The sequence below is a fragment of the Engystomops pustulosus genome, chromosome 7 (genome assembly GCF_040894005.1).
Source record: "Engystomops pustulosus chromosome 7, aEngPut4.maternal, whole genome shotgun sequence".
Classification (NCBI taxonomy): Eukaryota; Metazoa; Chordata; class Amphibia; order Anura; family Leptodactylidae; genus Engystomops; species Engystomops pustulosus.
The window spans coordinates 10,705,123-10,757,360 of NC_092417.1; the positions used below are offsets into that span (position 1 = coordinate 10,705,123).

At 43.8% G+C, this 52,238-nt stretch overlaps 1 protein-coding gene across 1 annotated transcript; it reads left to right on the forward strand.

The window, feature by feature from the left end:
• The first annotated feature begins 304 nt into the window (after positions 1-304).
• On the forward strand, positions 305-46,083 carry LOC140069974 (Fc receptor-like protein 5). Its single transcript, XM_072116302.1, has 18 exons — positions 305-317; positions 2,538-2,558; positions 3,222-3,242; positions 7,535-7,786; positions 15,945-16,238; positions 16,335-16,616; positions 24,103-24,342; positions 25,335-25,595; positions 27,087-27,359; positions 30,736-30,987; positions 32,888-33,148; positions 35,682-35,972; positions 36,652-36,924; positions 38,726-39,013; positions 39,102-39,401; positions 39,488-39,625; positions 40,397-40,457; positions 45,909-46,083. The coding sequence occupies exons 1-18, from the start codon at positions 305-307 to the stop codon at positions 46,081-46,083; spliced, it is 3,696 nt and encodes a 1,231-aa protein (XP_071972403.1).
• The last annotated feature ends 6,155 nt before the right edge of the window (positions 46,084-52,238 follow it).

The window sequence follows — 52,238 nt, forward strand, 5'->3', positions numbered from 1 at the left end:
AGCAAATCAGACAGATGTCTTGAGGAACCGCTGAACTTTGAGATTTAACACATGGGCCCGGCATGGCACATGTGTCAGTATGCAAAATTGCAGAGCCGCCACCAGGTTACGGCCGTTGTCACACACAACCATGCCTGGCTTCAGGTTCAGCGGTGCCAGCCACAGATCGGTCTGCGCCGTGATGCCCTGTAATAGCTCTTGGGCAGTGTGCCTTTTATTGCCTAGGCTCAGCAGTTTGAGCACCGCCTGCTGTTGCTTAGTGATGGCACTGCTGCTGTGCCTAGAGCTACAGACTGATGGAACCATGCCCACGGATGGTAATTCAGAGCAGGAGGTGGAAGTGGGGTGGGAGGAGGAGGAAGCATAGTAGGCCTGAGAGACCGTGACCGAGGTAGGCCCCGCAATCCTCGGCGTCGGCAGTATATGAGCGGCCCCAGGGTCAGACTCGGTCCCAGCCTCCACCAAGTTAACCCAATGTGCCGTCAGTGATACATAGTGGCCCTGGCCAGCAGCACTCGTCCACGTGTCCGAGATTGGCCAGGGCACGGATGATGTTGTCTGACACGTGCTGGTGCAGGGCTGGGACAGCACATCGGGAAAAGTAGTGGCGCCCTGGGACCGAATACCGAGCGGCGGCCGCCGCCATGAGGATGCGAAAGGCCTCGGTCTCTACCAACCTATAAGGCAGCATCTCCAGGCTGAGTAATTTGGAGATGTGGATGTTGAGGGCTTGGGTGTGTGGAACTGTATTTCCTCTTGCGCTCCAGCGTCTGGGGTATAGACAGCTGAACGCTGCACATGGAGACATTGGTGGACGCTGTGGAGGATCGTGGAGGCGAAGGTGTGGTTTTCGCGTGGGAGGTGTTTGTGCCGGGGTCCTGGGCAGGGGGCTGATTAGCAGAGGCAGCAGTGGTGGGCCCGGGGAAGGAGCAGTGGTGGGCCCGGCCGGAGGTGAACGGCCTTGGTTCCATTGATTGGGGTGTTTAGCATTCATATGCCTGCGTATACTGGTGGTGGTTAAGCTAGTAGTGGTGAAACCCCTGCTGATCCTGGTGTGGCACAGGTGCAGACCACAGTCTGTCGGTCATCCGGTGTTTCTTTAAAGAACCTCCAGACTTCAGAAAATCTAGCCCTCGCCACGGGAACTTCACTGGGTGACACATTTGGCGCTGATGCACCAGCTCTGGCCCTGCCTCTCCGTCTGGCCCCACCACTGCCTCTTCCAACCTGTTCTTCAGGCCTATCACCCGGCCTAGCAACCCAGCTTAGGCCAGTCACCTCATCATCCTCCGATCCCTCAGTCTGCTCCCCCCATCGGACTTCCTGCCCTGACAACAACTTCACCACTGTCTGACAACCGTGTCTCCTCATCATCCGACACCTCTTTACACACTTCTTCCACTACGTCAGGAATATCTTCATGACCCACAGACTTCGACCGGTTGAAAACCTGGGCATCAGGAATAAGCTCAGCAGCAACCGGACAAGTGGTTTGTGACTCTGGGAAGGGTCCAGAAAACAGTTGCTCAGAGTTTGCCGGCTCAAATGCCAAATTTTCCTGGGAAGGGGCAGACTGGGGGGAAGGAGGTTGAGGTGGAGGAGCTGGAGGAGAGCTCACTTGGGTAACATGGGTGGACTGCGTGGAAGACTGACTGGTGGACAAATTAGTTGAAGCATTGTCCGCAATCCATGACATCACCTGTTCGCACTGTTCTGGCCTCTACAGTGCTCTACCACGAGTCCCAGTAACTTGAGATATGATGAACCTAGGAAGTGTAGCTCTCCCCTGCTCCCTCATCAGCAGGTGGTGTCTCACCCTGCCCAGGACCACGGCCTTTGACCCCTGCAGTAATTGGATGCCCACAGCCAAGCCAAGTCTAGACAAAACAGAAATATAAACTGCAATTTTGTGCTGTGACTGAGTGTGTCACTTTAACTTTTGAGAAACGCTAATGTAGCCCTAACAAGGGCTGTTGGGTTGTTGGAGAATCACTCCTGCCTAACACTAAGCTAATATAACACCCTTGACCAGCAGCAGCGCGGGCAGGGGCTAGTCTATTCCTGGGTCACCTGATCTGGCCAGCCAACCACTGCTATCGACGTGTAAGGGTACCACGTCATGCTGGGTGGAGTGCAGAGTCTCCAGGCTTGTGATTGGCTCTGTTTCTGGCCGCCAAAAAGCAAAACGGCGGGAGCTGACATTTTCTCGACTGGGCGAAATACACGTCCGAGCACCGAGCAGTTGCGAGTTCACTAATGGACGAGTAAGCTCGCTCATCTCTAATGACCCTTTATATATGTATTGGTCATACTAAGGAGTAGGAGAAGGAATAATCATTCAGTTATTCAACCCGAGACAGTCAGAGGCACTTAGTCAGTCAGAGACAGTAACAGAAGTTTTTTTGTTAACCCATTTCTATTTTGTTATAGCCAAGAGCAGTTATTTACTATTCAGGGCACCTGGAGCTACTGTTAATATTCTATATTCATAGAATTCATTATAACTTTCATCGACACTTTCTCTTCTTTCCATGCAGTGGGTTTTCCAGGCGTTTTCGGTGAGTATCTTCCAGTGTTTCACTGGTCTTTTTGGGCCCACAAGATAAAATGATTCAGCAGTTCTGCCCCTTGTTGTTACATTGGATCGTCTTTTCCTGGACTTCTTGGGTTCTGGGTTGTGTTACAGCCTAGATCCTATTGATGACCCAACTGGTGGGAATGTCCAACTCGTAAGACATTGTAATTTGCCAAACGAAGTTTCCATGGACGGGTGCTGAGAGCTGGGAGGTGGGAGTAGTCTGGAGGTGTTCACTTACTTTTTATGACATGGATGTTATGGATGTTATTGTCAAGGGCCAACATTTTTTACTTATTTAGAAAATATTGGGGAAGGGCAATAGGAATACGGATCTGTGGTTTGTTTATATCGGAGCCCGATCCTAGAAGGGCTTTCTGCTTGTAGAATTGGGTAACCCCAGGGGGACTTTACCGTCTACTTGTACCAATACCCTGCTTTGTAAGGACGGTAATCTCAGATATCAGGTGTGGACACAGAGGGAGGGGGAGGAGGTACAGTATAATGCAGAGGCGGAGCTACTGCCAGAGGGTCTGACACCTGGACATTATAATAAATGTACAGACCTGTGCTCTTATCATTTCTATTTTCAAAATATCCACATAATCCCAGAATATAGTTTTATTATCTGTTTGTTTTTGTACAGCTCAAGGCACTGACAACCCAGGTAAGTGGACACCTATATCTCATATTGATATGTATTTTCTTTGGAAACTCAATAAGCGATAGAGACAAGAGTAAATTTGTCATATTAGGCATCAAACAGATTTACTTTGAATAAGTAAGTAACCGTTTAAGTTGTAGATGCGCTTTAGAGTTACCCTAGGTAATATAGCACAAGCACTAGCACCAACTTATATATCACCATATATGTCACCCTACTACTTTTTTAATTTGAAAATTTTTGATAACTACTGTATGGGTGACAATAGTGCATAAAAATTATATAACTTAAAATTATTAATTAAAGACACATTAGTCACCACAAACTAATATTATAGGTACACAAATGTTTTTTTAGAAAATCCCCATTTCAAATTATATATATAACATGATGCAAAACAAATATATAAAACATATAAAATTAAATATATACCGTATATATACTGGAATAAGCCGACCCGAGTATAAGCCGAGACCCCTAATTTTACCACCAAAAACTGGGAAAAACTATTGACTCGAGTATAAGCCGAGGGTGGGAAATGCATTGGTCACAGACCCCCCCCCCCAGTATATAGCCAACCAGGCACTTATAGTATACAGCCAGCCCAGCCTGCCCCCAGTAAGTATACAGCCTGCCCCCAGTAAGTATACAGCCTGCCCCCAGTGGTATACAGCCTGCCCTTAGTAGTATACAGCCTGACCCAGCCTGCCCCCAGTAGTATACAGCCTGCCCCCAGTAGTATACAGCCTGCCCCCAGTAAGTATACAGCCTGCCCTTAGTAGTATACAGCCTGCCCCCAGTAGTATACAGCCTGCGCCCAGTGGTATACAGCCTGCCCCCAGTGGTATACAGCCTGCCCCCAGTGGTATACAGCCTGCCCCCAGTAGTATACAGCTTGCCCCCAGCAATTAAAAAAAAAAAAAAACATATATACTCACCCTCCGGTGGCCCTATGTGCAGCGCTGCTCCCCCGATGTCCGCGCAGGTCCTCTTCAGGCTTCCGCGCCGTCTTCTTTCTTCTGCTGGGCGCCGCCATTACTCTCTCCCGGCCGGAGCCTAGTATGACGCGCCGCTGCTAACGTCATACTAGGCGCCGCCCGGGGGAAAGACATGGCGGCGCCCAGCAGAAGAAAGAAGACGGGCGCGGAAGCCTGAAGACAAGCAGCGCGGACATCGGGGGAGCAGCGCTGCACATCGGGGCCACCGGAGGGTGAGTATATACGTTTATTATTTTTTAAGTATTTTTTACCCCTTACAGCTGGATAGTGACTCGTGTATAAGCCGAGGGGACGTTTTTCAGCACATATACGGTAAATCACATAAAACATGTGTGTATACGTATCTTGATGATATCTGGGACTAGGAATATCTCACTCTCTTGAAGGTTCAAGCCAAGCAGTTTATAAACTTTCCAGACTGATGTGATATTTGGACGTTTCCCACAGGTTTTATTCCTCTTCACCAGGTGACATTCATTCAAGCAGGTTGGGAAGTTTTGCTACTGTAGATATAACTATCAATATGTCCAATAGTAGAACGTGATATGTTCAGCAATTTCATACACAGTACGGAGGCTTTTAGTTGGTGGGCAGTAATCACAGAGACCTGTTTTCGGTATAGCATTCCGCACACATGTCCGGTCTGTCCATCTTGTGGTGAGTTACTATGGTGTCCGGCTCCAGATGTAGAGCACTTGAGCGGTTTCTGTGTTTTAGAATGAAAGCTACAGTGGGTACGGAAAGTATTCAGACCCCTCTACATTTTTCACTCTTTGTCTCATTGCAGCCAATTGATAAGATCAAAAAAGTTCTTTATTCTCTCATTAATGTGCACTCTGCTTCCATCTTGACAAAAAAAACTGAAATGTCGCTATTTTTAAATTATTCTATAAATTATATTATAAATTAACAAGAAAAACTGAAATATCACATGGTCATAAGTATTCAGACCCTGTGCTGTGACACTCCTATTTAACTCATGTGCTGTCCATTTCCTTCTGATCCTCCATGAGATGGTTCTACTCCTTCTTTGGAGTCCAGCTGTGTTTTTTTTAAATGACTGAACTTGATAAGGAAAGGTGCACACCTATATAAGACCTCACAGCTCACAGTGCATGTCAGAGCGCATGAGAATCATGAGGTCTAAGAAACTGTCCAAGGAGCTCAGAGATAGTGTGGCAATAATAATAATAATAGATAATTGTGGCAAGGTACAAATCTAAACAAGGTTACAAAAGAATTTCTGATGCACTCCAGGTTCCTGAGAGCACAGTGACCTCCATAAACTTTAAATGGCCCTCCAACCAAACTAAGCAATCGTGGGAAAAGAGTCTTAGTGAGAGAGGTGAAGAAGAACCCCGAGATCACTGTGGCTGAGCTATAGATATGCGGTAGGGAGAGTTCCACAAAGTCAACTGTCACTGCAGCCTCCACCAATCGTATGTTTAGGGCAGAGTCTGCTGACGGAAGCCTCTCCTTAGTGTAAGACATATGAAAGCCGCATACAGTGTGCAAAACACACTGGTGAAACAAATCTTGAACAAATTATTGAATTTTTAATTCTAAGCTGTGGAGAAAACCAGGCGCCGCTCATCACTTGCCAAATACAATCCCAGCAGTGAGACATGGTGGTGGCAGCATCAGGCTATGGGGGGCAGGTGCAGGGCAACTATTTGCAATTTTATTGGGGAATATTAATGTTTATTATCACATATTTATTTATATGTGATGTGTGTGTGTTTTTAACTTTTATATGCCCTCAATGAGGTCATAAAAGACCCCTAGGGGACATTTCCAAATTTTTTCTTTTTAAACTGTTTCACAAAAATGATCAGAGAAGAAAGATGTGGTAATAAACCCCATTTCCCTTCTCCCTGGAGTCTCCGTCTGTCTTACGGGAGCAGAAAAAGACACCACTCCAGACTGGAGACCTGATGACGCTCTGCAGATGTTTTTGGATTCATTTGGCCACAGCAGCCTTTTTATTAACAATACAATAAATAAATAAATTCTATAAGTAATAACTGAAAAATGTATCTAAAATACATAAAACTCCCCTTGTGTTCTCCATTATATGTGGATCTAAGGGAAGTAATGTCCTTGTAGCTACAAATCGACCACCAAACCACTTTCTATGTACCCCAAGCTTCTACATTTGGTCCAGGTGGACCAATAATTGCAGATGGCTAAACCCACCCATTTTTAAACCAATCCCCAGGACACCATCCAGCAAGAGCCAAAAAAAGCCATACCCAAGCGCCATGTATTTTCTCTACTACCATTCCAGCAACTCCAAGGACCTTGTTCTTAGCCCACCTAGTCCTCCTGTGATGTAAAATTGGTGATAGTCTCCTCAATCTAATAGACTCAACGAGGCAATCCCCTAAAAACTCCCGCTTACTTGACCTGATGCCCCCTGGATACCGTTCCCCCCCACCGGCCGAGTCACGCCTCCTCTCATCTTCCTCTGTCTTTTCCATATAAACTATAAATTATTTCAAGAATCCTCACAATCTCCCAACTACTTCAAAAGAGTGAGATATTCCTTGTCCTAGATATCCTCAAGATTAGTACAGACACATATTTTCACATAATTATTGTTTTGCATTGTGTTTCTTTATTTTTTTGGCACGTTAATCCTATGCACATGGATTTATGTAATATTATTTTTATGTTCTGTCCTACCTATACAAGTCATCAACAAATTGAAACATTCTGTCAGGGCTCGGGGTCAGTGGACCCACTGGACCACCACAGTAGGTGGTACTAGCCGAGACTTGGGACCGGAATCTAAGTGGCACCTGGTCTTCACCAGAGCCCGCCACAAAGCGGAATGGACTTGCTGAGGCAGGGAACCACCAGCTCATTCCACGGGTGCGACTAAACTGCGGTGGTAGCCAAGATAGAAGTACGGAATCAGCAAGCAGTCTCATAGTCAGGCTCAGGCTGGTAATCGGGGCTGGCAGCAAAGATGCAAAGTCAAGGTCCAAGTCCGGGGTCAGCAACAGGAGATCAAGGCAGAAACAGGGAACGGGAACAAGGAGCAGGGAACCAGGAAACTTTCTCTTAGACTAATGAGCTCAAAGATTCGTGAGTGATGGGAGCCGCCGGTCTTTATGGGAAACCTGGAAGTGCCAGCGCCATCAGTGGTGCGCTGGGCCTTTAAATCTTCGAGCCTAGCCGGGACGGGATCAGGAGCGTGGAGAGGTGAGTGCGGCCTGGGGGATAGAATAGAATATAAGGCATGTGAATAAGTTGATAGTAATGTTGGCGTCTTGTCCCCCATCATATCTGTAGAGAAGCCGGTGATCTCCTTCACCCCAGACTGGAAAGCCTTCTTCTACAATGAGACGGTGACCATATCCTGCCACCAGTCACCTAAGGCTCCGGAGGATGAGACATATACGTGGTATAAGAATGGCGCTAAGATGGATGTACATGCTCAGAACTTCACTATCTCCTCCATTCAGTTCTCTGACCGGGCAAATTACCAGTGCAAGACCAACAGCAGTCCCATAAGTGACCCTGAACGACCCCACGTTACAAAGGGTAAGTCATGTGCGTATGTACTCTTTCTAAATACACACCAGTATATATTACAACACTCAGGAAGCCATGGAAAGGTTGGAGAAATTGGTGGTCATGCCAGCTCCTTGTCACCACAAACTCTGGTGATATCTTTCATCTATACATTTTTACTGGTGCACATTGATGGTGTATTGTTGTGTCTTGTGCCGGAGATATGGCATATTTACATAACCTGTATTTGAGAGACAACAGGTAAGTCCCTTACACCTTATCCAGACTATCATAGGTGTGTGTTTGGAAGTTAGAAATCTGTACTTTATCATCATTAATGCCGGCTGCGGTCTACAAATATCTCTAGTGGTGACCTACCGGGCTGGTAGAAACGTGTCTCATTGAACCTTTATACCTCTGGTGAGGAACTGTCCCTCATATCCCTAGTGGTAACTTTTCACTACCTGTGTTGGGCACCTGCTACTTTTAATTCTCATGCATCTGGTCGTGACCTGACACAACGGGGCACATCTACTTAGGCTTTGCAACGCACTTTTTCCAGACTGTGCCCATTCTTCAATGGAGAAATCGCTTGTATTGTGGATGCATTGCGATTGTGTCGCACACGACCCTTATTATGGCGCAGCCGCGCTGGCTTTCATGTGACAAAATTTAGGGGGTGGACTATCCGACTAAATCAGGATTTAACTTTCAAATTGTCTCGCAGTCCAATGCACTTACATGCACCAGGAAGAAGATGGTGAACTCCGGGGACCTGAGCGGGGAAGCGACACATGCAGGATATTGGGCGCACGATCTTAGTGAATCGCGGCAGAGTGCATGATCATCGGACAATATATTTTCGTGGGAACTCTGGTGACCGGGGAAGTAAATGTGCCCTATTGGGTCTTTTTACCTTTAATGGTGACCTCTAGTGATGAGCGGGTTGGTCAAGATTCGGATTTGATGGGTTCCTCCAAATTTTGCAGCAAAATCCAGTTCGGGACCTGAACTTCGGGCCCAAACTTTGACCCGAACAAAGAGCTCATTGAAGTCAATGGGGACCCAGGTTTCAGAACCCAAAATTGAATTTAAAATGGGGTAAAAATATTATAATAATAATTATAATAATTATAAAAATACAATGCTGTTAAAGGAAATCTACCATGTGATTTGATGCATTGTGAAGCAAACAAACCTTGATAATGCTGTAGCTACACTGATGCAGGATCATATCTTGTTTAATCCTGGAGCTGAATGGTTTTGCTGAAAAAAACTATTATAAAATTATAATAATGAAGCTCTGTCCCTTCTTTGCTGGGGCTCGGCGCTTCTCCTTTTGCATTAGTTATGCACTGCTCAGAGAATAAGTAATCACTGTGTTGTGCCTGACAGGCAGAAGTAATTGCTGCACCATCCCCCAGGTGCTGGGTACGAGTTATACAGCTCAGGTTGATTAGTCCTGTCTGGACAGTTCAGGAAGCTCTGTGTAACGTGCAGGCTGAAGCCAATCCACCTTTCCCAAGATCCTGAATGTCATAATTGTTTGTTTTTTTTCATCAAGCTCAGAGATTAAACAAGATATGTTTCTGCATCAGTGTAGCTACAGCATTCTCAAGGTGTGTTTGGTTCATAATTCATGAAATCTTATGCTACATTTCCTTTCATGCCATTTAGGTTAAATGTGATCTGAGTGTTCAGACCCAGCTAATCATTCTCAGTAAATTAGAAGAATAGGAAAAAATAGGAAAACCCCACACCTTTGCTCTCACTGCAGTTAAAATTCAGTAAATTCACAATTTTCCAACTTCCAATTTAAAATTCAGCTACTGCGCAAATTGAAATTTAAATTCATGTAATGCACAATTTGATCATTTCCAGTTTAAATTTGGCAAATGTTGAATTTAACTATTTTTTAATTAAAATTCAGAGAATACGTAATTGGCAAATTAAAAAGTTAAATTCACTCAATGAGAGAATGGGATCTGTGCTTTGTGTGTGGACAGGTGGATCCTTTTGTTGGTGAGGACACCACCGGTGGTGCTGACCACGTGCTCTGACGGCAGACTTTCTGAGGACAGGTGACTTACCCCTCCTCCTTGTGCTGCCTCCGAGATCTCAATGTCGGATGGCTACTCCAAGGGTAGTGCCTCTACCAATTTGTGCTTGTACTCCCTAATTTTTGGCTTACTCTCTAGTGTAATGAAGGTGGTTATGTTATACCTGGAGCGTAGATCTAGGAGGGTGGCCAGTAATTGGATTGCATATAACCCCTCACATGGCTTGTGTCCTCTCCTGTATATAACCCCCTCGCATGGCTTGTATCCTCTCCTGTATATAACCCCTCACATGGCTTGTGTCCTCTCCTGTATATAACCCCCTCACATGGCTTGTGTCCTCTCCTGTATATAACCCCTCACATGGCTTGTATCCTCTCCTGTATATAACCCCTCACATGGCTTGTGTCCTCTCCTGTATATAACCCCCTCACATGGCTTGTGTCCTCTCCTGTATATAACCCCTCACATGGCTTGTATCCTCTCCTGTATATAACCCCTCACATGGCTTGTGTCCTCTCCTGTATATAACCCCCTCACATGGCTTGTATCCTCTCCTGTATATAACCCCCTCACATGGCTTGTATCCTCTCCTGTATATAACCCCTCACATGGCTTGTATCCTCTCCTGTATATAACCCCCTCACATGGCTTGTGTCCTCTCCTGTATATAACCCCTCACATGGCTTGTATCCTCTCCTGTATATAACCACTCACATGGCTTGTATCCTCTCCTGTATATAACCCCTCACATGGCTTGTATCCTCTCCTGTATATAACCCCTCACATGGCTTGTGTCCTCTCCTGTATATAACCCCTCACATGGCTTGTATCCTCTCCTGTATATAACCCCTCACATGGCTTGTATCCTCTCCTGTATATAACCCCCTCACATGGCTTGTATCCTCTCCTGTATATAACCCCCTCACATGACTTGTATCCTCCTCTGTATATAACACCTCACATGGCTTGTATCCTCCCCTGTATATAACCCCCTCACATGGCTTGTATCCTCTCCTGTATATAACCCCTCACATGGCTTGTATCCTCTCCTGTATATAACCCCTCACATGGCTTGTATCCTCTCCTGTATATAACCCCTCACATGGCTTGTATCCTCTCCTGTATATCACCCCTCACATGTCTTGTATCCTCTCCTGTATATCACCCCTCACATGGCTTGTATCCTCTCCTGTATATAACCCCTCACATGACTTGTGTCCTCTCCTGTATATAATCCCCTCACATGGCTTGTATCCTCTCATGTATATAACCCCTCACATGGCTTGCGTCCACTCCTGTATATAACCCTGTCACATGGCTTGTGTACTCTCCTGTATATAACCCCTCACATGGCTTGTATCCTCTCCTGTATATAACCCCCTCACATGGCTTGTGTCCTCTCCTGTATATAACCCCCTCACATTGCTTGTATCCTCTCCTGTATATAACCCCCTCACATGGCTTGTATCCTCTCCTGTATATAACCCCCTCACATGGCTTGTATCCTCTCCTGTATATAACCCCCTCACATGGCTTGTGTCCTCTCCTGTTTATAACCCCCTCACATGGCTTGTATCCTCTCCTGTGTATAACTCCTCACCTGGCTTGTATCCTCTCCTGTATATAACCCCTCACATGGCTTGTGTCCTCTCCTGTATATAACACCTCACATGGCTTGTATCCTCTCCTGTATATATCCCCTCACATGGCTTGTGTCCACTCCTGTATATAACCCCATCACATGGCTTGTATCCTCTCCTGTATATAACCCCCTCACATGGCTTGTATCCTCTCCTGTATATGACCCCCTCACATGGCTTGTATCCTCTCCTGTATATGACCCCCTCACATGGCTTGTATCCTCTCCTGTATATAACCCCCTCGCATGGCTTGTATCCTCTCCTGTATATAACCCCCTCGCATGGCTTGTATCCTCTCCTGTATATACCCCCTCACATGGCTTATGTCCTCTCCTGTATATAACCCCCTCACATGGCTTGTGTCCTCTCCTGTATATAACCCCTCACATGGCTTGTATCCTCTCCTGTATATAACCCCTCACATGGCTTGTATCCTCTCCTGTATATAACCCCTCACATGGCTTGTATCCTCTCCTGTATATAACCCCCTCACATGGCTTGTATCCTCTCCTGTATATAACCCCCTCACATGGCTTGTGTCCTCTCCTGTATATATCCCCTCACATGACTTGTATCCTCTCCTGTATATAACCCCCTCACATGGCTTGTATCCTCTCCTGTATATAACCCCCTCACATGGCTTGTGTCCTCTCCTGTATATAACCCCCTCACATGGCTTGTATCCTTTCCTGTATATAACCCCTCACATGGCTTGTATCCTCTCCTGTATATAACCCCTCACATGGCTTGTATCCTCTCCTGTATATAACCCCTCACATGGCTTGTATCCTCTCCTGTATATAACCCCTCACATGGCTTGTGTCCTCTCCTGTATATAACCCCTCACATGGCTTGTGTCCATGAGGATTTGATACATTTGCAACAAAACCTCTCAAAAAGAAGCCAAAATTTGCGCTTGGCAGGATAGGAAAAACTGAACGATGGCCACGCCCCCCCAATTCCTGTCGCATGCATGCTGGCGCCGATGCGCCACAATCCGATCACGAGCGGCAAAAACCCGGGGAAATTCGGCGCAAACCAGTAATTTTCGGGAAACCCGACGAAAAAGAGCGATTCGGAGCCTTAGTAAATGAGCCCCATTGTGATATATATGGATGCAAATAACTGTCAATAGTATAAAGTGATATTGAGAAGCGCAGAGCTAAATTCTGTACTTGCCCAAATTTGGGGGTTTGGACCCGCTCATCACTAGTGACTTCGCAAGAGCTCTTATGGTAACATTTCACATCGGGTTCTCATACCTTGTGGTGAACTGTCTCAGACCTTTGGTGGGGAACTCCCATAGATTTTTATACCTCTAGTCGTAGTAACTCTGCACTACCTTAATCCCAACCTTAACTCAAAACCGGCAGTTATATAATTATAACTATAATTATATAACTCCACTGAAAAATTGGAGGAACTAAAAGGTTAATAACTAGAGATGAGCGAGCACTAAAATGCTCGGGTGCTCGTTATTCGAGACGAACTTTTCCAGATGCTCGAGTGCTCGTCTCGAATAACGAGCCCCATTGAAGTCAATGGGAGACCCGAGCATTTTTCAAAGGGACCATGGTTCGGGAATAAAATGTGTTATTTAATTGAAAAAGAATGTCTTCTCATAAGTTATTAGATGTATGGAAACATCTGCAATCTATTCTTCACTGTTCCGCGCGTATATTATCTCCCGACAAGTTATCAGATGTGAAGAACAGTGAAGAATAGAATAAAAACAGTGAACACAGGATCATTTAAGTGAAAAACGCAGTGAAAAACGCAGTGAAGAATAGGTTACAGATGTTCGGCACATCTGCTTACTTGTCGGGGTGATACGCTGTCCCGGGATCCGCTCCTCTTCTTCCACTGAAGTCTCCCCCGTGCTGCCCGATGTCTCCCCGTGCTGCCCGATGTCTCCCCCGTGCTGCCCGATGTCTCCCCCGTGCTGCCCGATGTCTCCCCCGTGCTGCCCGATGTCTCCCCCGTGCTGCCCGATGTCTCCCCCGTGCTGCCCGATGTCTCCCCCGTGCTGCCCGATGTCTCCCCCGTGCTGCCCGATGTCTCCCCCGTGCTGCCCGATGTCTCCCCCGTGCTGCCCGATGTCTTCCCCGTGCTGCCCGATGTCTTCCCCGTGCTGCCCGATGTCTTCCCCGTGCTGCCCGATGTCTTCCCCGTGCTGCCCGATGTCTCCCCCGTGCTGCCCGATGTCTCCCCCGTGCTGCCCGATGTCTCCCCCGTGCTGCCCGATGTCTCCCCGTGCTGCCCGATGTCTCCCCGTGCTGCCCGATGTCTCCCCCGTGCTGCCCGATGTCTCCCCCGTGCTGCGCGATGTCTCCCCCGTGCTGCCCGATGTCTCCCCCGTGCTGCCCGATGTCTCCCCCGTGCTGCCCGATGTCTCCCCCGTGCTGCCCGATGTCTCCCCCGTGCTGCTCGATGTCTCCCCCGTGCTGCCCGATGTCTCCCCGTGCTGCCCGATGTCTCCCCCGTGCTGCCCGATGTCTCCCCCGTGCTGCCCGATGTCTCCCCCGTGCTGCCCGATGTCTCCCCCGTGCTGCCCGATGTCTCCCCCGTGCTGCCCGATGTCTCCCCCGTGCTGCCCGATGTCTCCCCCGTGCTGCCCGATGTCTCCCCCGTGCTGCCCGATGTCTCCCCCGTGCTGCCCGATGTCTCCCCCGTGCTGCCCGATGTCTCCCCCGTGCTGCCCGATGTCTCCCCCATGCTGCCCGATGTCTCCCCGTGCTGCCCGATGTCTCCCCCGTGCTGCCCGATGTCTCCCCCGTGCTGCCCGATGTCTCCCCCATGCTGCCCGATGTCTCCCCGTGCTGCCCGATGTCTCCCCCGTGCTGCCCGATGTCTCCCCCGTGCTGCCCGATGTCTCCCCGTGCTGCTTGATGTCTCCCCGTGCTGCTTGATGTCTCCCTGCTGCCGTTCCGCGCGTATCTTCCAACAAGTAAGCAGATGTGCCGAACATCTGTAATCTATTCTTCACTGTGTTCTTCACTGTCTTTTTCACTTAAATGATCCTGTGGTCACTGTGTTCACTGTTTTTATTCTATTCTTCATTATTCTTCACTGTGTTTTTTTAATTAAATGCTCGATCTCGAGCAGGGGAAATACTCGTCCGAGCAACGAGCCGTTTCGAGTACCTTAATACTCGAACGAGCATCAAGCTCGGACGAGTATACTCGCTCATCTCTATTAATAACCTATAGGAATATATGAGCTTTTTACCTGTCCGTAAAAACAAACTATGGTGCCATTTGTACCCCTTTTTTAGCCCAGCCTGAGATATAATAAATTATAATAAATTATTATACACTGGTATGCATACCATGACATTGTGTATTATTGCATTTTAATTTGATGTATTATATATTGTATCTTAACCATTATAGTTAATAAACCATGTGCATGCATATTATCTAACCAAGAGCGTGGATTGGTGCTTGGTGCAACTTACCCCTTTTGTATTTTCATACCTCTGTTGGTGACCGTCTACTTTGGGTTAAGACCCAAAGAGACGTCTTTGCTAACATTTTTTATACTTCCATAAATAATAATTTTCTGTTTTGGTAGGAAACTATTATGTCCATCAAAAATGTGATATGTTGTAATAAAATTTGGTTAATTTGTTGCTTAAAATCTCTGTGTTAACTTTTCCGTCTTTGAGGTAGGACCTAGTGATGAGCGCCAATGAGGATCCATCCTTAAGAGCATTGTCAGGCTTCGAGCTTGTGGATCTTCTGGACCACTGCGGACGATGACACAAGCCACAACCTGGGACTGGAGTCTAAGTGGTACCCGGTTTTCACCAGAGCCCGCCGCAAAGCAGGATGGTCTTGCTGCGGCGTGGTACCACCAGGTCGTTCCACAGGCATGACTTGTCCGCAATGGCAGCCAAGGTCGAGGTACAGAAACTGCAGGAAATCTCATAGTGGGGGACAGGCAGGAGGTCAGGACGGGCAGCACAGGATCGGAGTCGGAAACGTAGCAACAGGTCAGGGCAGGCGGCAAAGGAGCGGAGTCAAAAACAGAACCAGGGTCACAACAGGAATTCACAGAAACAGCACACGGCATAAAAACAGCTTTCTCTAGGGCGCTAGGCACAAAGATCCGACAGGGATCACAGGAAGAGGCAGGCTTAAATAGATTTACCTGAAATGGCCAGCGCCAATTAGTGGCGAGCTGGCCCTTTAAATCTGCAGAAGCCGGTGCGCACGCGCCCTAGGAGTCGGGGACGCTCGTGCACGGCCGAAGATGGTGGAACAGCAGCAGCTGGGACCGAAGAAGCCAGGACAGGAGCCGGGACCTGTAAATTGCGCTTGCGGCATGCTGGCGAGGGGCGAGAGGCACCGGTGAGCCTGCGACCCGCGATATGAGTCGTGACCACCCGTGACAAGCATGAAGATCAGTAGAGGAAGTTATTAATATTATGGGACTATGCATCAGTCATGTTCTTCTAGGGTCTCATGTCTTGTCTCCCTCCTCCAGACCTTACTATACTGAGAGTCCCGCTACGCGTCTTCGAAGGTGACATCCTGAACCTGACGTGTGACAGTCGTCCTGACATGAACACAACCGGCGCTCAAGCCTCATTTTATAAAAAACCTAAATATGATCCTTCGTCACCGACCAATAAAATACTAAAATCGATGAACGAGGAAACGTATTTTTTTTTAGGAAAAGTTGAAGCTTCATATTTATACAGTTATACATGTACAAAAAAGGCTTTCCTGGACAATGAAGTGAAGGAATCGGAAGCTCGAGAGACATTTAAAGCGACAGGTAAAGTGTGGTGTATCCCAGACTGCTATGACCTAGGTATATAGGACCATATATGGACCAATGTGTTGCTCACCCTCGTCTTGTTGTATCTTCCAGCTCTGTTCTCGCCTCCAGAGATGAAATTAAGTTCAGATGTGTTATACACAGGAATGGACGTCACTGTGACGTGTGAGACGTCTCTTCATCCATTAAGGGCAGACACAGAATTACAATTTGCTTTCTATAGAAATTATTGGCCCGTCCAAGGATTTGGCTCCTCCAATAAATACATTGTCCCATACACTACTGTGGAGGATTCTGGGTGGTACTCATGTGTAGTCAGAACAATACTGAACAACGTGGTTAAGCAGAGTTCAAGGAGTTTTCTTAGAGTACACGGTAAGTGGACATCATCCATTGCATCAAGAGTTGTCACCCCCTTTAACTTTTCGTTTTATTAAAGTTTTTGAAATTCTGTTACAACAACCAACTTAAACAGCAAAAAAAGAGCACATTATGAGCATCATATACATGTAAATGAGCATCTTTGTAATTATAACTATTTATTGGGTAGGCCTAGAGGCATCTACCACCGATACTAGCACCGGCCACCATCGTAGGTCAGTCCGGCCTCCAAAGAACTACAACCTCCAGGATCTGCTCCAGCACAAGCTGGGAGAAGAAATACAGTAGAACATATCAACAGTAATAAAACATTGAGCCAACAAAACTGGGTCCTCTAGGTGGAAGGAAAAGCGTTTTGTTGTTATCGGGTTTTGAGTACAGTCCTTTATATATCATATTTATGTACAGTAGCATTACTAGAAGAAATCCATGACATATGTAAAAATATTGTTGGCTAATGTCATTAGTAATATAAATGTAACAGGGGAAGTTAGGACAAGTCCAGGAAAAGTAGGGCCCCACAAGTAGACTTCTGAATGGGGCCCCCAATCCTTACATATATAATCATATTTGTACACGGACATATTTTTGTACAATCACACACATTTATACACTAATACACACACTTATACACTCATACAGACATTTATACACTTATACACACATTTATACACTCATACACGCATTTGTATACTCATAGACACATTTATACACTCATAGACACATTTATACACTCATAGATACATTTATACACTCATACACACATTTATACACTCATAGACACATTTATACACTCATAGATACATTTATACACTCATACACACATTTATACACTCATACACACATTTATACCCTCATACACACATTTATACCCTCATACACACATTTATACACTCATACACACATTTATATACTCATACACACATTTATACACTCATACACACATTTATACCCTCATACACACATTTATACACTCATACACACATTTATACACTCATACACACATTTATAAACTCATACACACATTTGTACACTCATACACACATTTATAAACTCATACACACATTTATATACTCATACACACATTTGTACACTCATACACACATTTATATACTCATGCACACATTTATATACTCATGCACACATTTATATACTCATGCACACATTTATACACTCATACACACATTTATACAATCATAAACACATTTCTTTACTCAAACACACATTTATATACTCATACACAAATTTATACACTCATACACGCATTTATATACTCATACACACATTTGTACCTTCATACACACATTTATATACTCATATACACATTTATTTATTCATACACGCATTTATACGCTCATATACACATTTATATACTCATACACACATTTATACACTCATACACGCATTTATACACTCATACACACATTTATATACTCATATACACATTTATTTATTCATACACGCATTTATACACTCATTCACACATTTATGCACTCATACACACATTTATACATTCATACACATATTTATACACTCATACACACTTTTATATACTCATACACACATTTATATACTCATACACACATTTGTGCACTCATACACACATTTATACACTCATACACACATTTATATACTCATACACACATTTTATACATTCATACACGCATTTATACACTGATACACACATTTATATACTCATACACACATTTATATACTCATACACACATTTGTGCACTCATACACACATTTATACACTCATACACACATTTATATACTCATACACACATTTTATACATTCATACACGCATTTATACACTGATACACACATTTATATACTCATACACACATTTATACACTCATACACACATTTATACACTCATACACACATTTATATACTCATATACACATTTATTTATTCATACACACATTTATATACTCATACACACATTTATGTAATCACACACATTTATACACTCATACACACATTTATACTCATTCTCATTCACTCATACTCATTCACACATTTATACATTTATACACACATTTATACCCTCATACACACATTTATATACTCATTCACACATTTATTTATTCATACACACATTTATATACTCATACACACATTTATACTCTCATACACACATTTATACACTCATACACACATTTATATACTCATTCACACATTTATACATTTATACACACATTTATACCCTCATACACACATTTATACCCTCATACACACATTTATACTCTCATACACACATTTATACACTCATACACACATTTATATACTCATTCACACATTTATACATTTATACACACATTTATACCCTCATACACACATTTATACCCTCATACACACATTTATATACTCATTCACACATTTATACATTTATACACACATTTATACCCTCATACACACATTTATATACTCATTCACACATTTATACATTTATACACACATTTATACCCTCATACACACATTTATATACTCATTCACACATTTATTTATTCATACACACATTTATACACTCATACACACATTTATACCCTCATACACACATTTATACACTCATACACGCATTTATACACTCATAGACACATTTATACACTTATACACACATTTACATACTCATACACACATTTATACACTCTAGCCTGAGACTTACCGTGTGGCCATACACACATTTATACACTCATACACACATTTATATACTCATTCACACATTTATACATTTATACACACATTTATACCCTCATACACACATTTATACCCTCATACACACATTTATATACTCATTCACACATTTATACATTTATACACACATTTATACCCTCATACACACATTTATATACTCATTCACACATTTATACATTTATACACACATTTATACCCTCATACACACATTTATACACTCATACACACATTTATATACTCATACACACATTTATACACTCATACACACATTTATACCCTCATACACACATTTATACACTCATACACACATTTATACACTCATACACACATTTATAAACTCATACACACATTTGTACACTCATACACACATTTATAAACTCATACACACATTTATATACTCATACACACATTTGTACACTCATACACACATTTATATACTCATGCACACATTTATATACTCATGCACACATTTATATACTCATGCACACATTTATACACTCATACACACATTTATACAATCATAAACACATTTCTTTACTCAAACACACATTTATATACTCATACACAAATTTATACACTCATACACGCATTTATATACTCATACACACATTTGTACCTTCATACACACATTTATATACTCATATACACATTTATTTATTCATACACGCATTTATACGCTCATATACACATTTATATACTCATACACACATTTATACACTCATACACGCATTTATACACTCATACACACATTTATATACTCATATACACATTTATTTATTCATACACGCATTTATACACTCATTCACACATTTATGCACTCATACACACATTTATACATTCATACACATATTTATACACTCATACACACTTTTATATACTCATACACACATTTATATACTCATACACACATTTGTGCACTCATACACACATTTATACACTCATACACACATTTATATACTCATACACACATTTTATACATTCATACACGCATTTATACACTGATACACACATTTATATACTCATACACACATTTATATACTCATACACACATTTGTGCACTCATACACACATTTATACACTCATACACACATTTATATACTCATACACACATTTTATACATTCATACACGCATTTATACACTGATACACACATTTATATACTCATACACACATTTATACACTCATACACACATTTATACACTCATACACACATTTATATACTCATATACACATTTATTTATTCATACACACATTTATATACTCATACACACATTTATGTAATCACACACATTTATACACTCATACACACATTTATACTCATTCTCATTCACTCATACTCATTCACACATTTATACATTTATACACACATTTATACCCTCATACACACATTTATATACTCATTCACACATTTATTTATTCATACACACATTTATATACTCATACACACATTTATACTCTCATACACACATTTATACACTCATACACACATTTATATACTCATTCACACATTTATACATTTATACACACATTTATACCCTCATACACACATTTATACCCTCATACACACATTTATACTCTCATACACACATTTATACACTCATACACACATTTATATACTCATTCACACATTTATACATTTATACACACATTTATACCCTCATACACACATTTATACCCTCATACACACATTTATATACTCATTCACACATTTATACATTTATACACACATTTATACCCTCATACACACATTTATATACTCATTCACACATTTATACATTTATACACACATTTATACCCTCATACACACATTTATATACTCATTCACACATTTATTTATTCATACACACATTTATACACTCATACACACATTTATACCCTCATACACACATTTATACACTCATACACGCATTTATACACTCATAGACACATTTATACACTTATACACACATTTACATACTCATACACACATTTATACACTCTAGCCTGAGACTTACCGTGTGGCCTGAGACTTACCGTGTGGCCTGAGACTTACCGTGTGGCCTGAGACTTACCGTGTGGCCTGAGACTTACCGTGTGGCCTGAGACTTACCGCGTGGCCTGAGACTTACCGCGTGGCCTGAGACTTACCGCGTGGCCTGAGACTTACCGCGTGGCCTGAGACTTACCGCGTGGCCTGAGACTTACCGCGTGGCCTGAGACTTACCGCGTGGCCTGAGACTTACCGCGTGGCCTGAGACTTACCGCGTGGCCTGAGACTTACCGCGTGGCCTGAGACTTACCGCGTGGCCTGAGACTTACCGCGTGGCCTGAGACTTACCGCGTGGCCTGAGACTTACCCTGTGGCCTGAGACTTACCGTGTGGCCTGAGACTTACCGTGTGGCCTGAGACTTACCGTGTGGCCTGAGACTTACCGTGTGGCCTGAGACTTACCGTGTGGCCTGAGACTTACCGTGTGGACTGCACGACCTGTTTTGCCGGCGGGAGCCTTTTTTCCCTGACAATTTTTCTGTCTTAACAATAAAGAGAACTGTTTTGTTCCTCTGAAACACTGTTTCCTGGCGCTTATCTGAAGGCTACTAGCTGAGCTGAACCCCACAACTTATAGACACACACATTGGCCCACATTCATTAACCCCTTCCCGCCAAGGACCTTATTGGTTCTTACATTTTTATTTTTCACTCCCCACCTTCAAAAATCTACAACTTTTTTTATTTTTCCCTGTACAGAGCTGTGCGAGGGCTTGTTTTCTGCGTAACAAATTGCACTTCATAGTGATGGCATTTATTATTCCATGCCGTGTACATTCTTTGTATTGGTGAAATAACGGGGATAACAAATTTGTATAAGGTTTTATAATGTTTTCATAAATTTACAAAAATCAAAACCTTCTGTACAAAAAAATAAAAATCTTCATTTTGCCGTCTTCTGGCCATAATAACTTTTTCATACTTCAGTGTACGGAGCTGTGGGTGCTGTCATTATCTCTAACTTTTGATGACTTTTTTTGTTACTGTATGGCCTTTTGATTGAATTTTTTAGATTTTTCAAAATGGCAAAAAAGGGGCGTTTTCGACTTTATGGCACTATTCTCCGTTACGGGGTTAAACGTCGGGAATAACCGTTGCCACAGCGAACTTCGTGGAGGGAGAAGAAGGTTTCGGGGTAGCCATGTCTTTAGAACGCTGGGTGGCACAGCTAGAGGAGTCCTTGCTATCTCTTGCGGCCGCTGCGGGTACTCGGCACATGTTGAATTTCTTCCTCGTGTGGGGTGAAGTAGAAATCAGTCGCCTTTTGCTCTCCGGGTGGTCGCCATGCTGCTCTTTGGATAGCTTAGGGATGTTTAGGGCTGGAATATACAAGGTAAGCTTCGCTAGTTGCTTATTAATAAGGCATTTAGCAGAAGCGCTGGGCTCACGCTTCCATCTCGTTTCGATGCCAGGCCCCACCCCCGTTAACATTTGAAATGGTCATGTGCCTATGATTCCGAGAAAGATGACCAATGACATTACACAGTTTTAGATATTAAGCATAACTGTAACCTTAATGTTGGACAGAAAGGTTTTCAGCTCATCCTCTTACTAACAAAGAAGGGAAAATAAAACGGGCTCAGTCGGTTGGTTTACGATTTGGATAACCTATGAATAGTTGAGAGACCCTGATATTGCACTACAGGGAAAGTCAAGGATGGACAATTCTAGGACTGAGCGTACGTTGGTATGGCTGACACAACAACTAAATCTAATAGTAAATACCATATGGCACGAGGAACTAAGTACACGCTGCCCCCAGCTTAAGAACCCCCAACTTACAGACGACCCCTAGTTACAAACGGACCTCTGGATATTGGTAATTTACTGTACTTTAGTCCTAGGCTATAATAATCAGCTGTAACAGATATCACAGGTGTCTGTAATGAAGCTTTAGTGTTACTCCCGGTCCTTATGACAATCCAACATTTTTAAAACCCAATTGTCACAGAGACCAAAAAAATTTTGTCTGGGGTTACAATTATAAAATACACAGTTCCGACTTACATACAAATTCAACTTAAGGAAAAACCTACATAACCTATCCTGTACGTAACCCGGGGACTGCCTGTAATTTTCATACTTATTGTAAATAGATAACAATGGAGAATAAAAACATGGATACGAGATTACGGAGGTGACCTCATGGACTTGACAACAGTAAAATCGAATGATCCTGAGTATATTGGGGGTCATTTACTAAAGGCCCGATTCGTGTTTTCCCGACGTGTTACCCGAATATTTCCGATTTGCGCCGATTGTACCTGAATTGCCCCTGGATTTTGACGCACGCGATCGGATTGTGGCGCATCGGCGCCGGCATGCACGTGACGGAAATCGGGGGGCGTGGCTGAGCGAAAACCCGACGGATTCGGAAAAACGCCGCATTTAAAAAAAAAATTGTGTTGCAAAAATTTCACTCACCTTCATCCAGGATAGGCCGGTGTATTTCGAGGCATTCCAGTGGACTTCAGTGCAGCAGCGCCACCTGGTGGACGGCGGGGGAACTACCATCATAAATCCCGGCCGGACCCGAATCCAGCGCAGAGAAAGCACCGCTGGATCGCAAATGGGCCGGGTAAGTAAATCTGCCCCATTACGTGTATGTGGGGTCAGTCATACAGAGATGTATTGTATCAAGGTTATTATAGAGATTTATAGTCTGTGTCCAGGCATTGGACACTGGGTTCCTTTAGTAGAGTAGAGTCGGATGTATATTTTAATGATATTTCTATTTCACTTTTTTATTCATAGAACATTATAGAACAGTCTTGACAACTCAATGGGACAAAATTTTCAAATTTGACACCGTAAATATGAGCTGCAGTGACTTCGGGAGACCAAAGTTTTCCTGGTATAAGGATAACGTCCAGTTCCACTCGGGATCTGATACTATAAGCATAAAGGCTCAAAGTGACCATGATATTGGATATTACCAGTGCTCCGGGAGATACGGTGGACGCAGCAACCGCTTTTATCTGGATATGGTCCATGGTAAGATTAGCGGGTGATGGATAAGTCACAGTCGTACACTTCGTTATGTTATAGATTTTTCTATCCTCAGGTCGGGTCCGGTCACCATCATATACAGTCCGTGAGATGGCGGCAAGGTCCTGACAAATCAGAGTCCAGATGTAAATTTACTAATAATAACAGCAAGCATCTATTATTGTCAGCCAATATCTGAAATGATGCCGTTATAGTCCAACCTAACTCTATGAAATGAGATCAGATGATTGGTTATTCATGTCTTCTGTAAGTCATGGCTTAAATACCCACTCCTGGCATTGCCCTCTTAGCTAGTGCCCTCTAGTATTGCTTTATTTTTCGGACTATAAGGCGCTCAAAAAATCCTTTGATTTTCTCAGAAATCAAAGGTGCGCCTTATAGTCCAGTGCACCTTATATATGAACCGTACTTACAGACAACAGCTGCCTTGAACTATGCACAGGTCTGCCACCTGCTGGTCATTCAGCATTATAATCAGGTGCGCCTTATAATCCGGTGCACCTTATATAAGAACTGTACTTACAGACAACAGCTGTCTTGAACTGTGCACAGGTCTGCCACCTGCTGGTCATTCAGCATTATAATCAGGTGCGCCTTATAATCCGGTGCACCTTATATATGAACTTGGACGTTTTAGCAGGCATTTATTGATGGTGCGCCTTATAATCCAGTGCGCCTTATATATGAACCTAGATGTTTTAGCAGGCATTTATTGATGGTGCGCCTTATAATCCGGTGCACCTTATATATGAACTTGGACGTTTTAGCAGGCATTTATTGATGGTGCGCCTTATAATCCAGTGCGCCTTATATATGAACCTAGATGTTTTAGCAGGCATTTATTGATGGTGCGCCTTATAATCCGGTGCGCCTTATAGTCCAAAAAATACAGTATGTCTATTTAGTTCCTATCTGTGCTCATTTATTCCTGTCTGATCCTCACTGAGATTCTCTTTTGTTTTCTATCTGTATTTCAGAGGATCTCATCCTGCAGATGCCTCCTAACATCCATGAAGGGGACGAGGTGACGCTGAGGTGTAACACGTGGCACAGCGGCTCCGCTGTAAATACCACCTTTTACAAAGACGACAAGATGATAAAGTTTTTGGGTTCTGGAACTGACCTAAATCTTGGAAAAGTTTACAAAAACACTTCTGGAAAATATAAATGTACAAGAGTTATAAACACGGATTCAGGATCCAAAACCTTTGCTGCTGAGGGGTATATATTAGTTACAGGTAAATCTATTATAATTTATGTCTTTATAATATTTAATACGCTTAGTTCTACTTCTACTCATGGCATGTAATCTAATGTCATAGATTTATCTGTAAGGGGAAATATGTGAATATATTTTCTCAGGATGTAAAAAGGAAAATATTACCTCTTAGCAACCTGGTAAGGCAGCCCCCTTAGCATCGAGCATGACTTTCAAACAGCCTAATGACACAGTGTGGGATTGAATAAAAATCAGTATATCTATTCCAGAAGGAACAGATTCCCAGTGTACACAGCGCTGTTTTCTTGCGGATCTCTATGGTATAGTGTATGGAACTGATTTAGATAAAAGAGAGGCTATTGACTAGGCTCGGGAGGTAAGAGCTCCTCATGCAGAGAATTTATCAATGAATTTGTTCCTTTTTGAATATATTTATACCAGGTTGGCTTTAACTATGTCATTAGGCTTCCTTAAAGTCATCATGCTAAGGGGGCTGCCTTACAAGGTAGCAAAGAGGCAATGTTTTCCTTATCTTATCCTGGAAAACATATATGCATTTCCCAGCAATCCTTAGTTGAGCTTCAATTGCTTAATTGACAAAGTCTCGGTAAAGAGAGTAATGTAGATTTGTACCTGAAAGCCACAAGCAGATAAGAATCAGGGCTCATGTGTCGCCTCACAGGTTTTTAGTGTATTTATTGCCATCCTGTTGTAAATAAGACTTCCCTGTATTTATCAATCTGAGGTTTTAGAGGTTTTTTTAATATCCTTTGATGATCACTGCCGGGTGTATAAAATGCTGTGAATTTTCTGTTTCATGCATAACATCATGTCTGACGAAGAGAACTAGTATTCTCCAGAGCTCCACCATCAAATATACTCAGTTAGCCTCAAAAAGGTCTCGCCTGATTTCTTCACTCTTCTTCGGTAAAGAGAGCTCATACTTCCTGACCCTTATCTGTAAGGGCCAGACTGGGAACAGAAGGATGGACACAGTTATTCAGCCCTAAAATTACATCCATCAGACTTTCCCTACCTACTTGTTCAAAACCGCCCTAGACAGTGGCCAGTAACTTGGCGATAGTACCACCTTATTTCTAAAAGATAACAAATCAGGGCAAGACAAACAAATGTATAAGAAAAGCTGCCAAAGCCAATTCAGAAACCTAGAGGAAGATGAACCACAATAGAGATAAATAGGGATAAACAGGAAAACAAGCCAAGGGGGTCAGAAGAAACCAGATATAAGGAGACAGAATAAATGCAAGTGTGATGAAGTATGAACTATAGCACGCACTGAGGATATGTTCCAGGACCTTTCATGTCATGTCAGATCCCTGGTTCTAACCCTGATAGGATAAGTATTCTGTTCATCACAGAAGGTTTACTGTTTGTGAACCATAAAGGAGACTACTGGCTGTGGTGCAAGGAAGCAATAGACCAGTATTCAGACATTACAAGGTTAACAGGTTTATTTGTTAGATGTGGTAATTATTTTATTTTGTTTTAGAGCTTTTTACCTCTCCAGAAATCAGACTAAATCAACATCCGGTGGTGGAAGGAGCTACCATGACGATGACTTGTCACACTACTCGGGGTCTGCTGAGCTACGCCAACTTGGAATTTGATTTTTATAAAGATGGAAAGATTGTGCAAAGGTTTGGTAAATCCAATAAATACAAACTTTTACCTGCCATGCTGGAGGATTCTGGGAGTTACACCTGTGAGGTGTCCAGTGGAACAATGAAGAAAATAAGCAAGGCCATAGATGTTAATGTTCAAGGTGAGTCAACTAAATTGTGATTCCTTCATTTCACTTGAGTTGTTCGGTCACCAGGCTGCATTGCACCATAGTTTAGTTTAATTTTTGTATTCCAATAGATGATTATACGAGATGCTGGTGTATTTCAGTTTATTATACTTATTTTGGTAAAAAGATAGCTAAGGGATGATATCATACCAATATGTACATACAGAGCCATGACGCAAGGAGAAAGAGGTAACGGTCAAAAACTCCAAGGTAGCAAGAAGAACTTGCGGAGAGGGGTGACATGGCCACATCACATCACACAAAGGCCACATCACTTAAACTGCCCACTGGGTTATTATAGTGGCGGATGGTCCCAAGACAGTTATTTACTGGGGTGCAAATACTTCCAAGACCAAGGATTGCGGGACAGCACTCCGTGCCTCCTACTCCACTTCCTTTTCTCCATCCAGTCGGGATCCACCATCAGTTTCAGCAAAGTCACAGGGAAACACGGTAGGTCGTGATCAAATTCATAAATCTGGGCAAAAGACCACATACCATCCAAAGTAGGGAAAATTTCCCTCCTTAAAGTAACTCCATGGATTAACTGAATATTTTGGAAAAAATGTGAAGGAAGAGGTGGAGACAACTCCCACCCTGACAGCCTGTCCTTGTCTCTGGGAAGCCTGACCCACATTAGCTATTACATGCTCCAGTGCCTGTGCAGCAAACGGAGAGTTGCCGATATCAACAGTGCCATTAACTAGGTGGATTCCCGCTACAAGGAAAATATATCATCCTTCATTACATCACTAGAGCATGATAGAATGATCAATAAAATGTGAGAATACAGGCTCACCCTGTGTAGGCATTGCTGGTAAAGTTCCCATCTGACATTGAGGGCTCAGTGGTGGATACAGAGGACTATGCATTGCTCCTGGACATTAGACACTACAGGCTTCATTGCAGATTCCCTGAAAATTTTGGTTTGTTAAGTCTTTGCCTATCTTCTATGATGGATTGTATTCATTCATTTGACAAAATCTCAATGGAGAATGACCACTATTCAAGGGCCAAATCTGTTTTACTAATGACAGAGAAACATGAAAGCTGTGCCACTGATTTATTGCCAATCTCTAGCTCAGGGGTTGTTGCAGGCCTGGGAAAACAAGAAGCAGGATGAAGGAGCGCTGTCAGTATCTTAAAACCTTTGGAAACTGTAGCCAAAACATTTATTCTTGTGCTCATCAGCATCATGGGACCTTCATGGGACCTTCTCCCTCTCTGTATTGGGGATGCAGCTCGATTCTTTGATGCATATTATAAACTTATTGCAGAACTTATGAGTATTGTCGGTGTAAATTAAAAAAAATACAATTCTGGTGTGTACATATCTGCATGCAATACACAGAAACAGATTTTTTCCATTTTTGTTTTTACTATGAAAATTTGTCAAACATAAAAATATACAAAAGAAGGTTTCACGGTAATCACAGAAGATAAAGGGAACATATTATTATTTTCATGGTATGGGGAACATCTGCTCCCCAAAATTGAAAAAATCCAAAACAAGAATTGTTGACTTTCTTTTCCTCCTCTAGAAAAAAAATTAATATAATCTCATTAATTCACTAAAGATACAATGAAGTATCCACAAATGTAAATGAATTCCACAGAAAATGAACTTTTGAACTGCCAAAAAACTGACAATACGAATCTGCTCTGCACTGGCACTTGTGATCCAGGAGAAGCTGGAACTGCAGTTTCGGGTGGCCAAACACTGATAACATTTTTTGGCAAATTTAAGTAAAAAACCTAAATTTGATTTTTAAAATACTAGTTAAAATTTAATACACACGCTTGGGGTATTTAAAGAGAACCTGTCACCCAAAGATTCCCTCTAGGAGCACTTACTAAAGTAAGAAGTTCCCTAACCCTGCCCTGGTGATAGCAGTGTCGTATCAATAAAGCTACCGAACACTGCACTCCATAGCCCTCTGAATGCCGGACCGCTGTGAGCTTGATTGATTTTTGGTTATCATTAATGGAAATCCACCATCAAAATCAAGTGTGATGCATCAGGGGCATTACTCATAGACCCAGGCATCGGGAGTTTGGTAATCGTCTTATATTTGTTATCCCGGCCTCCTTCCTCCTTACATCGGCTTTTAAAATTATGATGATGAGCCAAAGGGCTCTGGGGGAGTTCTACAGGTGCCCATTGGTGCCTTAGTTACAAAACTGTTACACTGATGCCCCCTGCTTTCTCAGCCCTAACCAACTGGTGGTTACTTTTAGGAGGATAACAAATATAAGAAGATTATTACAGTCATTGTGCCTGGATCTATGAGTAAGCGTCCGTGGTTTATCGCACTTGACTTTGATGGTAATGTCCTTTTTTCAAAATGTGACTTATGCCTTGTCTACCTGTAAACATGAGGTACTGGTGGCCATACAATCCAAAATGTGATGCCACGAATAAATGGCCATGTTTTTGGGCTGAGACTATGGTAAATGATCGTATCACACGGTGGAAAATAGTTGTATGGAATGAGTTGACTCCTACCATTCCTTCTCTCCGACAATGGGGGAGATTTACTTACCCGGTCCCTCTGAGTTCCCGAAAGTGCATTGTCCAGTGACAATGCACTGTGCCACCATTCACTAAGATCCTGCGCCCGATATCCTGCATGTGTCGCTTCCCCGCTCAGGTCCCCGGAGTTCACCTTCTTCTTCCTGGTGCATGTAAGTGCATTGTCCGTGTATAATGCGCTGTGCGGGGAGTCACTATGATCGTGCGCCCGATATCCTGCATGTGTCGCTTCCCCGCTCAGGCCCCCGGAGTTCACCTTCTTCTTCCCGGTGCATGTAAGTGCATTGGTTGCAACACAATTTTAATCTTAAATCCCGCGCTCAGTCCAAATCAGTCGGATCTTCCAACTACCCGCCCCCGATTTCTGTTGCATGGAAAAGTCGGAAAGTCTGAAGGAGATGCGATCCGTGGACCTTTAGTAAATAATCCCCAATGTCGGTGTTTTTCAATACATACAAATAGAAAAGTCATTTGGAGCAGGACTGGTAAAGGAAACGAGTGGGTGCAAGCTTCCCCAGCCCTGACAAGTCACATCAATATCCAAAGAAAAAAATTGCGATGAAGAAGCTCTCCTCAAAATTTCTCTTTCTGTTCCATCACATATTCAAACAGAAAGGTTACTCACTATCAATCTCCCAGCTTTCCACCGAGCATCCACCTGGATAAGGTTCTCAGCCCAGAGAACTTCTCTACAGAACTGCTCTCACGGCCGCTGTGACACATGGTCCAAGTACTGTAACAACCCTGAACTCTCCCCTGCCCCCAAACATTGCATTCCCAGCAGTCCCTACATCTCTGGAATTTCTCTTCCATCAGGTCTGGCCGTGGTGTCTTTTACTCCCAATTTTGTAAAGATCTTGACGACAGAAAACATGACCCTGACGTGTAACGTGGATCCTAAACTCAGAGACAAACAAGAGTATTTCTGGTACAAGGACGGAATCCGGATGGACAGAACTCGTCAGAGCTTTACTATTCAGGACGCGGGTGTCAGTGACAGCGGGTATTACCAGTGCCGCTCCACTAATACTCATATGAGTGAGCCCCTCAGGCTGGACGTCTCTAATGGTAAGTCATAGAGAATAAGTCATGTACAAGAGTCTAAGAATTTTCTTACATCATGATACTGTATAAACGAGGTGTCAAACTCAAAAGTGCAGTGGGATAAATATTTTGTCACATTACCTGGCTCCCTGCCAGCAGGGCATGGTGAGTGCCTGGGGAGGAGCAGCTGCAGCCTGTGTGCCTTCTCTCCTCCTCCAATCTTCACGTTGCAAACACAGGTTGTATCGGAGATACTGGATCTCTCTGTTGCCGCACGATCAGTCCACCTTTGAATAATTATTTAGATGTGGATTCATCATGCGGCAACAGAGAGCTCCAGATTCTCCGATACAACCCTTGTTGATAACGTGAAGATTGAATGTGATAGACCCAAATGGGATTTCTGGGCCGCAGAGTAGACCAACATTGATCAATACTTTGTCTGATTTGGCTATAAAAGTAGTTCTGCACAGAGCATAACTCAAAAAGGTGAACGGCACCAACTCATTGGAGCACAAAACATACTCAAGAAAAAACTTGGTGCCTTATGAGCACTTTTTTCCCCTCTTCTTTTTTAGCAAATAATTCTTTAGTGCTTTAGTAGGCAGGAGAGGGAGGGGGATGGTGTGGAGAAGAGGAAGAATGCATGGGGAGACAAATGCAAACAGGCTGGATTGCCCACCACCACAGGACTCACCACACACTGCTGGCAAGGAGCCAGGTGATGTAAATCAAACTATATTAAACTAGTGAAATGATTCAGAATGATGACAAAGGCATTTTTCAAATCAGCAGCACACAGGCTAAAGGAACCAGCTACAAATCACATTGCTGGTAACAGGTTCACTATAAGTTGTAACTGTAACTAAACTTTCGAAAAGCTTTTTCTTTGTCTGCACTGCACATCTGGGTATTTTATCTATAAAACTTAATAAGTCTCTACTAGGATGCGCCTAAACAACACCAAAAGAAGACCAGAAATAAAATAAATCCCAGCCCCCCCCCCCCCTCCCCGGTGTTCCCATGAATTATTTTTGCATTATTAAAATGATTTCTGTAATAAGAACTTTTGTAGGACGTTTTATATAAAGAACTTGAAGAGAGGCTATTAGTGTTTATACATTGTTCTCACTAAGTGTAGCTGCTGTTATTCTGTAAATCTAGTGTAGAACCTGTTACAATTTTACTAGATTTTATTTTAGTCATTTATGCAGATTATGTAAAGTGACAAGCAAAAGGGTACAATGTTTTGAACGTTTCCATATCTCCACATCCCCTTCTTTGAACCATCATGTTATAGACAACCATCTTGGATGTCTCATACTTAATTATTTAGCACAAATCTATGTTAGCAGATGCTTGTAATTTAACTTTAATTATTACTGTTTTGCTCCCACAAATGTTTGATTGGGTTGAGGTCTGTGGACAGTGGGGGGCAATCCAGCAATTCTAAGCCATTAACCATTTCTTTTCCAATCTCTGGGGCAGGGGCAGGCTATATACTGGGGGGCAGGTGCTGGCTATATACTATGGGGCAGGGTCCGGCAAGCTCTATACTGGCAAGGCTGTGACCAATGCAATTGGCTTATACTCAATTAGGTTTTCCCATGTTTTTGTGGTAAAATTAGGGGCCTTGGCTTATATTTGGGTCCGCTTATACTCGAGTATATACGGTAAGTAAAAGTTGGATATTTTTTAGGTCTTTTTCATCCTTGTCTATTTCTTTACAGCAGACTTACAGATACTTTATCCTATGGAACGTGTTGAATATTTTTCCATAGTTTAGTTGGATAGCCTCGCGAGCCTCCGGCGCCTTCTAGAAGCTTTACACTTGTTACATTGTCTCATGTCGGAGACACTTACCTCTAGACTAGATTGCTGAGAGGTGGCCGTATCCGTCTGATCTATGCCGTGTGTTTTTCAGGTGACCTCATTCTGCAGAGTCCTCCATATATATATTTCGGTGACAACCTGCTCCTCGACTGTCACATGCGCCAAGGTCTGCCGTTATTACTGACGGAATTTTATGATAACCAAAATCTCATAAGATACCGCAGCCAGGTCTCCACGCTGCAGCTGACAGCGAAGCCTCAAATGAAATCAACATATAAATGCAGGAAAATTTTACCCGTTAATAGTTTAAGCGATCCATCGTATATGGCAGAAATTTTTATCTACCCCACAGGTAAATATTGTATGTTTGTATTTATATTTCATCAATTAATATGACTTGTTTGTTCCCCTGATTTACAATGGTGAGGGGGCATCAGATGGGGTGTACAGAAAATGGGCCTCCCCTAGGATATCTACATGTGGACAAAGAATCTACGACTGCGCTGGGGTCTCTGCGGCCACTTTTAATGGACACCTGGTGCAGTCTGAGCTGGAAGTGACAAACATGGGGTCATATTACCCTAAGCCAGAGGTGACTACTAGTCACAGCCATCCCATGGCAGCCATGACTGTATCTGTATGTACATATCATCGTATAGTGATGTGCTAGTGCCTATAACTGCATCTGTGTGTACATATCACCCTATAGTGAGGTGCTAGTGTCTGTAACTGCATCTGTCTATACATATCATCCTATAGTGATGTGCTAGTGCCTATAACTGCATCTGTGTGTGCATATCATCCTATAGTGAGGTGCTAGTGCCTATAACTGCATCTGTATGTGTATATATCATCCTATAGTGAGGTGCTAGTGTCTGTAACTGCATCTGTGTATACATATCATCCTATAGTGATGTGCTAGTGCCTATAACTGCATCTGTGTGTGCATATCATCCTATAGTGAGGTGCTAGTGCCTATAACTGCATCTGTGTATACATATTATCCTATAGTGAGGTGCTAGTGCCTATAACTGCATCTGTGTGTGCATATCATCCTATAGTGATGTGCTAGTGCCTATAACTGCATCTGTGTGTGCATATCATCCTATAGTGATGTGCTAGTGCCTATAACTGCATCTGTGTGTGCATATCATCCTATAGTGAGGTGCTAGTGCCTATAACTGCATCTGTCTATACATATCATCCTATAGTGATGTGCTAGTGCCTTTAACTGCATCTGTGTGTGCATATCATCCTATAGTGAGGTGCTAGTGCCTATAACTGCATCTGTGTGCATATCATCCTATAGTGAGGTGCTTGTGCCTATAACTGCATCTGTATGTGTATATATCATCCTATAGTAAGGTGCTAGTGCCTATAACTGCATCTGTGTGTATACATATCATCCTATAGTGATGTGCTAGTGCCTATAACTGCATCTGTGTGTGCATATCATCCTATAGTAAGGTGTTTGTGCCTATAACTGCATCTGTATGTGTATATATCATCCTATAGTAAGGTGCTAGTGCCTATAACTGCATCTGTGTGTATACATATCATCCTATAGTGAGGTGCTAGTGCCTATAACTGCATCTGTATGTGTATATATCATCCTATAGTAAGGTGCTAGTGCCTATAACCACATCTGTGTGCAAATATCATCCTATAGTGAGGTGCTAGTGCCTATAACTGCAACTGTGTATACATATCATCCTATAGTGCAGTGTTAGTGTCTATATGCAACAAGAGGTAGACATTAGAGGTCACAATATGAAGGGGAGCTAAGAGGCCACAATATGGGGGAAGATGAGGGTCCACAATATGAGGGGAGATATAAGAGACCACAACATGGTGCAACTAAAATTGTAGCTATGCAAGCTGGTGCACACAGTTTATGCACTTTGGGCGCGATAGTAAGGCATAGTGTAGTGTCCCTTACTATTAGTATATGTGGGCCATTGTCTCACACTTCCCATGGACCACCTTTAGCAATAAATATTTCCCAACACATCCCTGACCCAGCCTCTGGGATTGATTTAAAAAAAATAATAGCTCATACCTTACATTTCTTGGTTTGACCGATCTAATCTCCTACCTCTCACGAGCATTGTCCATCCATCCCACCCAACAATTCTTCTCCAAAATCAGGAAACTTCTGCTAAACTAATGGGATTTATAAGGTGACAATACAATACAATGACACTGACACTTGTTGGTGGAAAATACCTTGGCCACGGCCTTTATTTACTACCTTACATAAACTTGCAAAACCAACTTAGATAAAACTTTATTCACCATAACTTTATTTACAAACATCAGATTCGCCATAAGCCAAACTGAAGTCAACTTAACAGCGAATTTTCCCCGGTACATAAAACAAAGGCCGGCACAAGAAGACAAGAAATATTACAATACAATCATAAGGGAGGGCGGACGGGCAACACGGTGCGATGTCCGGGGTTCAATACTGAAAAAGTGCGCCTTACCACTAGATTGTCAATATATAAAGAAAACCCCGGACACGTGACCTGCTTACTAATAGCCAATGAATCCCTGCCACCAAGATACAGAAGTAAAGACAGCGACCCATTGGCCTTTGACATCAACAAATCAAGTACTTGTTGCCACCGGGCAGACTTCAGCCCAGGTGGCAACAACAAAGAGCGGGAAAATTCTTCCCGCCAAATTATCTCATACAGTTCACCATATACCTGCCCCTAATCCCATGAGGAACCCTCCTTATTGTCCGGGTTCCCCACATTCTGATGAGACGTAGGTCACAGGACACCATGCAGAATCCTATAACTTAGATTTGGACTTGGCGGACATGCGTCTCCCACACACCATACAATTCGATTTTACCGTTGTTATTTTTTCTTTTCTAGATCCCTTTCAACATGTGGAAATAAAAATGTTAAAGCCTCCAGCAATAACGCACTTTCCTCTTACCCTCTCCTGCAATGTTGAGGTAGACCCTGGCTTTAATCTTCTCCATGATAGAAGAAACCTAGAATTTGCTTTTTTCAAGGATGGAAACCAAGTCCAGGATTATGGTACAAGTTCTACGTATCAGATCACAAAAGCTGCAGTAAAGGATTCTGGGAATTATACATGTTACGTCAACTACTTACCTAAAGGCATGAGAAACAGCGAGCAGCTAGAAGTCATTGTGGAAGGTAACTAGAGGGGACATTGACCAGGTTGATGAGTTTTGTCCATCTTCAGGGATCTGACCAGGGAGAGGACAACCCGGACGTGTGTGGCAATAGTTGGGGGGGGGGGGGTGCATCAATAAGCTACTCTGTACTCCCAATATTTAGTCACCACAAAGCTTGGCGTTCTGATGAATTTGGCTGTGTGATCAGAGAAGAGTCTCACCAGTGATGGACGGGAAGCTTTGGGCTTATTACCAATCCCCATAGTTATTGTACAATTAATGATAGGTAAAGGACCTCTTCTGATTTGGGTCCTTATGGTAAAATATAAATAGGGGCAAATCTAGAACTTAATCTTACCATAAATATTGCACCATGATTAGACCCAAAGGATTTCTTTCCAACAACATTCTTTTCCTATAGAGAATGAGGTCAGTATATGGTTTAATAAAAAAAATTAAAGGTTATAAAAATAAAAAACATTTTTGTAAACCAACTATAATCCCCTCAGCAGCCAAAAGGGGAGAGCTGAAAGTTTTACAGCTCACCTAGAATGTTATAACATATTGTTAAGCTCCATAGCTCCCCCTAGTGGTGGCCACCTCCTGGAAGAATTATCTCCTATGAGATTATGTGTGATCTGTGTATTGTTACATATAATATTTTATTTGTTTAATTCTTGTTGGATCCTTGATTTTAGAGATTTTTTCTACTCCTGTTCTAATCATGGAGAGCACCATCATTGAGCAAGGAAAACCAATTAATGTAAACTGTGACTATTCAATCAATCCACACATGGAAGGGGGAATTTTTTTGGCTTATATAATTAAAAATGGCCAGCATTATTCGGAGAACAGCAGTTTCCACATTGCTTCCGCTCAGCAGTCTGATACTGGAGAATACTGGTGTGAGGTATCGGATCACTTCAAGACAGAAGTCAAAACCAGCAGCATCGTGCATGTCCTCGTAGAAGGTAAGACCTCAATTATATATGAACACCCTGCTCCCTACACATCAATGTCCACATGTAGCATCATTACATTGGGATGAACCCTTTAAAGGAAACCTACCACTTGTAGTGGCAGGTTTCCGATGGCAATACCGCTCGGCGCTTACCGTGCACGCGGCTACATAGGAAGTGAATGAGAGCCGCGTGCACGGTAAGCGCCGAGCGCGTACCTGCCTGCGCCGGCTATAACGTTTAAAAAGTGTTTTAAACCGCGATACCGCGGTTTAAAACACTAACTAAAATAAGCTCCGGCACCAGCTCACCCTGAGCTGGTGCCCGGTATTTCCATCGGAAACCTGCCACTACAAGTGGTAGGTTTCCTTTAAAACAAACAGGAAGACACCAATATTGTGCTGCATTGCCCTTTTCTTTCCATAGTTATGGCACTTTCTGTACTGAAGCTACTTGTCAAAAATCTTCTTCCGCAGCAGTAAAGTGGGTGGAGACTAACCTCCTCCTTTATCTGCCCTGAAGGAGAGATGAAGTTAGTCTGCCCACAGTTCCCATGATCCATCCATGATGGCATACTGTAAAAGATTATGAGCAAAATCCATTCAGTATATGGAAGGAGCGATCAGAGCCCCTATGCTTCAAGTACCCTAGGAAGTCTACAAGTACAATAAGGAAAATAATACATTTTCCAATTATCCCTTTTCTGTTGAACTTATTTAAAAAAAAATTTTTAAACATGTTTGACATCAATGCACTCCCGATTTGAGATGAGCAGGTTTGTCTAAATTCAGATTCAGTTGGTTCATCTGAACACCAACTCAATTGATGTCAATGGGGACCCGGATTTTAAAATAAAAAATGGGGGTAGTAACGGATAGAGAGGTGAAAAATGGTGGACATTACAGGGAGATGCCCTGCCCACGATGGGCTTGAATCTGGGGCTCCAAAATTCTTAATTCAGAGAGAACAGTGGGGGAGAGCTCCTTGCTGTAGATGATTAATTTACACAACAAAATCAATGTCAAATCTCGCTGAATTGCTCTCAATGGCATTTGGTTTCATGCTTCTTTTCTTGAAAAACATACTCAGGAAAGCATTCGAATGACAGCTCCCTTTCAGGGTCTTTTCCTTGGGGAAAGCTAGGTCTGAGTTTGAGTTAATTTTGTTTGCAGCTGTGGCTTGAGTGATGGATGGCTGAACAAGTCAGCTGCTGGGGGCAGCGTCCATTACTCCCTTTATTTCCTGCGAAGTTTCATCAGAGTTTGTTGGTTATTACAGTCTTTTCACTTTGTATTTTTCTAGTGTAATTGTTCTGCTTGCTATTTTGAGTATCTGATGTCAGCTACATTTATTCGACCATTCTTTTGCTATATCATTCTGTGCCTCGCCACCATCTTAGATTTTATTCAGATGTGTCTGACTGTGCTTGTCCATCTATTATCGGTTGCTTTTTCCTCTGTTTCTTGTCTCTTCCCTGGTGTGAAACTTCTATTTTTGGAGTCAGACTCGTGTTTGGTTATTGCCTTGACGTATTTGTACTTGTGTGAACACTGATCTGTCTCTGACTTCCTGCTTCCTGTTCGGTCCACTATCTGGTAGCTGCATTCGAGGTCGGTTTTCCCTTTCACGTAGAAGGTTCCTAATAGTGGGTTCACTCTTACCTGTTTATCTGTTGTAGCCACGTCCCAATCCAGCAGGGACTTTAGTTCGCCACCACTTATCCAGTTTGATAGTTTCCACTAAGTCTGGTTACACAATGTTGGACCGGTTCTTGACAATCAAATTTTCAACTCTTCCAATTTTTTTTATACAGAAAAAGTGCTTGATGCAAAAATCAGCACTGTCCAGCAGGATCCCGATATGTGGATTGGAAGTAATATAACTTTCACCTGTTCTATACGTGAAGGGACATCTCTTTCATTTACATGGTTGCACAATGGCAAGGAGATAGACAAGAACTGTGAATCATACAATCTCCGAGAACATGGCAGAGTGCTCTTCATAGGAGCCCTTCAGCAGGAGCACTCCGGGGTCTATCGATGTAACGTCAGCAATCACCTGTCATCTGGTATGAGTGATGAGCTGAAGATCAGGGTCAGAGGTGAGAGACACTTCTAGATAAATATTCATAGATCCCATCCTAACAGACTATTTTTTAGATCTCACTATAGAAAATTTCTCTGTTACAGAATGGGCAGGCGGATTCTTCCTCTCACCAAACAAAGACATTATATTGATGCCTGACGACAGCATCACATTAACTTGCTCATTGACTCAAGGTAATGGATCCAACTTCTTCTGGATACACAACGATCGAAACCTGAAACAGGACACATCTACATACGAGTTCAGGGAAGGCGGAAAAGTTCTGCACATAAAGTCTGCACAGCCTGATCATGAGGGGTCCTACCAATGTGGGGTCAAAAAGGAGATCCACCCAGGAAGAACATTGGTTTCAAAAAGTGGCGTTTGGACCTTCAAAATCTCCAGTAAGCCTCCTGTGTTGTATCATCCTGACATAGATGATCACGGATCACATATAAGATCTAATTTCATAATCTTTCATTTTGTATAGATGGCTCCTACCTCAAACCATTCGTGATTGTCCTCGTGGTGGACCTCATCCTCTTCATCTCCATTTTCATCCTTGTTGTGCACATGTATGAAAACAAGATACATTATCTTCTCCATGGAAGACCACAAAGCGTAAGAGGTAAGGAAGAAATATATTTTCACAACTTAAGGGTCAGCAATTCAGTTCTAGACAAAATCAGATCTCCCAGCAGGCATTTCTCAAGGGATTCTTTTGACCTGCATTTCCCTTAGGTAAGGCCGGCGTTGGGTTCCCGGAGTTTGTTGGAGAATAAAAACGTATTGCTGTAGAAGTAAAGTAAAGGGAACTGTTATCACACATTTTCGGGAATGACAGCATCCCATAGACATTTTAATAATAATAATTCCCAATCTGCTTTTATTACTAACATTACTACTTCCAATCACATTTTAAAGTTTTTAAAATTATACCTGGCTACCTGCCAGCATCAAGTCATGGGCTGTTTGTTACAAGGCTGTAATCGGCATCATTATCTCCTCTCCTCTCTTTAACTGGAGGTCATGACTGGAACGGCGGTCACGGGGATGGAAGTAGAGGAGGTGATGTCCACGCAAAACATTATTTTTTGGGTCATGTTTATTACTCTTTCTCACTCATGCAGCCTCTAGCTGACCCCATGTTCAAACCAAATCTGTCAGCTCTCAGGGAGCAGATAATGATGATGATGATGTTAACACCAGGGACACCAGGCCCCTGTGACTGGATGCAGCTTGCTGGCAGGGAGTTGGGTAACTTTTATTAACTTTTAAAAGTGAGTGGAACAAGTTAGGTTAAATATGTTTGGTTTATATCTGAGGAATGTAACCTAATGGGAAACTGAAAGTAACATCTAACAAACTCATAGTACAATTTTTTATGACTTACCTCCAGTGCCTATGGAAACCATTGAAGATGAGGTTGTTCTCCTGGACAATGAGAAGACATGTAAAAGGTCAGTGCTATACTGGGACATGTGTGTAACTTAGAGAACAGTTTTCCTTTGAGAATTGATGAGACAGTGTAAAGAACATCCAAAGTGAATAGGCAGCACTCCAGATCCTAAATACAGGGGAAACAGGGGACCTTTATCGTGTGACCAGTGTGTATACAAAGCCGTGCCACAAAACGGTCGCGTGTGACACAAATGTGGCGCTGACACTTCTTAAATACATGTGCAAGGACCTTACACTAGAAAGAAAGTGCAAAGTCTGACAGAAAACTGGCGCAAAGCCCTTAGTAGCCTGAGGCTCATTTGCATAATTTTGAAAGCCTTTAACAGGGCATAAGAAGCTGATAGAAGAGCAAATTCTGCCAGAGGGGGCACCTCAGTGTGCTTGGTTTACAGTCCTTCATCCTGGTAGTAGATGTTCTTACACCTGATCTCATGGGACCACAGCAGAAGGACATAATGGGCAGATTTACTTACCCGGTTCCGTCGCGATCCTGCGTTGCGTTGTCCGATGAGGATTCGGGTCCGGTGTGATTCACTTACATCGTGCGTCCAAGTTCCTGCATGTGTTGCTGCTGCGCCGAGGTCCGCCGGAGTTCACCTGCTTCTTCCTGGTGCATGTGAGTGCTTGATCTTTCGTGGTTTGTCCGAATCCGTCGGCCACACCCCCGACTTCTGTTGCGTGCAAGCCGGCGCCGATGCGCCAAAATCCGATCTCGGATAAATCTGAGAAAATCACCACAAATGAGAAATTTTTATCTAATATTATTGTAAAATGAATATTTTCGGGGGCTTCTCTATGGTTCAGTTGGGTTTATGGGTTCAGTGGTTCGATTACAATTGTCTTGAAGGTGGAGAACCCATATCTATGTCATGGAGCTCGTCAATCACCAGAGAGGGCGGAGATTACAAATGACACGCCCCAAATGAGGAGGTCCCATAAGTAATAGTGGGTTGTCCACCCAAAACAGTATTTTTTATGGTGAATCAAACTTTCTTTCATTGGGAAACCCCTTCAATGTCCAAATTTTCATCGTTTGCCACACATAAAAATTTTGGTAAAAAGTTATTATAAGATCTTACAGGTTATGGGTGTCATAGTGATTGGAAGAAATGTGTTTATTTGCTAATATTTTTTTGAAGGTTTGAGAACAGAACAATAAAGTCACAAAATAGAATTTCCTGGATGTTGTCATTTGGACCACACAGTGAGAGCCATAAAGACAAAACCTCTAATATGGAGTAACTTTTTTCCCAGTCATCCACTGCATTGCCCTGAACGCCTTTTCTGTTTTGCGTTTTAATTTTTTTGTTCTCCTCCATTAAAATTTTCATTTTTTAGTTAGTTTTATGTATAAAGCTTTGTGAGGGCTTGTTTTTTGTACTGAGTAGCAAGAAAAACTTTTCAAATGTATTGAAATTTTTTTTTAAAAAATGCCTTTGCACCAGCTTGCTCTTGTGGGCTCTGTTTTTGGGCTTCCACTGTGGGCTCTAAATGACACCACCTCCACTTTAATCTCGATAGGATCAGAGGGATACCAAATTTTAATTAATTTTAATTTAAACTTTTGGAATATAAAAGTTTTTTTTGTCCTATTCTGTTGCCAATAATTTTTTTAATAATGCGTTGAATGGATCTGTGTGAGGTGTCATTTTTAGCAGGACATGATCTTAGACTGTACAAGATTTTGATCACTTTTTAGTTACAGTATATACTCAGGTATAAGTTGAGTTTTTTTAGCACAGTTTTTGTGCTGAAAATTCCCCACTCGGCTTAAACTCGGGTATATATTAAAAAAAATAAACTGACTACAGGCGGTCCCCTACTTAAGAACACCTGACTTACATACGACCCCTAGTTACAAACGGACCTCTGGTAATTGGTAATTTACTGTTCTTTAGCCTTAGGGTGCGGTCACACGTCGCGTTTACTGCATGCGTTTAAAAACGCATTGCTACAGCTGAAGGGGTATTTCCCTAATTAAACAGCTGTTAACGCTTGCGTTTACAAAACGCAAGCGTTAACGCATTGTTAACGCATGCGTTAACATCGCGGTTAACGCATGCGGTTGTTAACGCATTGTTAACACATGCGTTAACCGCGATGTTAACGCATGCGTTTTGTAAACGCAAGCGTTAACAGCTGTTTAATTAGGGAAATATCCCTTCAGCTGTAGCAATGAGTTTTTAAACGCATGCAGTAAACGCGACGTGTGACAGCACCCTTAGGCTACAATAATCAGCTATAACAGTGATCACAGGTGTCTGTAATGAAGCTTTATTGATAATCCTGATTCTTATAAAAATTCAACATTTTTAAAATCCAATTGTCACAAAGACCAAAAACAATTTGGCTGGGGTTACAATGATAAAATATACAGTTCCGACTTACATACAGATTCAACTTAAGAACTGCCTGTACTCACCATTCTGACGCCTTGGGCAGCTACTTCTATCTTCATGTGGGCGGGTGCCGGCTCCAGCTCTGCGACAGCTCCATGGGCAGCCCACCGACTGCAGGCCCGCGACAGTTCTGTGCACACAGCCCGTCCGACCCACAACTGTGATGTCAGCAGTTGATAGAGCGGGACTTTTGGGACACTGCAATACCTTACATTTTTGTTACTTTTTTTAGTTATTTCATATCAGTTCCAGGAGAAAGGGGTGATATCTACTTTAGTACAGACTCCAGGCTGTCATGGAGACAGATCGGTACTTTACAGGTTGTAAAGGGTTTAAATACCACTCAGGTTTTAAATGCCACCAATGGCTTTTAACAGGTTAACACCACTCATCAGTTTTTGTAGTGGGTGTTTGCTGTATAATGCAGCACTAGTATGTCACGTCATTAAGGTATTAAAAGAAAGCACTGGGGAGAATAATGTGTACATACCTCTCAACAGTCCCGGATCAAGTGAGATAGTCCTGGTTTTCGGGTTCTGCCCCACTTTCCTGTCTGGCAGGAGGTCTGTTCCGGGACATCACCTGACAATCATCCTGACAATGACTGAGCTGATTGCAGTGATAATGCAGAGAGCTGACAGGTGCAGTGTGATGATGCCTTTAGAGTTACACACAGCAGAAGGAGAGAAGAGAGGAGCTGCTATAGGGGAAAGGTGAGTATATGTATTAATTATTTTACAGCAAGGGCAAAAGAAGAGGAGGAGCTTCTGGGGGGGGGGGCACAATATGAGTGGATATGTGAGCAGACACAATATTAGAAGGCAAATGTTCTGGCCAAGATGTGAGGAGGAGCTGCTGAGGGCACAGTATGAGGGGGCTTTAATATGAGGAGGAGCTGGAGGCACAATTTCAGAGGAGTACAAAGTTAGCTCCTCTTCTTCTCCGGGTTCTTCGTGGTTCTTCCTAGGAGTGCAGGCAGGAAGGAACCACGAGGAGCCGAGAGGAGAAGAGGTGCTGCGGGGAGCATTGGAGGGTAAGTATATAAGTTTATTATTTTTATATACTCAAGTATAAGCCGAGTGGGGCTTTTTCTGCACAAAAATTGTGCTGAAAAACTCGACTTAGACCCAAGTATATTCTGAAGTCCTGACCACATGGTGTGCTGTTAACAGTAAGTATGTGCGTGGACAAGGCATGAAGTGATCCTCATACGGGTAGAAAACAAGACGGAAAATGGCTGTTACCAGTGAATTGAGGATAGGTTTTCTTTGTGCACTAGCTTTTACATCTTTTCACTGCCTGAGATCCAAACTGTGTATTTTCTAAGATTACATTCTGTTTCTTGAATTCACTCTGAGCCTGTATCCGAGGAACCCTGAACCCTGAAACTTGTGTCCTGGCTGAGCCGTGTCCTCATGTCTCTGAGCCACAGGCAGTTCTCTTCTCCTCATGTCTCTGAGCCACAGGCAGTTCTCTTCTCCTCATGTCTCTGAGCCACAGGCAGTTCTCTTCTCCTCATGTCTCTGAGCCACAGGCAGTTCTCTTCTCCTCATGTCTCTGAGCCACAGGCAGTTCTCTTCTCCTCATGTCTCTGAGCCACAGGCAGTTCTCTTCTCCTCATGTCTCTGAGCCACAGGCAGTTCTCCTCTCCTCATGTCTCTGAGCCACAGGCAGTTCTCTTCTCCTCATGTCTCTGAGCCACAGGCAGTTCTCCTCTCCTCATGTCTCTGAGCCACAGGCAGTTCTCTTCTCCTCATGTCTCTGAGCCACAGGCAGTTCTCTTCTCCTCATGTCTCTGAGCCACAGGCAGTTCTCTTCTCCTCATGTCTCTGAGCCACAGGCAGTTCTCTTCTCCTCATGTCTCTGAGCCACAGGCAGTTCTCCTCTCCTCATGTCTCTGAGCCACAGGCAGTTCTCTTCTCCTCATGTCTCTGAGCCACAGGCAGTTCTCTTCTCCTCATGTCTCTGAGCCACAGGCAGTTCTCTTCTCCTCATGTCTCTGAGCCACAGGCAGTTCTCCTCTCCTCTTGTCTCTGAACAATAAAGGACACTTTCTCCTCATGCCTCTGAGCTCTACAGGCAGTTCTCTCCTCCAAATGTCTGAGCTCTACAGGTGCATCAAACCAGCAGGGCCCAACAGAGTTGGTGGGTGGTTAATGTCAGTGAGTGGCTGGTTGGTTAGCCCTGGATGTTGGTCACAGCAGGTCCTTCCTGGATATGCTGCCTCTCCATACACATCAGTGCAGGCAGAGATACAGCAATAAAGATGGGGGTGTGTGTCACATAATTTAAGGTTCCCTGGGGGCAGCTAGCCAGGGGCATACAGTATAACATTACGTTTGAACTCACGGTTGCTTTATTATCCAATAGTCTCAATACCTAGTAAAAAAAAGTGGTGCCCTCTGTCGGAGCAGTGCAGGGTGCGCCAGATTTATGAAGAACGTGCACCAGAAATCCTGAATCGGGCGCCCCCTGCACACTACACAGGACACTGCACATAGTACACACTGCACTGGTCTCAGTAAATGGGGGCCAATCTTTGTGGAATTTCCGATTAAAAGATGAATCCTTTCTGAAGTCTCAGTAAAAACAATACATGTTGGTATGGCCTACGAGTTTTGAGTGGTGCCCTGCTCTTGATCATGACATGCTAATTCTCCATTAAAACATTTAAAACACTATGCAGCCAATACAGTTTTATATAAGAGGGCATCAATTTGGTCATAATGCCCGAAAAAAAATCAAGATCATCTTGGGGCCATACAAGATATTTACTGGAAAGATGGATACAGATTCGCTGATTAGTTGATTGATGTCAAAAGCCTGTGTAGTCGGATACCACACGACCTGGGGGTGGAGAGAATCACACAGCACTAGAGAATGCACAAAAAGAAGCTAATTATACTGATTTCATATGTGAGGGTCTCCGCTTCATACTTACCCATAATGCTTCTGTGACAATAAGTGGTATGTCCCAAAAAACGGTGCAGCTATGAGCACCCTGGTGGCTTGCACCTTGGCTAATATTTTTCTTGCAGTTTTTGAAAGCAGGTTTGTTTTCACACTGAGCAAAGCTTCCGTCAAACACATTAAAACCTTTTTGAGATTTTTGGATGACGTTTTTATGGTCTCTGATGGCACGGAGCAGCAGTTCATGGAATTTGTTAAATATCTGAATAAATCCAATGATATGAACACGCGGTTCACTTCTGTCTTTGGAGAGTAGAATTTCTGGACGTGGAGGTGAGGGCACAAGAGTACGGCCTGGTCACTTCCGCCTTCAGAAAACCAACCACCACAAATTCATTATGATGTGACAGCTTTCACCTAGAGCACACTAAGGAGAGTTTACCATGCGGTCAAATTCTACGAATAAAAAGGTTGAGTAGTACAAAAGTCGGCTTCAAACAGCAGGTCTTGGAACTAAGAGGGAGACTTATGGAACGGGTGTTAGCAGAAGTCACAAAATCACACCGGGTCATGTCCTTCAGAAGGAGCCAAACTATCAGGAACCATTTAGTTAGAAGTCGCTTCACCACATTGCACCAAACCTGGTTGGGAAGAAGTACACCCAGGGGTAACTTTAGATGCAGTAACTGCAACTTTTGTAAGTTTAATAGTCAAGCAAAAACGTAACCCTGGGAGGTGTAAATTGGAAGGTGAAATGGTTTATGCAGAACCTCGTTTGTGGTACGTGCCATACAGTGTCCCTGTGGCAGATTTTACATGAGGGAACAATCCGAAACCTCATTAGATTCAGGGAACACCATAGATCTATCGCTTTGGGCAACGGTTCAGACGATTGGGTCTGAATAACCGGAAGGACCTTTATGCATTCTTATAAATTCTCCGATTGAGTGGTCATATTATTCTGCCAACTTTTATTGTTTAGTGCCTTAATTATACATTCTCCTACTCAGTAAGGTCCACGAATATCTGCCTAAAAGAGTTTAAAAATGGCTTAAAAATGCTCAAGAATAATAGATGTTTAAGAAATTTCTCATACTGTAGTCAATATGAAGTGAATCTCTCTGTTGATAGTTAAGATAGTATCTTAGTGTAGCTGAGCCCATAGTTGTTTTATTTGTATATACATGCTAGCCAATATTCTTGACAATTTGCCGTTTACATGGCCCCATTTGTATGGACACTGTTACCTAGATGACACTCTCAGTGTGTAGGGCGTGCACAAGATGTAAAGCATGTCCCATGTGTGTGTGATGTCAAAGGTTAGAGGAAGCCCTTGTTTAGGGTGAGACGGCCGTCTCCTGCTGCGGCTTGCACACTGTCTGTTATGCTGAAACTATAATAAAGCACGAACACACGGGTGGGTGCTGCCTTACTTTATTCTTATCTAAGTCTGGATTTTACTGATTGGAGAGCGCACCTCCACCGTACATTTGTGATTGTGACCTGCCTACTGGATGTAGTACAGGGACGAGGTAGGTAGGTATCCTCTCTACCTCCTACATCCCATTACCACCATTGTCCCATCAGTTACTCAAGATTCATAAAGGTGGATTCCCCCTCCCCTCAAACTCATTATTTTAGGGATAGGATCCCTCAGTGAGTTGGTGGTTGGATATTTTATTGGCATCACTCCGAGGTTACCTTTGGGATAGTAAAGAGGTACTTAGGGTTTTCAGCAGATTTGTTTCGCAGCCCATGTGCATTGTATATGCGTTCTTCATGATTTGGTGATTATTGTCCTGGCACATCATCTCTATGAGTCCAGTCCATATTCTCCGCAATTATATTATATTATTATATACAGCCAACTCACTTGAGCCCATTGCTAAATTAACAACTGGCTTATTTTTTTCAGTAAAATTTTTTTTCACAAATATTATCATTAGAGAACACTAATTTGAAATGTGATACCATCCATGTTTTTTACAAAAAGGAATGAATCAAATGTAATGTGAAATATGTGGGTTGTACCACTAGGAAGTTGAAAACCAGGATATCTGAAAATCTCAAGAACAGTAGCAAAGCTTTATATTAAGGCTTATCTGGCACATCAATATATTTTGCCTATATCTGTATAGGGGAGACCACATCCTTATCTTTTTATTGTATCAAGCATGGTTTTGGCTACTGGAAGAGCACTGTGACTTGGCTACTGGAGGAGCACTGTGACTTGGCTACTGGAGGAGCACTGTGACTTGGCTACTGGAGGAGAACTGTGACTTGTCTACCGAAGAGCACTGTGACTTGGCTACTGGAGGAGCACTGTGACTTGGCTACTGGAGGAGCACTGTGAATTGGCTACTGGAGGAGCACTGTGACTTGTCTACTGGAGGGGCACTGTGACTTGGCTACTGGAGGAGCACTGTGACTTGGCTACTGGAGGAGCACTGTGACTTGGCTACTGGAAGAGCACTGTGAATTGTCTACTGGAGGAGCACTGTGACTTGGCTACTGGAGGAGCACTGTGACTTGGCTACTGGAGGAGCACTGTGACTTGGCTACTGGAGGAGCACTGTGACTTGGCTACTGGAGGAGCACTGTGACTTGGCTACTGGAAGAGCACTGTGAATTGTCTACTGGAGGAGCACTGTGACTTGGCTACTGGAGGAGCACTGTGACTTGGCTACTGGAGGAGCACTGTGACTTGGCTACTGGAGGAGCACTGTGACTTGGCTACTGGAGGAGCACTGTGACTTGGCTACTGGAGGAGAACTGTGACTTGTCTACCGAAGAGCACTGTGACTTGGCTACTGGAGGAGCACTGTGACTTGGCTACTGGAGGAGCACTGTGACTTGGCTACTGGAAGAGCACTGTGAATTGTCTACTGGAGGAGCACTGTGACTTGGCTACTGGAGGAGCACTGTGACTTGGCTACTGGAGGAGCACTGTGACTTGGCTACTGGAGGAGCACTGTGACTTGGCTACTGGAGGAGCACTGTGACTTGGCTACTGGAAGAGCACTGTGAATTGTCTACTGGAGGAGCACTGTGACTTGGCTACTGGAGGAGCACTGTGACTTGGCTACTGGAGGAGCACTGTGACTTGGCTACTGGAGGAGCACTGTGACTTGGCTACTGGAGGAGCACTGTGACTTGGCTACTGGAAGAGCACTGTGACTTGGCTACTGGAGGAGCACTGTGACTTGGCTACTGGAGGAGCACTGTGACTTGGCTACTGGAGGAGCACTGTGACTTGTCTACCGAAGAGCACTGTGACTTGGCTACTGGAGGAGCACTGTGACTTGGCTACTGGAAGAGCACTGTGACTTGGCTACTGGAAGAGCACTGTGAATTGTCTACTGGAGGAGCACTGTGACTTGGCTACTGGAGGAGCACTGTGACTTGGCTACTGGAGGAGCACTGTGACTTGGCTACTGGAGGAGCACTGTGACTTGGCTACTGGAGGAGCACTGTGACTTGGCTACTGGAGGAGCACTGTGACTTGTCTACTGGAGGAGCACTGTGACTTGGCTACTGGAGGAGCACTGTGACTTGGCTACTGGAGGAGCACTGTGACTTGGCTACTGGAGGAGCACTGTGACTTGGCTACTGGAGGAGCACTGTGACTTGGCTACTGGAGGAGCACTGTGACTTGGCTACTGGAAGAGCACTGTGAATTGGCTACTGGAGGAGCACTGTGACTTGGCTACTGGAGGAGCACTGTGACTTGGCTACTGGAGGAGCACTGTGACTTGGCTACTGGAGGAGCACTGTGACTTGGCTACTGGAGGAGCACTGTGACTTGGCTACTGGAGGAGCACTGTGACTTGGCTACTGGAGGAGCACTGTGACTTGGCTACTGGAGGAGAACTGTGACTTGGCTACTGGAGGAGAACTGTGACTTGGCTACTGGAGGGGCACTGTGACTTGGCTACTGGAGGAGCACTGTGACTAGGCTACTGGAGGAGCACTGTGACTTGGCTACTGGAGGGGCACTGTGACTTGGCTACTGGAGGAGCACTGTGACTATGCTACTGGAGGAGCACTGTGACTTGGCTACTGGAGGAGCACTGTGACTTGGCTACTGGAGGAGCACTGTGACTTGGCTACTGGAGGAGCACTGTGACTTGTCTACTGGAGGAGCACTGTGAATTGTCTACTGGAGGAGCACTGTGACTTGGCTACTGGAGGAGCACTGTGACTTGGCTACTGGAGGAGCACTGTGACTTGGCTACTGGAGAAACACTGTGACTTGGCTACTGGAGGAGCACTGTGACTTGGCTACTGGAGGAGCACTGTGACTTGGCTACTGGAAGAGCACTGTGAATTGGCTACTGGAGGAGCACTGTGACTTGGCTACTGGAGGAGCACTGTGACTTGGCTACTGGAAGAGCACTGTGAATTGGCTACTGGAGGAGCACTGTGACTTGGCTACTGGAGGAGCACTGTGACTTGGCTACTGGAGGAGCACTGTGACTTGGCTACTGGAGGAGCACTGTGACTTGGCTACTGGAGGAGCACTGTGACTTGGCTACTGGAGGAGCACTGTGACTTGGCTACTGGAGGAGCACTGTGACTTGGCTACTGGAGGAGCACTGTGACTTGGCTACTGGAGGAGCACTGTGACTTGTCTACTGGAGAAGCACTGTGAATTGTCTACTGGAGGAGCACTGTGACTTGGCTACTGGAGGAGCACTGTGACTTGGCTACTGGAGGAGCACTGTGACTTGGCTACTGGAGGAGCACTGTGACTTGGCTACTGGAGGAGCACTGTGACTTGGCTACTGGAAGAGCACTGTGAATTGTCTACTGGAGGAGCACTGTGACTTGGCTACTGGAGGAGCACTGTGACTTGGCTACTGGAGGAGCACTGTGACTTGGCTACTGGAGGAGCACTGTGACTTGGCTACTGGAGGAGCACTGTGACTTGGCTACTGGAGGAGCACTGTGACTTGGCTACTGGAAGAGCACTGTGAATTGGCTACTGGAGGAGCACTGTGACTTGGCTACTGGAGGAGCACTGTGACTTGGCTACTGGAGGAGCACTGTGTCTTGGCTACTGGAGGAGCACTGTGACTTGGCTACTGGAGGAGCACTGTGACTTGGCTACTGGAGGAGCACTGTGACTTGGCTACTGGAGGAGCACTGTGACTTGGCTACTGGAGGAGAACTGTGACTTGGCTACTGGAGGAGAACTGTGACTTGGCTACTCGAGGAGAACTGTGACTTGGCTACTGGAGGAGAACTGTGACTTGGCTACTGGAGGGGCACTGTGACTTGGCTACTGGAGGAGCACTGTGACTAGGCTACTGGAGGAGCACTGTGACTTGGCTACTGGAGGGGCACTGTGACTTGGCTACTGGAGGAGCACTGTGACTAGGCTACTGGAGGAGCACTGTGACTAGGCTACTGGAGGAGCACTGTGACTTGGCTACTGGAGGGGCACTGTGACTTGGCTACTGGAGGAGAACTGTGACTTGGCTACTGGAGGAGAACTGTGACTTGGCTACTGGAGGAGCACTGTGATTTGGCTACTGGAGGAGCACTGTGACTTGTCTACTGGAGGAGCACTGTGACTTGGCTACTCGAGGAGCACTGTGACTTGGCTACTCGAGGAGCACTGTGACTTGGCTACTCGAGGAGCACTGTGACTTGGCTACTCGAGGAGCACTGTGACTTGGCTACTCGAGGAGCACTGTGACTTGGCTACTCGAGGAGCACTGTGACTTGGCTACTGGAGGAGCACTGTGACTTGGCTACTGGAGGAGCACTGTGACTTGGCTACTGGAGGAGCACTGTGAATTGTCTACTGGAGGAGCACTGTGAATTGTCTACTGGAGGAGCACTGTGACTTGGCTACTGGAGGAGCACTGTGACTTGGCTACTGGAGGAGCACTGTGACTTGGCTACTGGAGGAGAGCTGTGACTTGGCTACTGGAGGAGAGCTGTGAATTGGCTACTGTAGGAGCACTGGGACTTGGCTTCTGGAGGAGCACTGTGACTTGGCTACTGGAGGAGCACTGTGAATTGTCTACTGGAGGAGCACTGTGACTTGGCTACTGGAGGAGCACTGTGAATTGTCTACTGGAGGAGCACTGTGACTTGTCTACTGGAGGAGCACTGTGAATTGTCTACTGGAGGAGCACTGTGACTTGGCTACTGGAGGGGCACTGTGACTTGGCTACTGGAGGGGCACTGTGACTTGGCTACTGGAGGGGCACTGTGACTTGGCTACTGGAGGGGCACTGTGACTTGGCTACTGGAGGAGCACTTTGACTTGGCTACTGGAGGAGCACTGTGAATTGTCTACTGGAGGAGCACTGTGACTTGTCTACTGGAGGGGCACTGTGACTTGGCTACTGGAGGGGCACTGTGACTTGGCTACTGGAGGGGCACTGTGACTTGGCTACTGGAGGGGCACTGTGACTTGGCTACTGGAGGAGCACTGTGACTTGACTTCTGGAGGAGCAC

What these genes read in the sequence shown, in the direction of transcription:
- LOC140069974 (XM_072116302.1), top strand. An exon ending in AGAGACATTTAAAGCGACAG is followed by an intron (nt 16,239 to 16,334) that starts GTAAAGTGTGGT and finishes TGTATCTTCCAG; the next exon opens with CTCTGTTCTCGCCTCCAGAG. An exon ending in AAGACCACAAAGCGTAAGAG is followed by an intron (nt 39,626 to 40,396) that starts GTAAGGAAGAAA and finishes ACTTACCTCCAG; the next exon opens with TGCCTATGGAAACCATTGAA.